General features: G+C 39.7%; 5 protein-coding genes and 3 non-coding genes across 8 annotated transcripts; 6 read left to right on the plus strand and 2 right to left on the minus strand.

Moving 5' to 3' along the window:
* The first annotated feature begins 14,756 nt into the window (after positions 1–14,756).
* LOC18020634 (probable transcription factor KAN4) lies at positions 14,757–16,573 on the plus strand. Its single transcript, XM_006403305.2, has 6 exons — positions 14,757–15,153; positions 15,265–15,341; positions 15,558–15,597; positions 15,754–15,868; positions 16,229–16,313; positions 16,422–16,573. The coding sequence occupies exons 1-6, from the start codon at positions 14,757–14,759 to the stop codon at positions 16,542–16,544; spliced, it is 837 nt and encodes a 278-aa protein (XP_006403368.1). The 3' UTR covers positions 16,545–16,573.
* A 7,716-nt stretch (positions 16,574–24,289) lies between these two features.
* Positions 24,290–24,398, minus strand: LOC112087699. The gene has a single exon (XR_002900243.1). It is a non-coding gene; the product is annotated as a small nucleolar RNA R71 (small nucleolar RNA).
* A 1,904-nt stretch (positions 24,399–26,302) lies between these two features.
* Positions 26,303–27,490, plus strand: LOC112087531. Its single transcript, XM_024157440.1, has 2 exons — positions 26,303–26,702; positions 26,859–27,490. Exons 1-2 carry the CDS (start codon positions 26,303–26,305, stop codon positions 27,488–27,490), a joined length of 1,032 nt encoding a protein of 343 aa, XP_024013208.1.
* Positions 27,491–27,528: 38 nt separating this feature from the next.
* LOC112087532 lies at positions 27,529–28,669 on the plus strand. The gene is made up of 2 exons (XM_024157441.1): positions 27,529–27,963; positions 28,169–28,669. Exons 1-2 carry the CDS (start codon positions 27,529–27,531, stop codon positions 28,667–28,669), a joined length of 936 nt encoding a protein of 311 aa, XP_024013209.1.
* Positions 28,670–28,682: 13 nt separating this feature from the next.
* Positions 28,683–31,463, plus strand: LOC112087533. Its single transcript, XM_024157442.1, has 2 exons — positions 28,683–30,335; positions 31,128–31,463. The coding sequence occupies exons 1-2, from the start codon at positions 28,683–28,685 to the stop codon at positions 31,461–31,463; spliced, it is 1,989 nt and encodes a 662-aa protein (XP_024013210.1).
* Positions 31,464–44,439: 12,976 nt separating this feature from the next.
* LOC112087663 lies at positions 44,440–44,546 on the minus strand. The gene has a single exon (XR_002900209.1). It is a non-coding gene; the product is annotated as a small nucleolar RNA R71 (small nucleolar RNA).
* An 11,274-nt stretch (positions 44,547–55,820) lies between these two features.
* On the plus strand, positions 55,821–56,960 carry LOC112087534. Its single transcript, XM_024157443.1, has one exon. It carries the CDS (start codon positions 55,821–55,823, stop codon positions 56,958–56,960), a length of 1,140 nt encoding a protein of 379 aa, XP_024013211.1.
* A 14,433-nt stretch (positions 56,961–71,393) lies between these two features.
* On the plus strand, positions 71,394–71,500 carry LOC112087669. The gene has a single exon (XR_002900215.1). It is a non-coding gene; the product is annotated as a small nucleolar RNA R71 (small nucleolar RNA).
* Positions 71,501–72,089: the final 589 nt, after the last annotated feature.

Here is a 72,089-nt window from a genome sequence, read left to right on the forward strand (position 1 = left end):
ATATATATAAATGTCGGCCGTGTGATGTTTATATATCTGTAGTTATGGGTTAAGTAAATATATTAGTTTGATTTGAAAATTTTATTAATAATTATTATTTAGGATTATTATAAAATTTAAAAGAAAAAAGAAGAAATCATTTTTTCAAAATATGATTATTTTTTAAATTACTCTAAACTATAATACGTGTTAAATCCTAGTTTTATGTATTACGGCTTAGGTAAGGTGATTTAATGGTAATATTATTACTGTGTTATTGGACACTTTTCGAAAAACAAACAATAATGCAAAAACTATACGTTTTAATATAGCCTTTCTTTTAAAAACATTTTAATCCCATACTAATAAAACGATAAATAAATAACTAGCTTACGCTAAAAATTTGGATCTTTTTATAATTGTCATGGTCCACCAAAAGTTGTCCGACACATTTCAATTGCTTACGTAGTGAACGTATACGGTATACCATTATAGCTGCAATGTTTTGAAGTCTTTAGAGATATCATTATCGCCACTCCACATAACAATATAGATGCCTCCGAAACTGGTAGACGACCATAGAAACAAGATACAACGTCACAACTCACAAACCAAACCAATCGTAATCATGACACTGTAAATTCATTTGGATACGATAATGAAAAACGAGATGTGTAGTTACGACTTTAAGATAAAGACATCTTTTAGTGAGAGCATTAATGAATGTTTTACAAGAAAATGAGTAAATGGAATATTGTTTATTCTTCTGTAGGAGCTGACAAAAAAATGACCAGAAAAGGCAATTTTAGAATAAAAAGAGTCAAAAAACAAGGAATGTTAAGACGGAAGCATTTTAGTTTATCATTTCCATTTTCATGAAACTGTACCTTGCTCTCTGTGGTCCACTCTTGTCTCTTAATTATTTATTACAAATAACGTTGAACACTATCATCCATAAACAAATTGCGTAAGAAACAGTTGAATTTCAGAGTCATTTATGAGCAATTAATTGATGATATCATCATCATCATGATTAGAAGAAATTATGTAGGTGTATCTATAAGACTATAATCAATTTAGAAGTTCGATACCTTCCCATTGTAAAAAAATGGATTGTGAAACTTTGATCAAGCTAATAATATTCTAAATGAAAATTTACAGAACTACTAAATTTTGGGCCAAAGATCCAGATGTCTTTGCTTTGTGAATATTGATTTTTTTTAATTAGAAGTAGAATATATGATTTTAGTTATAAACAACTCATTTTTTTCACCAATAACAACTCATTTTCATGATTTAAAAATATCCATGCGATAGTAATACACTAATACATATCATCTTTGTCAACAAAATGATACTTCTACTTTATTAAAACAGAAGCATGTTTGTGTTCAAACAGATTTTTTAAAAGTTTTGTACTATTCTATCTTTGGATAACTGTTATTTCTGTTGCTTAAAAAATTAATTTGATTAATTTGTTTTCTTTATTTCGAAAATTAATAAAATAATATATTTGAATTTTATCTTTAAAATTAATTCCAAAAAAATCAATTTTGAAATTGATTAGTTTAGATTTTTTCAGATATAGGTAAGATTAATTGTAAAAAGTATAAAACTTTTTGTAATTTATTAAAATATTTTCTCGACGAATTCGTAAAAAAATTTAATTTATTTAAAAATATATTTCAGTTTTTTTATAAAAATAATTGAATTGATTTTCAAAAATGATACTAATTAATTATAAAAAATACAAATAAAAAATATTGCAAAAGTTTAAATAATTTTTTTTATATATATATGGGTTGATTATTATTTAAAACAATAGAATACTATTTTAATATTTTAATAAGTAAAAAAACTAAATAAATTTTTAATTTATATCCATATATATTCAAAAAAATGTGAGCTCCGATATTTAATTGAGCTTTCTATATTTGTAAAGTTTATTTATGTAATATATTATAAGTAAAAGTTTATTTATGTAATATTTTATAAATAAATTTTTATTTATGTAAAATATTCTGTAATATCTTACAAATAAAGATTTATTTATGTAAATGTCTATTCAAATAATAATATAGAGACATACTATATATATTTATGTATATATATATAACTAGTCTCGGACAATATTCTTTTACCGTAATTGGGTTGGGTCGCTATGACTGCGATTCATAGTTATGTCTAGATCTGCTCCATAAGGGATATTGTTGGACCTGATCCGTGGATCTCTGTTTCGTTTGCCATCGTTATACATATATTTTGAAGGTGTGGGGGCAAAACAAAAATCGTACTATGAAAGAATGGGGGCACAAATGAGTTTATACAAAATTAATCCGAATGATGATATTTAGTTGACTTTAAGAAAATCCTACAATACAAGTTGATAAAACATATAAAGCATTTAAAATTGTTTAACTTAACAAAATTCCAAATGCGTATTGCAGACAAGGTGCCCGTACATTTCTCCAATGCACTAAATTTATACAATATCTTTTAAAAAATGGCTAAAGAAACATCAAAATGAAAATGCAAGAGGAGCTCGAGCTGTGACAAGACAAACACATGGAATATGGAATAAAGAACAAATGAGAGAGAAGAGAGAGAGAGAGAGAGAGAGAGAGAGAGAGAGAGAGAGAGAGAGAGAGAGAGAGAGAGAGAGATGTTGACCGGATATTACACACGCCCTTTTCGATACATCCAAGCAGATCAAAAGGGAATTATTCGATTAGTACCGATTTGTATTGTTAATTATTGATACTTTCACTTGAATTTATTATTTGATTATCATACTAATATAATAGGTTAAAACTATCTCACTTCCCAAAGAATCTAGAGCGCATTAGGCGCTGACCCTTGCTTCTTAAACCAGTTTTAATAATCGTTTACTTAATAACAAAAACATATTTAATTTCTATTCTTATAACATTTTTCAGCAAAAATTATTTCACGTAAAACCAAGTTTCCCTTTACTTATTTTCCCTAGACCAACCAATAATGCTTTTTCTATTCTTATAACACTTTTCATACAAATCTTATTTCACGTAAAAAGTTTCCCATTACTTATTTTCCCTAGACCAACCAATATTGCAAATGCATTTCCGTTTATTAATTAGATATCTTTCTTCGGCTCTACGGTCGTTTATTTATACTTAGTTAACTGTTGAAATTTTCTGGAAGAGAAGCTTGATCTAGTGAAAGAGATGGGGAAGAGGCTTTAAAGCATGCCTAAAGTTTATCAAATCGATTTTAATGATTTACAGGACCATATTTTCTTAAGAAGTATCCGGCAAAAAAATGTAAGAGATGGTGTGGGATAAACAAGAGGCGTATATAGATGTTAGAAAATGGAATTAACTATTACCCAACCAAATTATAATTAAGTGTCACGTGAGAGGGGAGCCCAAGTTGGCGCCGAGGAATGTGGGGCTCGACAGCTTACTCCAAACAAAATATAAAACGTCAAACACATAGTAATATATAAGCAAAACTTTATATGGTAAATATTATATAGGTTATCAATGTAATACTTAATGAATTTAATGAGAAATTAAAACAAATTAGGAGAGAATATTGGCGTTCCCATGCAGCATCAACGTGCCACGACAAATGCTAACCGTTGAACTGAACGCCTTCCTTTATCTCTCTATCACATTTTGTCATTAATAATTTTACTATTGAAATTTAGAGAAATTGTAAGGAATAACCAAGCCAACACTGATATTTACGGATATAACTATACATTATCCAAGATATTGTGCACTTTTCTAACATCGAAAGATCCCTACACATCTATGTAAATAGGTTAATATGAGTGAGATCAGTGATGGATCTAGAAAAAAATTTAGTCAGGGCAGGATTTTATAAACAGGGAAAATTATTTTGTTGGAGGCAATTTTTTCTTTTTTATCATCAAACTAAAAATTTAATTAAATTTATCTAATTTTTTTAAGAAAAAAATTAAAAAAAAAAACAGTAAAGGGTATGTGACCTCGTTCGACCTTCACTTCGTCCGCCCCTGAGTGAGATAATGTATCAAAATAGGGAGCTATATGGTCTGTATTAATAGCCTATAGGAAGAGAACATGCAGAATTCAAAACTGGTCATAAATACCAAAACTGGCGGCCAACTTTCTTATCTTTTATCTTCAAATCCGATGATTTATCATCATTATCTTTAATTTTACTCCTATCTCACACTTTCCTTGGTATCAGTCCATCAATTTATACTTTAACCAAATTTTTCACAGCACCAACGATGGATTCAGAACTACCGGAAAGAATTTTCACAGCCAGAGAAGAGCCTGTCAGCCACAGAATCAATTGGTACCACAAATCAAAAACCATCAACAACATTCTAGGCGCTTATGAGAGAGATTTCCTGAGAAATTTTGTTTTCGGAACCTTATAGCGGTGGTGGAGGATGTGACTCTCTCTGGAAGTTTTGGCCACTACATCATCACTCTTCTGCTTAAGGTCAGCAAAAACATGAAATCTGGATATTATTCGCTGTTCGTCCTGTTAGGGTTTCACTTAGGGGATTTGCCATAGCCACCAGATTGCCATGCGGAATTACCATAAGAAGCTAAAGAAGAAGAAGAGGAACCCTGTTCGCGAAAAACCCTACTGGCCCGATTTATTTGGGAATTTGAAAGTCGTGTAGACCTTGCACTGAAGATTTTGAAGAAAAGGACTGTTGTAGACAGAGAGACGAGACTCAAATATGCGTGCTTCGACATCACTAGAGCTATTTTATGCCCGACAAATCATATGTCTAAAATCATTTTTGACTATGTGAAGTTGATCAGAGATCTAGATGATTTTTGTGCACACTCGTAGGGTAGAGTGGATTTTGAGATGCTAATATCAATCATCAAGGCTAAAGATTAAGTTACATTTGCACAGAGTACAGTAGAGGTTAAATTTTTTGTTTTCACGCGATACAGTTAGTGTTCGTTGAGGCTTGTCCATCATTAACAGAGGTCGTCCAAGTTAATAAGTCTTCTTCCTCGTCTGAATCCAAAGGAGACGACGATGATGGTGAAACCAAGGAGGGGACATATTTCAATCTGCCATAAAAATCATCGCAACTATTCCAACGCTTATCGGAGAGGTGGATAAAAATGCCTCCAAGCCACCATCTCGATCAGAGACGTCGAATGTCAGTTTTAGCCCATGAGGGAGATTGATGTAGCACAGCCTTGGCGTCACTCTCCTTGTGTTGCAAGAAATTGGTTTTCTTTTATTTAGGCTTTTACGTGATTTGGGCTGTACTTTTACTCTTTTAGAACTAGTATAAATATGCAACATTAGCGTTTGTTTGTTAGTTGGTATTTTTAAAAAAGAAATTAAGAGGTTTCTATCTTTTCTTAAATCGACGATTACCTCTGCTTTCTTAACCTAGAAACAGAGCTCGCTAATATTGTTCCAAGTTCTTCGTCTTCAAGAGTCGACCACTTGGAGGTTAGTTATAATCTGCAACAGTTGGTATCAGAGACCATGCAGTCCTAAGCATGCCTCCGAAGAAGAATTTACAATAGGTAATAAAGGAACAAAACGACGTGTTTCGAGGAGCCCCCACGGAGTCTCAGACTGATTTGCGCAACTCGCTGCAAGTTTTCATAGAGACTGCTATTCGTACAGCTCTACAAGCATAGAACAATGCACCTCAGAGGATGCCTCATCGTGACAAACAGGTATTCAAAGAGTTTGATGCAGAGGACGATGACGTTTTTGATGATAACCCATTTGCCAGACTTCCAGAGCGACAACGCTGACAACCGCGAGAGGTGGTGATTGCGGCTCCCCGTTATGAAAATCGATCATGGGAATCTAGTTTTAAACCGGACCTCCCCGACTTTCATGGTAGCTTAAAACCAGAAGAGTTATTGGAGTGGATCAGCGCTGAGGAGGACCTCCTAATCTTCAAACAAGTCCCTGACGAGATGCACGTTCTATTAGTTGCAACAAGCTTCAAAGTGCAAGCTTCTGCATGGTGGCAACATGTAAAAAACAACGAGAACTAGCAGGCAAGGAGCAAATTGCTTCTTGGGAGAAACTCAAGCAATGTTTACGCAAATCGTTCTTACCTTTACAACTACTCGAGAACGATGTATATGCGTTTGCAAAACTTGAAGCAAGGAAGCAAGACTGTTGACGAGTATGCAGCTGAACTTTTTTTCTCTTCTCTCTCGCAGTAGCTTTAAAGAGTCTCAAGATCAATTGGTATCATGCTTCCTCGGAGGATTGCGGCAACAACTGCAGAATCAGCTTCTGTAATTTGATCCTAATTCTGTATCGGAAGCTCATCAACGAGCTGTTCTCATCAAACAGAGTTCTCGCGGAGCCTCTACCTGGTCTTATGTTGGTTCTCAGGCACGCTTGGGTACAGTCACACAAGATTCGGCCATTCAACCTGTACAGACCGAACAAAGCAATACTACTGCTGCGCCTAGGATGAATCGACCACTAACTTTCAAGTGCTATAATTGTGGGGAAACAGGACATCGTTAATCTTCATGTTTGAAACATGTTCTGTTTACAGCAGAGGATGTGGTCTATGACAAGGACCTGTTCGAGGAAATAGGTGATTTGTTGGAGGAACAACATGTAGGTGATTCAGAGTTTATGTTGGTGATTCGCTGAAATTTTTTGAGCCCACAAGTGAACTCGGGGTCTTGGCTACGAACTAATATTTTTTGTTCTTCTTACACCATACCAGGCAAAGTCTGCCATTCATACTACTGTATAATATAAATATTTACTGATTTTTAATATTCAAAATTTTATCCTAATTGATTATGATAAAAAAAGATATAATAACAGATTTTTATCATCTGCATTATTTGTCAATAGTATTTAAAAATTGAATATATATAAACTGAATCTAAATTATTTATTATTTTCTCTAAAGATAAAATAGAAACTGATTTTTGTATTTGTGATAAGTAATCTAACCTATATTTAAAAAATCTAAAATAATCTAAATCAATATTTAAAATTTTGAAATTAAATAGAATATATATAATAAAATAAAATTTATTAATATTTTATTAATTAATTTGTTTTGACAAGTGGAATAGCTATCTAAAAAAAGAATAGATTATTATTAGTGTTTTTTTTACACAAAAGGTCAAATGGAATAGCTATGTAGAAGAAAAAGAAACATAATATTAAGGCTCTTCTGGTTAGACACAAATTGTTATCCTATTTTAATAATATAGATTGAAGAGAGAACTTCAATTAGTTCTAACTAACTATTGTTGTTAAGCTTTCTTTGCGATCCGAAAGAGAAAACTTGGGTTTTCCGAATATCATCTTAATTTTCTGGTGTGGAGGTGCATGTATATGCGTTGATCTAGCTATTTAAAAAAATTTATATATGATACTTTCTATTTAAATTTTTTTTTAATATTAGTTTGTTTTTTTTTGTAAATTAAAATTAGTTTGTTTTATTATATTTCATAGTTAATAATAATATTTTAATTAAATTTACCTATTTTTGACTATCGGAATATTTTGAAAGCATAGGATATCCGATCCTTGTGTATTCCTTTTTGTAGAAAACAAATTTATTTTGTTTTGGCTTACTGTAGAGATTTTTTTGCCAAAATCTCTTAAACAGTTTTTTTTTTAACGGTAAATGTATTCGTGCTATCTATGAGTTCATTTCCCACGAACACTCTATTCTCTATTGTACCTTAGACTTTTAATATCGATACTATATAAAAGGCATTAGGTTTTGAAGACCACTAACTGAAAAATAAAAATACAAAAGTGAGAAGCCTATATTACATGTATTGTAGTCATGTAGTTGTGGGTCTGTGCCATTTGGTGTTGCCAGTCAATATGACACCTCTTAAATACATTCTCACTACTAATAACAACTCTTACATTCCTCACTACTAATAACAACTCTTCTCTCTTTCCTCTCATTTTCATTATATATTGTAGTCACAATTAATGATATTGTTCACAATTATTACTTTTAAGTCTTAACCAAGTAACCAACGGAATAATATTCGATGGGTCCAACCACATGTACAGGTTGGTCCATATTTTCTTCGTACGTGCGCCTAGCTATCATATAGACGCTGAATATTTATTTTCAATTCCATTCCGTGACAAGATTACTATTTTTTGTATATTTTAAATTCAAAATAAAATATTGTTAGTCTATCCATGAGTTTTGCGTATCCTAATTAGTATTCAAATATGACATATACGTAGTTCTCGTCGTTAAAATATGGTGAGAAAGACGACTTTTTGTTCTACTAGTGATCCCTAAATCAGTAGAATGATAGATGCAAAAGAAAAATTTGGAGTTACATGAATTTAATTTTTTTTTTAATTGAAGTTCCGTGGGGTTTTGCAAAAGCGATGTATGAGCTCGATGACTTACGTGGGAATGATACACCAATCTTTCTAAATAGTGGAATATTTACATTCTCCAATACATGTTTTTAGTTTATAAGAAAATGCGAGAAGAAACAAAATAAAATATAGAAGGGACCTTTGACTATATTACACACCACATGGTTGTACATTAATATTAATGTATGGTTCTGTCCATGGACAATCTTGATATGTATGGTTAATTTGATTTCGTTTATTAATTATTTTCTTAAATTTGCATCTGCAAATACTAGCTTGTTGCGATGCTCTAAAAATAACACTTACACATTGATCAATGTATCTTAATCATCAAACCCGTCGAATCCTCGAATAACATTATACACAATAATCTATTAAATAATTGACAGCTCATTATTAAACCTTTTTCACAGATAGAAGAGGAAATTTTACTAGAGTTGCATAATACTATTTATGAATTAGAATGCCTACTATGTTATTGATTCAATTTATTTTAGTACATGTTACACTTACATATGGACATAGTCAACAGTAACCAGTGTCACATGGCTACCAATACTAGCCTTTTGAATGTTGAATTTCTTTTACTATTTATTTATTATATCAATATATATATATATATATATAATATAATCCTCAATTTGCAGAGTAAAAATTCTAGTAAAATATTTTCTTGTTTTCAATAGCAAAGCAAAGAGCAGCAAGAACCTTGAGCGTTCCAGAAATTTTACCTAAAAAGGAGCCTTGAGAGTGTTAACAATGAAGAGGGAGCAAACAAACAAAAGGATGTACATAGAAACTAATGAATTAAATAATGAAACAAGAGAAATTTAAAGGTGTCCCCATCAATCGATGACAAAGCAAATTATCTTTCTAAATATTCCATCGTATATTACCACTTCGGCTTTTTCGATGCCAAACCATTACTCTCGCGCGTTGAGTCTTGAGACACGCAATATAACTTATATAAGTATATAACATAATAGTACACTATTCATTTAAAAAACACATAATAGTACACTTCTATCCAATTTTATTGTCTTTGATTTATTTGGAGTTTTCAAATGTGGCGATTTTAGTAATGTAGAAGTTCAATACCCAAAATGAGATTAAACGGGTGAGTTTTCAAATGTGGCGAGGATTGTATTAAACTATTAAGTGTACAAAACAAGTTTATTTTTGATTTCATGTTACAATTAGTCTTATTAGACCTTGGCATTCAGTTCTTTTTTAGTCTAGTTTGGTTTATGTTTCAGGTTCTGGAAACCCAAGCTCAAACTAGAACCACATTTTACTAAGTTGTTTTGGTTTGATTCTGTTAGGTTTGGATCAATTTAAAATACTTTAGTTTGAACTAGTCCACGTTCAATTTTCTATAATCATGAATAAATTTTAAATTAATTTAATATAGTTGCATAGTTATATATATATATATGATTTAATTTTAATTTTGTTGAATTTTGAATGCGGTTTGGTTTGGTTAGTTCAGATTAATAAATTTCTGTTCAAGTTGGATTCGTTTTTTAACACCGACCACCTTAATTTTTATGTTGGGCAATGTAGATTTTTGAGTTTATTTTAGTTTTTGTATTCTTAAATTTAACACTAAAACAAATGAATAATTATCAGAGAGGATTTTAGGTATATATAAATGCCAAAAACGAATATGATATAAAAAAACTAACAAAAATAACAATAAGATGCTTACGTAGAGCCGAATAATTTTCTTTGGTCAAACAATGAAAGTTTAAAATAGAGCAGAATATTTCTTTTTAATTTGCGAGAGACGTCGCATGAAAGAAAAAAAAAAGAAGAAATAAAAAACAATTAGAAAGGTAAAATAAATAGAACGCAATTAATACGATTGGAGTAAGGTTCGTTGTCTTTCTCTTTCTTCACCTCTGAAAAGATAAAAAAAAAATTTCCTCTGGAGTTACTTTGTGGTTCAAACAAGAATTCTCATGACAAAACCGCAGTTGCTTTCTCAGTCAACTTTTGAAGGGTTGTAAGAAAAATTAAATACAAACCTTTGTTGTATCTTCTATCAAACCCTGAGAGGTAGCAGACCTTTTAAGGCCTATCTTTCTAGCATTGGAAATTTAAAAGTGTTTTATTTTATTTATTTAAAATAGTAAGCAAATCATAGGACACTCATTATCTAATTATCACACCCACCCTCTTTCTCTCTGCTTGGTTTCACCTTTTTAACCACTAATCAAGATACGTTGTCAATTTGTCATAAAATTTCCAACTTTTTTCGCCTCTGTGTTGCTTTTTTAAATTTATGTAGTATTTGTCAAAAACTAAAAGATACGTTGTCATTAACATGAGTACAGATTGTATGAAAAAGGCGAGTGTGGTATTTTAGTTAGTAAATATATACACAATATAACCTTTCTTATAAATCAAATAAATAACCTTGTGATGAAGACCCCGAATCAGATACTAATCAAAATGTAATTATAGATGAAACCATATGGAATAATAAAACCTGATTCTAAGGCCGTTTGTTCTATACAAAATTTAAGATTTATCATCAAATAACAAATATTACGATAGCGCTCAAAGAATTTCCACAAAAGATTTATTAACAAATGGCACCTAAAGTGCTCATAGACTAAATATCTAATATCTGAAATGTTTGATTCTAGGTTAAGTAGCTCCTAGGATTTTTAATAACCTTAACAATTACAATTTGTCCTCGAATTAGTATAGAGCAGGAGCAAGAAAATACTATCGGCACATTTATTTATGATAAAAAATTGGTATTTTGCCAAATAACATACTAATAGATTCTAATCTTGTGCATCTGTATAGGAATTTTTTGTTTTTATTTATAAAATATAATTTGTATTTATTTTGTGTTTAGATATAATTTATTTTTGTAAATTTATTTTTTTTAAATCAAGAATTTTGTTATCATATTTGAATAAAAGTATGAATTAGTTATGTATATATCGATATAAAGTTAATTGTAAACTTTTATTATGTGAATTTAGATTACCACACAACCAATCTATATATTTATGAGTGTTAAAATAAGCTAATCTGTATGTTTAATTGCTTCAAATCATCTTAATATCTTACATGTTTTGACAAACTATTATATATCACATATACTAATATGTTAAAATAAGCTAATCCGCTCAATCATATTATTATATAATATAAATATTTACTAATTTTGAATCTTTGAAAGTTTAGGCTGATTGATTATCATAGAAAAAATACAATAACATATTTGTTTAGGGTATTTTCGGTCCTCTTGTGAGGGCAAGTTTCCTACAAAACCGAAAAATACATGAAGGCCTGGAAAACACGATGGGGGTGTGCTTTCCGAAGGCTCTCGACGCTCAAGTCAGAAACTAACAAAAAAGACCACTAAGTGGCTAATTGGAGAGCAGAAAGAGATCGGAAAATGAGTGAAGGAAAGTGGCCTGAGAGCTCCTGAGAAGAGAAGAAAAGAGAAGAAAATAAGATTTTGTTGGTGGAAAAGCTCTACGGCTTAGGGACCACCATGGAGAGGAAGTGAAGAGATGGTCGGAATAGTGACCGGAAAGTATAAGATGCCAGCATCTAAGACTCACAAATATCTAGAGAGATATTGTGAACCCTAGGATAGCTAAAATAGTGTACGTCCCCTTCTCCGTTGGAGAAAGAGAAGTATTTATAGAGTTTTAGCTGACTCGGATTAGTATATCGGGTTGGATCTTGGTTATCGGGTCATCGGGTCGGTTTTAGATCTTGTTCGGGTTCGATGATTATGTCATATGCCTGTCCTTGTCTGGCTTTCTCACCTACTTTTCTTGGCAGTATTCACCCACTTCCTGACTGCGCCTCGTTGTGTCGCTATCCTTCTCAAAGTTCAATGTTTAAGCGAGGTATGAGCACCTCTCATACTGTTGTCCTTCCCTATCCCCAAAGTATCGTCACTTTCTCCTGTTAGGTATAAGCATAAAGCATTAAATGCATGTTCGTAAATTACTAGAATCAAGGATAAAAGTTAAGTATATTCTGATTGGCGGGAAAGTTTAAGTTAAAAAAACTATTCTAGCCTAAATGATTTATTTACTTGGCCCAAACCCCCTGATACTGGGAGCCGGGTTGTCGTGGCTGCCAGGTGTAGTGTGCCCCTTACGGCTTCAAATTTACTCCTCCCCTTACTCCTCACACGGTTCTGGGAGAAGATGAAGGCTAATTACCCATCCTAATCTGTTCTAAGACTCGATCACCCAGCTTCGTAACTGCACCCTCTCGAAGTGGTACGCTTTTAGGATAAGTGACCATCTAATTTACCATGATTTGTCCGTACTAACCTGTCATAAGTCTCGATCACCCAGCCTCGTAACTGCAATCTCTCGACGTGATGCGCTTTTTAGGATAAGTAACCATCTAATCTAGCTTGAACCATCTGTCCTAACCTGTCTTAAGGTTTGGTCATCATAACCGCACCCTCTCGAGGTGGTGCACTTTTAGGATAAGTGACCGTCTAGTTTACATTGACATGTGTCATCTTCTGATTCGATGATCTAAGGGAAACTATTTATCTCCAACAATATTCATTTCTATGACTCGTTAAATATAAATTAATATCTTGCTATTAAAAAATTCTGCTATTATATTTTGTAAAAAAGTATTATAAAAAGATTTTTTTTGATAAGTAATTTAAGCTATATTTAAGAAACTTCAAAATTATATAAATTAATATCTAAAATTTTAGAATTAAATATAAATACATAATAATATGCTTATTTAAATAAAAATTAATATAATTTTTTTTAAAAAATTTTAGTCAAAATTATTTTCAAATTAAATCTAACAAAATCCAAAATAATATAAATAAATATCTAAATTTTGAAATTACATTTAAATATAAAAATTTTATAATAATTTGTATTTTAAATTAAATCTTATCTATATATTTAAGGAAAATCAATGTAATTTGAACAAATATCTTAATTTTGGAATTAAATGTTTATATAAAAAACTGTATTTTTAACTAATATTGCATTAAATTGGGATAACTTTAAAACTATTCTCAAACATATTTTTTAAAACATTTTGGAAGTGTTTGGAACCAAGCACTAAAACTGCTTTTATTTTAATATAATAGACTAGATTTTACCCCTTGCATCCGCACAGGAATTTTGTTTTAATCAAAATTTGTAATATAATTTATGTTTTCTTTATAAATATAATTTTTAATAAGTGATATAAATTTTTTTTGTGTTTAGATATAATTTTTTTTAAATTTTTTTTCAGTATTATTATGACTATCATGATCATAAAAACATAATTTTAACTCAGTTATTTTATTAATCAAAAAGTGACCGTTATTATAAAAATATATTTCTAACTCGCTCATTTTATTAATCTGAAAAAGGTCATGATTATGAACCATAATTCTAACCGTCCGTTTATATTACTTTATAATGTAAATATTTACTAATTTTGAAATAATTTTTCCTTAATATCTTGCATGCTTTGATAACCTAACCCGCATAAGACCATAATTATAAAAAAACTTAAATTGTCCCATCAAATTATTATATAATATTAATATTTATTTATTTTCAATATGTAAAATTTTAATCTGATAGAATATGATTAAAAAATATAATAAGATATTTGTTAATCATATATGTTATTCTGAAAATCTTATTTAAATTTCAAATGTTAAACTAAATCTAACCTATATTTAAGGAAATCTATTTAAATTAATATCTATAGACTATTAGATATAACCTACATTTAAGAAAATTTTTAGTTATCTAAATTAATATCTAATTTTCGGAATTAAATTTATATATATAAAAAAATATTTTTAAAAAAATTTTATGAGTGTTTGGAAACAAACACTAAAATTGCTTCTGTTTTAATATAATAGATAGATTTTATCAGTGCCAAGTTATTTTGCAAAAGACAAAAATGATATTTTCATTTACCCTAATAAAAAAAATATATTTCCCCTTGATGTACCACTTTTTACGGTAGTCATTTACTTAATTTATTTATGAGATTAGGCTATCTACCTAATCATCATTTTTCGTTTGCTAAAAAGTTTGTAATGTTTTTCTACGTGAGACTAATATCTGATAATACAGTACTACGACAAGAGTGTATAATAAGAGTTTTTTGAATAATATATATAGTTATGTCATTTCGACCAAAAAAAAAAAATAGTTATGTCATTGTACAAAAATGTGTCGTTGATAACAGATAAGAAGGTTATTCTATAAAAGAAATGACAACAGACTATATGCTTAATGACATTATAATGGATGCTTTTGTTGCTCTCTCTCTCTCTCTCTCTCTCTCTCTCTCTCTCTCTCTCTCTCTCTCTCTCTCTCCAGATTCGATCTCCACTATTTAAATAGACAAGGAGTATAGAGAAAGAAAGTGAGATGATGATGTTAGAGTCAAGAAGCAATATGAGAGGTTTAAAGTCAGTCCCAGATCTGTCTCTTCAGATCAGCCTTCCTAACTCTCACGCCCTGAAACCTCTACACGGCGGTGACCGAAGCTCAACCACAAGCAGTGATTCCGGAAGCAGTCTCAGTGAGTTGAGCCATGAGAACAACTTTTTCAACAAACCTCTCTTGAGCTTAGGTTTTGATCATCATCGTCGTCAACAAAGGCACTCACACATGTTCCAACCACAAATCTACGGTCGAGATTTCAAGAGAAGCTCATCATCAATGGTTTGTCTTAAGCGAAGCATTCGAGCTCCAAGAATGAGATGGACTTCTACTCTCCATGCTCACTTTGTCCATGCCGTTCAACTCCTTGGCGGCCATGAAAGTAATTTCCTCTGACATTTTCCCTTCTTTTCAATAAATATTTAAGATTTATGTCTCCTATCAATATTTTGAAACCAAAGACTAAGATGTGTCGTGTACTGGTCGGATTCAGGAGCAACGCCTAAATCAGTGTTGGAGCTAATGAATGTGAAGGATCTAACCCTAGCTCATGTCAAGAGTCACTTGCAGGTCCATTTCTATTTTCTTTTCTATTTATAATTTTTTTTAAGTAGTAATGGAATCTCGTAAGAATGCAATATATGTATATGTAAATAAAGGTGTATATTTGGGCCACTATCTAACACGTGATTGCAAAGTTGAAATAAAATTAGCCATAATTTTTTTTATTATTATCATTTTCCTTCATTTGTATTGATTTTCAAGGATGTGTGTTTGACGATGCAGATGTATAGAACAGTGAAATGCACTGATAAAGGATCATCAGGTATGCATCCAAACCGGATTGACTGATTTTTATATATACATATATATATATATATAATATTAACTGATTTTTGTATTCCTTTGGATACAAATGTATATACTATCTCATTTTTGTATTTTGTTTAAAACTTGTTTTTATTTTCTTGGGAATAAACAGGAGCAGGAAAGGTGGAGAAAGAGGCAGACCAGAGGATAGAGGACAATAATAATAATAATGAAGAAGGAACTGACACAAATTCGCCAAACTCATTATCTGCGCAAAAGACCGAAAGGTTACATTTTATATATTTTATTCTGTAAAACTTTGCATTTAATCTCTTTGCCTTAGTTATGCGTGAATTTTGATGAATATGACCCTCTTCTTGGGTCTTATGTGAATGTACTCGTCCTGTTGTCTACTTCCCCTTCAAATCCGTTAAGCTCCTTTTTTTCTAAAGAAAAAGTAATTCTGACTTTTCTTAGTTAAATTATATATATATATATGTGTATATATATTGAGGTCGAAATAAAACATGTTTGAATACAAAAGGTATAAGACTATAAGTAGTGACAACCATGGCTTATAGGGTCCAACAAAATGAGTTATAAGTAAATTTCTCAAATGTGTTTTAATATCATATAAATTTGAACAGAGCTTCTTGTTCATCCACAAAGGGAGTATCTATGAGCATATCTACACAAGCAGATCCTCACTTGGGAGCAACTCGTCATACCAAGGTACATTCTTTAACAATTGTCAATGTTATTATAGATGTTACACTCTCACATGTACTTATATAACCTAATATGTAAATGTTTCTAAAATGTGAAACCTTTTGTAAATAGGATGATGGGGAGAAAAAGGACATCAACGCTCATCTCAATTTGGAATTCACATTGGGCCGGCCAAGTTGGGGAATAGTGGACTATGCGGAACCCTCCAGAGATCTAACCCTTCTTAAATGCTAATCGTTTATCTAGGAGAACTACAAGAAATAAATCAGCTTAGATTATCGGTTTAACATATATAACTTGTTTGATCATATAGACATTAGAAGAATCATTATCATCATATATGAACTTCTTTTAAAAATGTTCTATGAGTTTTTTTTTTTTTTTTGCGAATGTGTAACCAAGAGATTCGGATTACGTAAGAGCCATGTTATTGTTTTAGTGGATGAGAAGGGAGTAGAAGTTCAAGTAGAGATAAAAAAAATTTGGTTGCAATCTTCAGAAAACATCTCAATCTTCCATTGTCACACTTTAATATAAATTAGAAAAGATTCTCTGGTGACAGAAAAGCTTCTGCTGCCTCTTTCCTCTTTTGGTATGCTCCACTGCTCCCACTCTGGTATATATTGGAGAGTTTTTTTTTTTTTTTTTGGAACATGGTCAATTGTTTTTAATTGTTTACTAAAAGCAAAATCTATAGTTTTAGTACACCATTTGATTATAATGAATAATGGGTAGAACAAGATATATTGCAAGATGTGTGGTAGGAAATGATATCATTGCTCATGAAATGCATATATATATTTTTTAATTATTAATCTTGATATGATCTTTTAATCTTGATCGGTACCTTTGTTACGTAAGGCCAACAGCGACCTTGACTTCCTTCAGAACTTCGGGCTTTGTTCCTCATGTGCCCTCATGCTCATCAAATACCTTTCGAGCAATAATAATCGATATTAAAGAAAGAAAAAGTGAAATTAAATGTCTAGTCGAGAGCATAAACTCGTTTAGTTTTGTAATCATGAGAAGAAATATTGTTCCCCAATTTGAAATTTGAGTTTAGAACTCTTCACTTTCTCTGAAAACTCTCTATTTTGGGATGTAAACACAAATATAAAAGAGACACCCTAATCTTGCAATTTAAACCTAACTTGATTTACACTTATCTAATGGCTTTCAAAAGAATAACAAACTCATTAAATATCTATTTATTGTCCAAAATTATTTATTAAAAATAAATAAACTGAAAACTGAAACGTCTTAACAATAAACCGAATGTTAAGTATTTAAAAACAAAACTAAAATAAATATAATTAAAATCTTTACTAAAAATAAATAAATAAAATGCGCCCATAGTCCCCGGAAGCAACACCGCATCAACTGCCACAAGTACTACTTTTCGGTTTCACCTGAAAAAGAAGAGAGGTGAGTATTCGGGAAAAAAAATACTCAGTGACAGTGTATTTAAAGAGCACACAAGATTCATAAACACATTATATAACATAGTAATACGAGTATTCAAAATATAGATATTGAACCCACACAACATTCAACCTAAAATATAATTACTAATTTTATTATATAACATAATTCTAATATTCCTAATCAGGTAATCACTCAATCATAGCAATCAACCTAGAGATTGTATAACACATTCCCAAAGAACTTCCGTCAATGGTACTCATTCTCTGCCACCACCCATTCTGGGCTTGACAAGTTTCCGGTGCCACCACCCTTGACAGGGCTTGACTATGGCTCGTCAGCCCTTTCTCGATTACTACAGCTTCACAATATTCAGTCCTTCATTATAGCCCGTCAAACAAAACTGTAAACAATCATGTTCACAACATTACATCAACAAGTACTAACAACCTATCAATCAGGTAACTCAACAATTTCTCTAAGCTCTAGTATCATTCATCATTCATCAGTTAACAATCATCAATTATCACTCAAATTCAATATCTATACCAAGCATACCCTTATCACTAGACCAGCTAATGCATCAAATGAATCTACTAACTAGTCCTCACCTTAAAAAGACCAAAACTCGAGTCTGAGGAAGAGTAAGTTGGTATCCAATCCCTGAGATACACACAGCACAAAAACTAGGGTTTCAGATTCGCAAGTTTAGGCTGTTTCTTGTCCAAGAAGCTACAGCGATAACTTTCGCTTATTACCTCGGAATCTGGATCTGAAAGTTGATCTGGAAAGCGGGATCCGAGATCTACAGATCGGTATATGGATCGCTATCTGAGTCCTTCTGGATCGACGGCAAATCCTCACTCAAGTTGGCACTGCGAAACTGGAAAAATCAGATTTGCTGAAACAAATGATTTTTCGCCAATTTTCAGCTCACGTAAAAAACGGAGCTTACCTCGGAATTTGGATCTGTAAGCTGCTACGGATTCCTTGCAGCAAGATATTTCCAGAGGTATATAGATCGGCACCTACCTCGATCTGAGTTGCTGGCAAAAGACACAGCAAAACCCTCACTTGGACACAATATTAAACTGGGTTGCAGAGGGTTTTTAAAGAGTTTCACTGCATTAACTCTTTGTGTCTCTCAAATGAATGTGACTGGCCCTTTATATAGGGTGAGGGTCGAGATCCTAGGTATAGGATGGAGGAAAAATGACAAAAATACCCTTATTTACACTTAGGGCTTTATTTCTCTTTTTTTGGGCTTGATGGATTTTAGGCTCATAATTTTGGGATGTCACAATGCTTTATTTCTCTTCTTTTGGGTTTGATGGATTTTGGGCTCATAATTTTGGGATGTCACAATATACATAGGTTACAACTTACAACATACACAAATCATACCATATTGTAGCAAACACAAAATAGCCCCAACCCAGACGAATTGTACATACAAAAATACCTCACGTAACAAAAAATGATGTAATCAATAATAACATCAATTCAATTTGGTTAAAATTGATTTCACCTATATATAATGAACATGTTGGGCTAATAATCATCACTCTCCCATTGTATTAGCAATTATTATGGAAGCAAAGAATTGCAAACTTTATGTCCTCTAAATTGTAGCAAAATTGGGGTATATATCAATCATTTTCGATATGATTCATGCGAACGCTCATTTTCTTTTCTGATCGATTTGAGAAAGAGACTAGGAAGCAGATTGCAGAAAAGTAAATATTTTGAGAAATTAACAGTTTCAACATCTATTGTTAATGTGGTAGCAACTTAATTATGTTAGGATTATTTCAAAAAATCCACTACAGTACTTCACCACAGAAAAAAAAGTTACAATAATATATCTCTTTACGATCGCTTCTCGATCTCTTACATCAGAAAACGATAACAAAAAAGGTTCGTCACACATCATATAAGAGATCACACCAGCTTATATCAAAAGTCGGGCGAGGTTCCGTAACTCGGTCTGGTTAGGATCGAGTTATTCGGTTTTTAGGTTTTAGAAAATAGGTCACATTCTTATTTTTTTATATCAGATTGGTTCAGTTTTGTTTTTTATAATGGGGTCGCGAGAGAGCAGAACGTACCAACCTGCCATAGTCACAAGTTGTTTATAGTCGCGACTCTTGTCATAGTCAAGAATGTTGAAACTTCCAGGAAAAAAACTTTGAATTGGGAGGGCGAGCCTGCTAGGTGATGGAAATCGCTCAGGTCAGCTAGGTTCAATTTCAGTAAAGATTATTATAAAAAAAATTATAAATAACTAATTAGATTTAACTGATGTTTTAGATTTTAGTATATTTTAATATATTTATCTAAAAGTATTCATTATTTTTGAATTTTGGTTACTTTGAATAATTTGCATACGGGTTGATGAATCATTTTGCTACAATATGGTTGAGAAAAGTAAACCCATTGGCGAATCATATTAGTTAGTTTGGATAATTCGCTTACCCAGTAAAAAAAAAGATGAAGAAAAAGCTTTTCTATTGATGAATCTAAGATTGAGAAATCTTTTCTACAAATTGATAAAAACGGCTAAAAGAATTGTGTCTCTGTCTAAAGCATGAAAGAGATACATAAAATAACCTAGAAGATAAGTATTTATAGTCTTCAATACTCCAAGACGTCTAGGGCTTCGAATATAAGGTCGGGAATAACTTGGGCTTCGAGAATGGGGTTTTTAAGTTGGAGATGGCTGGCCGCGGTCGCATGGAACGTGACCATGGGAAGTGGATGGTTGGCCGCGGTCGTATCTGCTAGCCGCGGTCATATCCTGCTGGCCACGGAGGATAGAGGCCTGATCGCGGTCGCATGGTTTCTAGACAGCTTCATTCGTCTTTGGGGCAATCAGATTATCTTGAGATCCAACCGTTGGAATGTCTCCAAACCAATTGGAATTGAAAGCTGATTAAGACTTCTATTTATTATCCAATTTTGGGGATAATCAGACAGTGAGAAGGTCCTCGTCTCTCCTTGAGAGTTCTGACGGTCTGAATTTATCTAAAAGTGCTATCTTTCTCCCAAGTGATAACGCCGTATTTTGACCACTTTTATGGATCGTTTTGAAATATTTTTTTTTATGTTTTTTATTGATTTCAAGTTTTTTTATTATGTTTTTCTAGTATTTGTAGTTGCAAGACTCTTTTTTGGAAACCTAGGGAAAAAATTAACAAAATGGATAGAAGACCAGAATTCAGCTCAGAGTCAAACCGTCAGAAGTACAACCTAAAATGAAGACATTCTCGCCGTCTGATCCAGCTCAAATTTGGAGACCTCAAAGATGGAACTATCAGCTTTCCTGCACACCTTATAGAATGGGATTCCAACGGTTCAATCAAAAGTTACGCGAAGAGCAAGATATCCCATAAACCAGCCGGCAAGCATTTCCACCCGCGGCTAACAGCCTGTTCACCACGGTCAGAGGCTATATGACCACAGCCAAGAATCCATTCAGCGAAACCACGTTCTATCCGACTGCGGCCAGCCATCTCCGATTTAGAAAGCCCATTTCTGAAGCCCAAGTCATTTTCTCAGCCTCAATTCTAGAACCCTAGAGACCATGGAGCATTAGAAATTATAAATACTTATCATTTAAGTCATTTTAGAGAGAGACGAAATACTTTATAGAAAGATACAATTTTAAGCTTTGTTTTAGAGTTAGGGAAAGAGATCTATCTTCTGAACCCTTTTTGTTTCTCTGCTATTTTCGAGTTCTATTTTACTTTTTAATACTATGTCTTTGCTTTCGTTCATCATGTCTGAGTAGTTCTATTGTTGGGTTTAAGGGATTTTCAATGGGGGTTATATATGTTCGATGAGGGTTATATATGGGAGTAACATCACAAACTACAATCTGATCTAGGTTTTGGGTGTTGCAAAAGTTTTCATTCGAGGTGAGATCTAGTTCGGGAAGAGCAGATCGACCATAGGAATGAAAACCTACTTATGGGAGAGCTGTGAATATTTATGAGTCTTAAGCATATCACCTCTTTTCTCTTCCAGGGCCAGAGTGGAAACCTACTGGTCAGGGTTGAGATAGATAGTTGATTATGATCACGATAGTGGCGTATTCTAATAACACCGGATTTTGACCATTTTTATGGATCACTTTAATGTCTTTTACAGGTGTTTTTACTCCATTTTCAAAGGTTTTCAAATGATTTCTATGTTTTCGGATTTTAAAAGACTTTTCAGGTAATTTGGGATAAAGAGGCACAAATTAGAACAAAAAGACTTTTTTGGATAAATGCAGACCGTAAGAACTCTCATGGAGAGACGAAGACCTTCTCACCGTCTGATCACCCTCAAAATTGGACAACTTATAGAAGAATCAACCAGCTTTCAAATGCACTTGGCTTGGAGACATTCCAACGGTTGGATCTCAAGATATTCCATTAGCCCCAGAGCCACTCGAAGACGGCCAGCAAGTCACGCGACCGCGGCCAACAGCCCATTTCCCACGGTCACAAGCCTCCCGACCGCGGCCAGCCACCTATTTCCCGCGGTCATGTCATTCCCGACTGCGGCTGGCTAACTCCGAACTAAAGCCCATATTTCTGAAGCCCAAAGTCATTCTCAGCCTCAATTCCGGAACCCTAGAGACCATTTAGGTCGTTTTTAGACACGACCCTTCATACTTTACAGAAACCCTTTTTCTTTAGCCATTTTTATGCGATTTTTGTAGAAGATTGTTCAAGTCCGAGTTCTTCAATAGAGAAGCTTTCTTCATCTCTTTTCTTTACTGTTTTTGATTACTTTTATTAAAACCAATGATGATGTCGACCTCAGCCATGTCTGAGTAGATCCCGAGTTGGGCTTACGGTTCCCGAAAAGGGCTCTCATAATCGATTAATACAGCTAGGTTTATAGATCTGGGATTTCGACTTTGTTCTCTGTTTATTCTTGTTCTTATTGCATGTATGCTTGATTGATCACCTAATATCTGATTTAGATAGTTAGTGTTGCGAAAGTTTTTATTAAGTATCAGCCCTAGAATGAAACATGCTATTTTTCCGTAGGAGTGGAAACCTACCTGCGGCGAGATCGTGAGTATTGACGAGTCTTGTGCAGCTCTTGCGTTCTCTCCCTTTCAGGGCCAGAGTGGAAACCTACTGGTCAGGGTTGCGAGAAACAGTTGGTTATAATCACGACAGTGACGTAGTCATACCGCCGTACTCTAGCTCTAGAACCCTATATATCGATATCCGTCAATCCCAATCTATCTACCCTAGTGTTAAAACCGATTATGATCCCTGTAGAGTTCCCAAAAGCTCAGCGTTTTTAGCCATAGTTTACAAACCAATCGATTTTTACTTGCTTATTTAGATCTGCATTTCAATTGCTTTAGTTCGATATTTTGCTTGCTTTACTTCCTTTTCATTCGATTATTTTACTTGTTCCTTAGGATAGATTTATTTGCTTTCTTTTGTTTTAGTTTAATCCGTGAAAAAAACCAACCTTTAAAACAATTCTAGTCTAGACACAAAGTTAGAAACCGTAGAAGAATACCAGGCACACAAATCTCTGTGGATTCGATCCCTAAATACTACAACTGATTAGCTGTGCACTTGCGGCTTTCATTTGTTTTGGTTAAGGGTAAAACTTGTTCCCTCACGCAGTTGACACGCATCAAGTTTTTGGTGCCGTTGCCGGGAATTTTTTTGCTGCCTTTTGTTATTTTGCTTATTTTAACTTCTGTTCTAGACACCTGATCTCTAGTTCTTTCTTAAAGTTTTGCTGAATTATCTTTCCATTCTTTTGTTTTTCTCTGAATTGCATGAATACCAGGGGCAGACCTGTAGAAAAAATTTCAATTCTAGACGAGATAGACAGACACGAAAGAGAACTTCGAAGACTTAGACGAACGCAAGGAATGGCCAACGACGACCAGCCTGGAGATCCTATTAACCGAGCTTTAAATATGGACCAAGACGGGTCCAAACATGGAGAAAATGAAGAGAATGATCACAGTGGAGGTGATCATGCTCGACGAGATGGAGAGGAGGATGAGGTTCCTCCGAGAAACCACCAGAACCGTGAGAGAGAAGAACGTGAAGACCTTGATGCACCCATCAATGCAGCCGATGGTGACCACCAAGGAATGCAGCCGAATGGGCGTGCTAACCGCCCTGTGCAGCCAGCAAATCAACACCGAAGACAAGCCAGGAACCATCGCATAGCTGATTTTGATGCACCTACTCAAAATTTTCAGAACCGATCTGCAATTCAAGTTCAATTTCCGAACCAGAATGAGTTTGAAGTCAAGCCTCATGTCATCTCATTGGTGAAACAAAGCCAATTCCATGGAGTTCCTTCTGAACACCCAATAGACCATATCGAGCTCTTTGAAGAAATCTGCAGCATGATGAGAACAAACCAAGTTCCAGCAGACTATTTAAAGTGTAAGTTGTTCCCTTTTTCATTAGCAGACAAAGCTCACCGTTGGTTGAAATCTTTGCCTGCAGGATTGATTACTAATTGGGAAGAGTGTAAAACTGCTTTCCTGAATCACTTCTATACTAAGTCAAGGTCGAATTTGTTGAGAACAAAGATCTCAAGCTTTCAACAAGGACCGACTGAATCTTTCTATGAAGCCTGGGAACGTTTTAAGGAGTATGAACGTGATTGCCCTCACCATGGATTTCCTGGATCAAGCCTGCTGAGCACATTTTACCGAGGGTTGCAACCAAAATACAAACTTTCGCTTGATACAGCTAGCAATGGAGATTTTGGACAAAAGACGATAGCACAAGGAAGAGCCCCCATCGAGAATTTGGCTCAAGCCAATAGCAATGATTGTCCTGAGTACAATCGCTCGACGAGGCAAACCGGAACAGACAATAAGGAGATAACTGAGTTGAAGAACATGATGAGCCAGCTTTTAAAGAGCAACAATCGCCCAATCCATGCTTGTGAGACCAACAATGGCGCAGAAGATGAAGGACCTAGTGATATCGATCACATTAATCAAGCCTTTCAAGAAGAAGAGGTGAATTATGTAGGAGCACAAGCACCATACCCAAACCGCTTCAACAATGGTTTCAACAACAACTTCTAGAATACAAATTACAACAATCTCTGTTGGAGTCGGTTTTCACCCCACGCAGATAAAACCATCTCAAAATGACTAAGTATGGAAGAAAGACAAGTGGGAGAGCCGTTCTCACCAAGAAAAGTGGGAGAGCCGTTCTCACCAAGACAAGTGGGAGAGCCGTTCTCACTAAGTGGGAGAGCCGTGAAGGTAGACCAGTAGGGAGAGCCGTGAGGAAAGAGAGATGGGCCGAGCCGTATCGCAAGAAATGGGCCGAGCCCCTCTCCAACACGCCTGGGCCGAGCCGTGCCTCGGTGAGGCGGACCAGATCACGTCTCGACTCAAATGGCAAGTGTGCCGAGCCGTGGAGAAGTTTATATGGGCCGAGCCGTGGAGAAGTTTAGATGGGCCAAGCCGTGGAGAAGTTCAGATGGGCCGAACCAAGGCCTTGAGAGACGAAGCCCATAAAAACGCTGGACGAAATACAAAGGCGGTGAGCCGCACGAGGCGATAAGGAAATATTCCGAAAATCTCTCCCGAGATTCTCGGCTAGGCGGTTCGGAGAATTAGTATAAATAGATGATGTATACAATTCATTCTGTAACTTTTGCAACCCTAAGCAATAAGAGCTAAACACTTTTACAGCAAGAAAAAATTTCTTTCGATCTTTCTGTTCTTGACGATAAACCCTAGAAGTTTCCGATCCCTTAGTTTTCTTTAAACAAATTTCTGGTTGTGCGAGTTTTGGCTCACACAATTTGGCGCCGTTTGAGGGGAATCGAAACTTTCTTACTCTAAATCGACAAGACTTTAAGATCCGAAGAACATGGCGAGCAACACCCCCGATGATAACAACAACAACAACAACACCGGTAACGGCGCGGAGAAGGACGCTCTGGCATCGGGCACAACGACGGCAACTATCGAAACCCAAGGGGAGATGTGAAACATGATGGCTGCGTTGATGAAGAAAATCGACGAACAGGATAAAAGAAACGAGGCGATTACGAAGAGGCTTGACGCGATGGCGGCTGAGCGACTACACCCAACTTGGAGAGCCGGAATTCCCGACCTGATGGATGGAATCCGGAGACGCTTCAATTTCTCGACACCTGCAGAAGCCTCAGGGAGCGGCGCAAGAAACCCCTCGGCTCCTCCCATGTCTCGTCTCCTCGACGAACAGACCCCCGCGGCGACCCGAGTCGACATGACCGAGCCGCCCCCTCTCCGCCGAAACTCAAGGCGACGAGCCGGCGAAGAAGAAAACGATGCGATCGACGTAGACGCCCAGCAGAACGACGGAACCACGAATCCGCAACAAACCGGCTCGGCTCGGCGAATAAGTCAGGAAGACCTCGCCTCGGCACTAAACGGCATCCGAACTGACGAAGTTTCCGACCCAACCCGTGGCAACAATCCAACCGAGGAGGACGAAAATCTCCAATGGATCGAACAGGCAGAGCGCGAAGACGAGCCGAGGAGAGAGGAGGGGGAGCGACCCCCCTAATCAAAGAGAATGACTCACGCACAAACTCTCGAACTCAGAGAGCTGCGAGCCTCGATGGCTCGGACAGTAGCTGAAATACGCGCCATGAAATCCCAAGTGCACAACGCGACAAGCGCCGCGCCCAAAATCGACTTAATGCTTGAAAAAACTCAGAGAACCCCGTTCACTGTAAGAATCACGGAGGCCAGGATTCCCGAGCCGGGAAAGGTGAGAATCCCGTTCTACGAAGGAACAACCGACCCGAAAGCACACATCACAGCGTTTCGGATAGCAATGGGACGAGCCTTCACAAAGAAAGCCGCTAAACTCACCGAGCGCGAGGTAGACGCCGGATACTGCCTGCTCTTCGTGGAGCATCTCAAGGGAGCCGCACTCGAGTGGTTTTCGAGGCAGGAACGAAATTCAATCGGTAATTTTCAACAGCTCTCCGCCTTGTTCCTTAAGCAATACTCAATGTTTATGGACAGAGGAACATCTGATGCCGACCTGTGGACACTATCCCAAGGACCAAACGAACCGCTTCGGGATTACATGGCAAGGTTCAAGGCAGTCGTATCCAAAATAGAAGGGATAAGCGACAAGGCTGCGCTCGAAGCTCTGAAACGATCTTTGTGGTACAAATCCGAGTTCCGACGGGAGATGGCTCTCAACACGCCGCAAACAATTCAAGACGCTTTGCACCGATCATCAGACTTCGTCGTAAACGAGGAGGAATTGAAAAACTTGGACGAACAGTACGAAGCAACGAAAGCAGCAATCCGAAGCTCAATTTTGCCGCGCCCCGCGAAGAAGGGTAACCCATCGAGCAACGCATCAACGCAGAGCTCGGATGAACCTAGAAGCGGAGGCGCCCATTACTACCAGATAGGCACCGGGCACGGAAGAGGAGAGCCGCGCAACAACACTTGGGTGAGAAAGTCCGCCAACTACGACGAGAAGGCTTTCTGCGAGTATCACCAGACCTACGGGCATTCAACGGCTCAATGCCGAACTTTAGGAGCAAAGCTCGCAGCAAAGATGGCAGCAGGAGAGCTCCAAACCGCAGTCAGCCTCAAAGACCTCGTTCCTAACGAACAAAAGGAGATAGCCCAGCCGAGCGGCGCGGCGGAATCCGCGAATCCTCCCCGACGAGGCGTTAACCCCAAACGCGACAGGAGAGGCAAACCTGAAGAGCGACCCGAGCCGAGGAAAGGATAGATATGATCATGGGTGGATCCCAATACTACCAAGATACCATGTCCTCCATCAAAGCCTATCAGCGCCGAGCCGAAGCGAAGAAGAATTGGACAGAACCAACCGACATCCCAAACACAGTGATCTCCTTCGCCGAGGAGGACACGGTAGGAATCGATCGACCTCATAACGATCCATTGGTGATTGAGTTAACGATCAGGGATCATGACGTAGCGAGGGTGCTCATCGATACTGGAAGCTCAGTGAACGTCATCTTCAGGGAAACACTCAGAAGAATGGGAATCGATCTCTCCGAGGTGGAAGCAATCCCCAAACCTCTAACCGGATTTTCAGGAGAAACGACGATGACTATGGGAACGATCAGGCTTCCTGTGGTAGCTGGCGGAGTCACTAAGATCGTCGGATTCTGCGTCACCGATCACCCAGCAATATACAATGTGATCATGAGAACTCCGTGGATCAATGGGATGAAGGCGGTACCCTCATCTCTGCCTCAAATTCCCAACCCCAGCAGGTATTAAAACGATCTGGGGGAGTCAGAAGGAGTCACGAATGTGCTGCCTAGCCGAGCACAAGCTAAGGAACCCCGTCACTGACGCACGAGCAGACATCGACCGCAAAAAGATGATGACAGACCGAGAGCCCGCGAAAGAGATCTCGAAACTCTTATAGCAATTACAGATCGCGGAGAGCCGCGAAACACATGCCGAGCCAGTATGCGACGCAGTGGACTTGGTGTGTATAGATGAGGCGCGCCCGGAGCGATGCGTCGAAATAGGAACAAAACTGGAAGAGCCCTTGAGAAGCGAACTCCTTTCCCTCCTCAAGGAAAACATCAACACTTTCGCCTGGACAGCGGAAGATATGCCAGGCATAAGCATCGACGTGACCTGTCACGATCTGAATGTGGACCCGACCTTTAAGCCAATCAAGCAGAAAAGAAGGAAGCTCGGCCCCGAACGAGCTAAAGCAGTTAACGACGAAGTCGAGAGGTTACTCAAAGTAGGATCAATCGCCAAGGCCAAATATCCGGACTGGCTCGCAAATCCAGTGGTCGTGAAGAAAAAGAACGGCAAGTGGCGAGTATGTGTGGATTTCACCGACCTCAACAAGGGCGTGCCCAAAAGACAGCTTTCCCTTGCCACACATCGACCGGCTCGTCGAAGCCACTGCAAGGAATAGACTGTTAACATTTATGGACGCATTCTCCGGCTACAATCAGATCCTGATGCATCCTGATGATCGGGAAAAAATGGCTTTCATAACTGATCGCGGTATATACTGCTACAAACTCATGCCGTTCGGGCTCAAGAACGCAGGAGCAACGTATCAACGGCTCGTCAACAAAATGTTCGCGGCTCAGCTCGGGAAAACCATGGAAGTAGACATCGACGACATGTTAGTCAAATCACTCAAGGATGAAGACCACGTCGTGCATCTACGGGAATGCTTCGAGAACCTGAACAAGCACAACATGAAATTAAACCCGGTGAAATGCAGATTCGCTGTCACTTCGGGAGAATTCCTCGACTATCTGGTAACTCACCGAAGCATAGAAGCAAACCCCAAGCAGATCAAGGCATTGATTGAGATGCCCTCTCCAAGGACGAAGCGCGCAGTGCAAAGGCTCACAGGAAGAGTCGCCGCGCTAAACAGATTTATTTCCCGCTCCACAGACAAGTGCCTGCCCTTCTACGACACCTTCCGAGGAAACAAGAAATTTGAGTGGGACGAGCGATGCGAAGCAGCTTTCCAGGAATTGAAGAGTTATCTGGCGAGCCCACCAATCTTAGCAAAACCAGTCGAAGGAGAGCCGCTCTTCCTCTACATCGCAGTGTCTGCTACAGCTGTAAGCGGAGTGCTTATCAGAGAAGAACGATCCGAGCAAAAGCCCATTTTCTACATCATCCAGATCGAGAAGGTCGCCCTAGCCGTCGTAGTCTCGGCTCGCAAACTGCGCCCGTACTTTCAATCACATTCGATTGTTGTGCTCGCTATGCTTCCGCTGCGCTCGATCCTCCACAGCCCTAGCCAATCCGGTCGGCTCGCCAATTGGGTGATAGAGCTAAGCGAATACGACATCGAGTATCGGAACAGGTCATCTGCAAAGTCACAGGTGCTCGCAGATTTCCTCATTGAACTTCCCGCCGAAGCAACAGACGAGCCGACTTTAGACGAAGTGTGGACGCTGCACGTCGACGGCTCGTCGTCTAAACACGGCTCGGTAATAGGAATCCGCCTCACCTCTCCCACCGGAGAAATATTAGAGCAGTATTTTCGCCTGAAATTCCACGCCTCGAACAACGAAGCGGAGTACAAAGCACTGATCGCCGGCATACGACTAGCGCAGGGAATCAGAGTTCGAAAGATAAGAACTTTTTGCGATTCACAGCTCGTAGCATGTCAGTTCAACGGAGAATACGAGGCAAAGGATGGACGAATGGGAGCTTACCTCAAAGTGGTCCGAGTGTTGGTGCAAAAGTTTGATGAGTTCGAACTCACGCGCATTCCCCGAGGAGAAAACACCTCGGCCGACGCCTTGGCAGCACTCGCCTCGACCTCGGACCCAGACCTCCGACGAACGATCCCAGTCGAATTCATCGAACGTTCTAGCATCGAAGAGGTAGAAGGAGTTCGGCTGATAAATCCTCCCGAACAAGAACCAGAGGACGACGAAGCCATTCCTATGGACGAAGACGCCTCACCGGCCGAGCCGGAGTACGGCTGCGACAAAGAATGGCTCGGAGCTATCCGCGTGTATATCGCCGATGGAGAGTTGCCAACCGACAAATGGAAAGCCCGCAAACTAAAAGCTCAGGCCGCACGTTATGTCCTCGTCGATGGCGAGGTGTTTAAATGGAGATTTTCAGGGCCTCTCATGACATGCGTCGAAGGACCGGAAGCAAGAAAGATCATGCACGAGGTGCACAGCGGCGCGTGCGGGAACTACTCCAGCGGAAGGTCGCTCGCTATCAAGATAAAACGGCACAGCTACTTCTGGCCCACGATGGTCAAGGACTGCGAAAAATTTACGGCGAAGTGCGAGAAGTGTCAGCGGCACGCTCCAACAATTCATCAACCTACCGAGTTGCTCTCGTCAATTTCGTCACCTTATCCGTTCATGAGATGGTCGATGGACATCGTCGGACCTCTACATCGCTCGAAGCAGAAGCGTTTTCTGCTCGTCCTCACAGATTACTTCTCCAAGTGGGTCGAGGCCGATTCTTACGCAAGCATAAAGGATGTTCAAGTCGAACACTTTGTCTGGAAAAATATCATCTGCCGACACGGGGTCCCTTACGAGATAGTCACCGACAACGGATCCCAGTTCATCTCAACACGCTTCGAAGCCTTCTGCGAGAAGTGGAAAATCCGCCTCAGCAAATATACACCAAGATACCCTCAAGGGAACGGACAAGCCGAAGCAGCCAACAAGACGATCCTCGACGGTCTGAAAAAGAGGCTCGACGCCAAGAAGGGACGGTGGGCAGACGAACTCGAAGGAGTCCTTTGGTCTCATCAGACAACTCCGCGCTGAGCCACCGGAGAAACTCCATTCGCTTTGGTCTACGGATCGGAGTGCGTAATTCCCCCCGAGGTGGATTTCCCAGGTATTCGACAAAGACTTCTACCATGACAGGAGGGCTTGAACCACTTAATGATGCTAGATGAGCTCGACCTAATCAACGAAAAGCGCGACCAAGCCTTAATTCGAATCCAGAACTATCAACAAGCGACGGCGAAATACTACAACAAAAATGTTCGTAGTCGAAGATTCAAAGCAGGGGAGCTCGTCCTCCGAAAGGTCTTCCAAAACACTGCCGAGAAGAACGCAGGAAAGCTCGGAGCAAAATCGGAAGGTCCTTACAAGGTCACAAAAGTGGTTCGTCCAGGAGTCTACGAACTCGCGACACTAGCTGGCGAGGCGATTCCAAGATCATGGAACGCAATGCATCTGAAGAAATACTATCACTAAGGATACAGCACGACCAGCATGAACTACGGGACGGCTTGATCCCTGCAAAGGGTACGTAGGCAGCCCGTCCTTGGACGGGTTCAGCTGTCCCCCCTCCTCAAAAGGGGGGGGGTGGGTACGTATACACATACTTCCTTTAACTCTACAATTTTTAGCTTTTTTAGCTCGCTCACTTAGGAACATCGCCACTTCGGCACATTCTCAGCTCGTTTTGAATCATCTACTTATTTCACGTTTACCTTGGATTTCTAGTTTGCTCATTATCGCTTCGGCTAGTTTCTCATTCTTTCTAAATCAGAAACTTATTTTAACAAGCTCGGATTTTTTCTTTCACTCATCACTTCGGCGAGAAATCATACCATTTCGGCATGATATCATGACCTGATTACCTCGGACATTCGTTGGTCCTCAGTTTCAGTTCGGCAAACTAAGCCTCCGAACGCCTCGCCTCGTTGCTGGCCACAACGGGGCAACAAATACAAAGTTCTCTAAACGGACTTTTACCACCTTTCCTAGGACGAGGGTGCAAGTTACATCCTCTACGGATAAAAATGAAGCGAGCTATACAAATATCAGACCAAAAATGTACCAGGTCGTCATGGTTTACTATCGCACACGAGATTATAAGTCGAGACTACATCGCTTTCTCTAAAACCGAAGTAAACTCTCGAAACCCGGACAAGCCTACTCATCCTCTCGGAAACGCCGGTCCATAGTCAAATTCAATGAGACTACCAAATCATCCTCGGTTAACAAAAACAAAAACAAAACGCCTCGTCGTCTACACGGCTCGGCACCATGCAAAGCAAAAACGCCTCGTCGTTTACGCGGCTCGGCACCATGCAAAGCAAAAACGTCTCGTCGTTTACACGGCTCGGCACCATGCAAAGCGAAAATGTCTCGTCGTGTACACGGCTCGGCACCATGCCAGCAAAAATTTTCCAGCTCGGATTAAGAATCCAGCTCCACCCGAAAGACGCGTCACAAAACTAACTCCCAGCTCGGGATTGAGAATCCAAACAGGATCCTTAAAACAACTTACCCCTTAGCCCGTATTTCTGTCGATTCCAAAATTCGGCTAAGGAAGCAATCAAAATCTTTCTCAAACACAACAATTTTCATCCTTGGCAATTCTTTTCTAAGCCAACGGTTTTCAAAGATATTTTCCACAAATCTTTGAAAATAAGTGCATCAAATCCTAAAACGGCTAAGGGGAAAAGAATATATCCATAAGCAAAAATAAATGTCGGGTGGATAAAGCCGTCCATGCACTGGTTACATAAAAGAGTTCAGAAATCAGATAAAAATCCTAAGTACAGCAGCATGAAAGACAAAAAAGGGAAAAGCAGAGAGTATCAGGCCGCGGACTGCATTTCACGCTCGGCGAGGAGGTTTGAGAGGACCGGCGTGCCCGCTTTCGATCCGTTCGGATCTACGACACCTAAGTTGGCCGCTGTCTCTTCGAGCGGCTCGTTGCCAAGGGTGGTGTCGACCGAGTCAGACGATACGGGAGAGTAATACAGCTCGCCTCGAATCTCGGAAGCAATACGCTCGTACGCCTCGTCGTCGGCATACTCACTCTCCCAGCTCTTCAGCTTTGCCTCCTCGTCATCAAGCGTCGGGGCGTCCGACTTCTTCAGGTCGGCAATTATCGCAAGATTGCCCTTGATCTGCCCCAGATCGTTCTCATCATTTTTGGCCTTCTCAAGCCTGACCAAACCCTCCTCCACCTTGGCGAGGCGTTCCTGAAACTTCGCCGTAAGCTCTCGCCTCGCCTCCTTTTTCGCCCGCTTGACCTTGACGTCGAACAAGGCGTCCTTGGCCTCGATACGCCTCTTCAGCAACGCCACCTCGGCGCTTTTGGCTCTCCTTGCCTCCTCCAAACGAATCACCGAGGCGGAAACTTTGTCAACATTGGCGCGGAGAACTATTTTCTCCTCTTCCAACCTCGACACTCGAGTCATCGCCTCGGTGAGTTTCCCCTTCGCCGCGGCGGCTTCGTTTTGCGCATCTACCAGCTTCACCTTTGACGCCGCGGTCTCATTTCAGGCCTCGTCCAAACGACGCTCGACCTTAGACAGGTCCGCCACATACTCGGCCATCAGGTCCTTAATGGCCGCGACAAACTGCAGAGAACAAACCTGCATTAAATACTTCGTAAAATTCGTGAAAATAAAAGAAAGCAAATAGAACGTACCTTGGTACCGCGCTGCGCCATCGCGCCGTATGACCTCGCCCTCCTCAGCTTCTCAGGAGGAGGAAGACGCGTGTTCGCGTTATTTACACGCGAGAACATGACGGCAGAAGCGTCAGGGTCGTCAACAACCAACTTACGCGCGGCGGGATCCCCGGGCATCGGTTTCCGCCTCTTCTTGGACGGCTCGTCCTTCTGAACGGCGACGCCTTTCCCCTTGTCGGTAGCCGAACGTTTTCGGCTAGAGTCATGCTTCTGAACAACCGAACGGTGGCCTCGTCGACTTCGGGAGGGCCAGGATGGTGGATTGCGAAGGAGTCTTACTCCGCGCCGCCGAGCCGTCCTTGGACACCTCGGGGATAATTTCGCCCGGTTCCACCTCGGGTGCCGCGCCTTTCTCAGCCGCCTCCGCAGCGTCGCCTTTTGCAGCTCGGACCATTATATCTCCTCCCTGGCTTGGCGGGTCGGGTTGAAGGATGGCCTCGGCTTGCTCTGAAACCGCCTCGGCTTGCTCTGAAACCGCCTCGGCTTGTGCTGCAACTGCCTCGGTTTGCGCGTGAGCCGCCTCGGCAGCTTGTCTAGCGGCTTCCTCTTCCTCACGCCTCTTCCTTTCTCTGAGAGCGATTATCACCATCTTCTCCCGGGTATCTCTTGAAGAACTTGAGGACGAAGAGCTGACGGGGACTCCGGCAAGGATGGCTCGCGCTTTTTTCTACTCTTTCGAGGGTGAAGTTCTTTCTCCAATTAACCTTCCGCGCCGAAAGAGAGTCTCGAACAGTAAAGAGGTCGTCGGGAATCGGGGGAAGAAAGCACCAAACAGATTTTACAAGAAACCTCATGAAGCTTTACAAGACAGATTTTAACTGATAATTTCGTGCTCTCTATGACTCTATATCTAAAGGTGTTCCCTCTCTAAAAAAAAAAAAAAAAAAACGAAAGAATGAAAAGAGAGAGGGAAACAAAAAGCCTAATGAGTCCTAGATTGTTGAAATTTGTGGAGCAAGAAGCAACTACTAAGCATTTATAGAGCTATGTTTTTGAAAGATTTACAAAAAAAATCTAAGTCTGGGGGAGTTAGGAGAGAACCTGAGGAAGAAGACCAGGAATCTATGGCAAGAAGAAAGTGACTGAAAACTGTGGATACCAACAGCTTCACTCTCTCTTGCGGTTTTGCATAATATCTTGCATTCTCCAGATCTTCAGGTAACCCGTAAACACTTTAAGCCTTACCCCCTAGAATAACCCTTTTTGACACCTAGCCTAGATTGCCTTGCCTAGACTTTCTTTGATGAAAACCACCGAGATTTTGAAATGAATGTTAAGAGCTAGTACTCTGGAAGTTAGATCTTAGTGTATAGATTTCCGCATGACGGATTAACGGACTAATTATGCTTGTATCGCTAGTGAGAATTTTCTAGGCTATTCCTGATTGATGCATACTGATTGATATTGGTCTAGAAGTTTGGTCTCTGAGATTTTGTTTAGTTCCTGCGTTTTCAAACCTCTCGCCGAGATTGAGCCTTTGTTTTGTTTGAGGACAAACAAAAGACTAAGTCTGGGGGAGTTGATAACCCCGGATTTTGACCATTTTTATGGATCACTTTAATGTCTTTTACATGTGTTTTTACTCCATTTTCAAAGGTTTTCAAAGGATTTCTATGTTTTCAGATTTTAAAAGACTTTTCAGGTAATTTGGGATAAAAAGGCACAAATTGGAACAAAAAAACTCTTTTGGATAAATGCAGACCGTCAGAACTCTCATGGAGAGACGAAGACCTTCTCACTGTCTGATCACCCTCAAAATTGGAAAACTTATAGAAGAATCAACCAGCTTTCAAATGCACTTGGTTTGGAGACATTCCAACGGTTGGATCTCAAGATATACCATTAGCCCCTGAGCCACTCGAAGATGGCCAGCAAGTCACGCGACCGCGACCAACAGCCCATTTCCCGCGGTCACAAGCCTCCCGACCGCGGCCAGCTACCTATTTCCCGCGGTCACGTCATTCCAGACCGCGGCCGGCTAACTCCGAACTAAAGCCCATATTTCTGAAGCCCAAAGTCATTCCCAGCTTCAATTCTGGAACCCTAGAGACCATGGAGTATTGAAGACTATAAATACTTGTCATTTAGGTCGTTTTTAGACACGACCCTTCATACTATACATAAACCCTTTTCCTTTAGCCATTTTTATTCGATTTTTGTAGAAGACTGTTTAAGTCCGAGTTCTTCAATAGAGAAGCTTTCTTCATCTCTTTTCTTTACTGTTTTTGATTACTTTTATTAAAACCAATGATGATGTCGACCTCAGCCATGTCTGAGTAGATCCCGAGTTGGGCTTACGGTTCCCGAAAGGGGCTCTCATAATCGATTAAGACATCTAGGTTTATAGATCTGGGATTTTGTCTTTGTTCTCTGTTTATTCTTGTTCTTATTGCATGTATGCTTGATTGATCACCTAGTATCTGATCTAGATAGTTAGTGTTGCGAAATTTTTCATTAAGTATCAGCCCTAGAATGAAATAAGCGATTTTTCCGTAGGAGTGGAAACCTACCTGCGGCGAGATCGTGAGTATTGACGAGTCTTGAGCAGCTCTTGCGTTCTCTCCCTTCCAGGGCCAGAGTGGAAACCTACTGGTCAGGGTTGCGAGAAACAGTTGGTTATGATCACGGCAGTGACATAGTCATACTTCCGTACTCTAGTTCTAGAACCCTATATATCGATATCCGTCAATCCCAATCTATCTACCCTAGTGTTAAAACCGATTATGATCCCTGTAGAGTTCCCAAAAGCTCAGCGTTTTTAGCCATAGTTTACAAACCAATCGATTTTTACTTGCTTATTTAGATCTGCATTTCAATTGCTTTAGTTCGATATTTTGCTTGCTTTACTTCCTTTTCATTCGATTATTCTACTTGTTCCTTAGGATAGATTTATTTGCTTTCTTTTGTTTTAGTTTAATCCGTGTAAAACAACCAACCTTTAAAACCAATCTAGTCTAGACACAAAGTTAGAAACCATAGAAGAATACCAGGCACACAGATCTCTGTGGATTCGATCCCTAAATACTACAACTGATTAGCTGTACACTTGCGGCTTTCATTTGTTTTTGTTAAAGGTAAAACTTGTTCCCTCACGCAGTTGACACAAATCATATTCATACGTTCGTGACTCGAGTTCTATGTTTAAGCTTAGATCTTTTAAATTTACTCTTTAGCAATGTTTTGAATCGTTCATCCCCCGGAGAGAACTTCCCTGAAATCCCAGCGCCTCATTTCTATAGATTTACACCGATTTTCATTCAAGCTTTTAGTCTAGTATTTCATTCACTTAGCCGATTTTCATTCAAAGCAATTAGGTCTAGCCGTTTTCTCGTTTTTAGTCGTTTTCTTTAGGTTGAGTTTTTAGATCATTTTAATTCCCGTATTTTCTTGTTAAGATTAGTTTTTACGTTTTAAAGACTCCACCAAAACCCCTACAAAAATTGTTTGGTTTAAGACTTCATTACTTCATATTTTTTTTGAAGGCTTTTGCAGGAAAGATCCTCAATCCCTGTGGATTCGATCCCTAAGTACTACAATCAATCAGCTGTGCACTTGCGGCTATTGATTACATTTAAGGTAAAACTTGACACCCTCACCCCAGCGCACATCAATTTTTTGGCGCCGTTGTCGGGGAAGGCACACATTTTATTTTCCGCAACCCCTAAGAAAGGTTGGTAAATCGACTCTAGAACCCTTTTTATGCATATTTCCATTTTTCAGTTCTTTTTGTTTCAGTTCTCGAAGCAATGAACCCTATAAATCGAAATCCCTACTACGAGGGAAGTTTTTACAACACCCCTCAAGCCACCAGACGCAGAGAAGAACATCAAGCTCGAGATCTCAGCCACATGGATCGATACACCCAGCCGAACCATCCGTATTACCAGCGCAGAGAGCCTGCTCGCCGCCGGGAAGATCCCTATGGTCCTCCTCCGACCTATTTTGAGCCGCACGTCTACCATCCTCCACTGCAGAACCCAAATCAGGATGATGACAACTTGTGGATCAGCAAACGCCTGGGACGTCTCGAAGGAATGATAAACCAATTCCTTGATCAACAAATCCTCACCGAAAACACCCTGCTCAAGAGGATTGATTATATTTCTAAAGAGTTCAACAAGAAATTCGATGATCTGGTCAATCATGTCAGAGTTCTGGAAGAACAAACCCACAAGGACACACAAACCTTAGCCAGGATTATCGATCAAGTTGCAACAGAACAGACAAGACAAGGGTACGATATCATACAAAACTCAAGTGATATTGTCGAATCGAAACAGGAGATCAAGAAAGTTGGAGAATTCGCCTTCTGGTATAGAGAGGAGACAGACGAAGAGTTGCATGAAATCGAGTACAGGCTAAACAAACACGAGCTTAAGGCACGGGAGATTGATGTGAAAATGGGACAGATGCCCAACATTGAGTCGATTGTAAGATTTCATAAGAAATCTCTCAAAGATCCTGGTGAGAAGACACAACAACACCCTGGTATGAGTTCAGAACTAACCAAGAGACGACCAGATGGTGGTAGTTTACCCAAAAAAAGAAGCTGAAGAGGTTTGTACCAACTGTAAGGAAAAAGAAGAAAACTATGAGCAGGTCATATTCGGAGCCGAGGGTCCGTCTGCTCTGACCGCGGCTAAGACCATTTTTCCTGTGGTCGCGAGGCCTCTGACCACGGGGATTGGTCGTTCAGACTCACCTACAGGATTTGAAAGAAAGAATGTGCACCTTTCAGCCCAACCTCAACCTTCAGCATTTGAAAAAGCAACGCAGGAAGAAAGAAATCAGGTTTCAGATGAAGAAACAGATTGGAAGAAATCCATACCTTGTATGATGGCAATGGAATTCACCGAAAACTCGGCGGATTCCTCAATCCAAGAGGACCCGACGCGCAGCAAGATCGAGATGCCACACATCGATTCAATCACTGAATACGACGCTGCAACTTTCTTTTGTGAGTCATATTCTGCATTTGAAACATCAGCCAACACTTACAAAGAAAGGCAAGTTAGAACTCTCCATAAGGTCAAGACTAAAGGTCAGTTTCTCATCTCTTGTTCCATTAGAGGTGAAATGTTTAACAATGTATTTTGTGATTCTGGAGCTTGTCTCAACATGATGTCCAAGGCAATTGCTTTGAGATTTGGTATTAAGCACCTGCATAGGATTACAGCGAAGATTAGTCAAGCTGATGATTCCAATGCAACACCTAAAGGAATAGCCCATAACATTTCTTTGAGCATAGGAGATTGCATTGTGCCTGTCGACTTCTACATTGTCAAAACAAGAGACGCACCACATCCAGTGATTCTCGGATGGTGTTTTCTAGCAACTTCCGGAGTCATACTGGACTGGCCAAACCGGAGGATCTCATTTGCTAATATCGACAAAGATGTCTTTAGAGAAGCTGTCCCGTACAATAGCAAAGCAGGAAAACGTCCTGCAATAGAAGAGTTTAAAGAAGAGCTTTGGTGTGACGAAGAACCTGCCAAGTTGAACAAGGTGATGTCGAAAAAGACTTGTCTTAGGACAAAGTCTTCTTCATTGGACTAAGTCACATCCTACACCAAAGTCGAGCTAAACGACTAAAAACGAAAGCGCTTAATGGGAGGCAACCCATTTAGGTATTGTTTTCTTAAAAAAAATTTCTTTTTTTTTCTATTGATCTTTTTCTTTTTCTTAGTTTCAGGTGTTACTTATAAAACATAAAAAAAAACCAACATAACCAAAAAGAAGGATGATCTCTGACTGCTCGGCCCAGCAGGAACCAAGGAGAAACAGGAAACAAGCCGCATTTGAGTTCCCGCGACAAATCCCACTTCGACTACGGCCGCGTTTTTGTGGCCGCGGCCAGGCATAGGTTCACCGCGGTCGCGTGAGCTCTGACCGCGGCCAATAGTCATTTACATGACACCCGACCCCAAACCAACCACTTCACCTCATTCCACCTCACCAAACCCCATTTCACCTCATTCATCACTTCCCACCACCTCCCATCACCACTTATCACCTTCCCGCATCTTCCCGAATGGATCTGGTCCATCTTCATCAGCATCTCGGATCCAGGTAAGTTCTCTTTGGCTTACCAAATTCGATTATCTATGCATTTTTCTCATCCAGTCTTGACTTGTTTTGCATTGAGGACAGTGTGATTTAAGTCTGGGGGAAGATTTAATCCCTTTCTAACCACTTTTCTTTCATGAGTCTTGCATTATCTACACTTTTTGCATTTTCTTTAAAGTTTTTCAAAAACGGTTTTCAAAAACAAATTTGGTGAACATGAATCAATGATAGTCGACTGTGTGCTTTTAGAATGTTCCTAGTGACATGCTCATTCATGATTTAGGACTAGACTAGGCGGTAGCTAAACACATTTGAAACGAAGTACCCAAGAGGAATTTGAATGAATTCGATTTAGATGAAGGAATACACTAGCTCTGTTTTATTTGGACTTAACATGGACTTAACTCTCTCATTAAAGCATTAGACTAGGGAAACGAATCGTACATTCAAGACTCCTTTACCCTTTTACCACTCTCAGTTGATCCTGAATGGCTAGTTCATCTTTAGCTAGTTTCCCAACTTAACAAAACCTCTTTCGAACGACATGCACTCTTGTTTTCTCTATTGTCTTATATGCAGATATGTGCAAAAATGTCGGAGAGAAAGAGGAACGACGTAGTTTTCAGTCACCAAGATGAAGAACTGCGATTTTGCCGGAAACTTTACCGAAAGGATTCAACAAAGGAGAAAACTCAGCTTACCTCAGAAAAATCTCCAAACATGGGCACATTTTCATCCCTTAGGCTTTCTCTCTCTTTAAAAGGTTATTTCCCCTTTCAAAAAAAAGTATGAGAAAGAAAAGTAAATAAAACCTTAGAGAGTCTAAGAGAATCGATCTTATCCTTGAGGCAAGCTAGAGTTCGATTTTATGGAATTTTGGAGATCATTTTTCTGATTCCCGCAAAAAATCTTAGTCTGGGGGAACAGCTTTTCACAACAAAGGAGGAAGGATTATGCAACAACATTAGGCAAAAAGAAGTGACTAAAAATTGCGGTCATCAACAGGTCCTTATCTCTCTTGCGGTTTTGCATAATATCTTGCATCCTCCAGATTCATCAGGTAACCTGAAACACTTTAACTCCACCATTTAAACAGCCCTTAATGCCAAACGCCGTCTACCCTGAATGATGTCTTTGATGAGAATTCACTTTTGCACTTAATGAATGTAGAGATCTAGTTGACTGAAATCGAGATTTAGATTGTTTAAGTTTTGAATCACGGAAAAAGTGGACTAGTATCTCTTGTGTCTTGGTGAAAATTTTCTAGACTAAGTTGTGGATTGATGTACGATCTATGGTCCAAGCTTAGGAGTTCATGTCATTTCCTATTTTTGTTTTCACTTAACCTGGTTAGACTTTTGGTTTTTTTGGGGACAAACAAAGGTTTAAGTATGGGGGAGTTGATAACACCATATTTTGACCATTTTTATGGAACGTTTTGAAATATTTTTTCTATGTTTTTTATTGCTTTTAAGTGTTTCTATTATGTTTTTCTAGTATTTGTAGTTCCAAGACTCTTTTCAGGAAACCTAGGGAAAAGCTTAACAAAATGGATAGAAGACCAGATTTCAGCTGAGAGTCAAACCGTCAAAATTTCACCCTCAAATAAAGACCTTCTCACCATCTGATCCAGCTCAAATTTGGAGACCTCAAAGATGGAACTATCAGCTTTCAGCACACCTTACAGAATGGCAATGCAACGGTTCAATCAAAAGTTACGCGAAGAGCAAGATGTCCCGTAAACCAGCCGGCAAGCATTTCCACGTGTGGCCAACAGCCTCTTCACCACGGTAAGAGGCTATACGACCGCGGCCAAGCATCCATTCACCGTGACCACGTCCTATCCGACCGCGGCCAGCCATCTCTGATTTAGAAGGCCCATTTCTGAAGCCCAAGTCATTTTCTCAGCCTCAATTCTGGAACCTTAGAGACCATGGAGCATTGGAAACTATAAATACTTATCATTTAATTCATTTTTAGAGAGAGACGAAAAATTTAGAGAAAGATACAATTGTAAGCTTTGTTTTAAGTTTAGGGAGAGAGATCTATCTCCTGAAACCTTTTTTGTTTCTCTGCTATTTTCGAGTTCTATTCTACTTTTTAATACTATGTGATAACACCAGATTTTGACCATTTTTATGGATCATTTTAATATCTTTTACAGGTGTTTTTACTCCATTTTCAAAGGTTTTCAAAGGATTTCTATGTTTCCGGATTTTAAAAGACTTTTTAGGTAATTTGGGATAAAGAGGCACAAAATGGAACAAAAAGACTCTTTTGGATAAATAAAGACTGTCAGAACTCTCATGGAGAGACGAAGACCTTCTCACCGTCTGATCACCCTCAAAATTGGACAACTTATAGAAGAATCAACCAGCTTTCAAATGCACTTGGTCTGGAGACATTCCAACGGTTGGATCTCAAGATATTTCATTAGCCCCGGAGCCATTCGAAGTCGGTCAGCAACTCACCCGACCGCGGCCAACAAGCTATTTGCCGCGGTCAGAAGCTTCCCGACCGCGGCCAACAAGCCAATTGCCGCGGCCACAACACTCCAGACCGCGGCAATCAATCTCCGAGTTAAAGCCCACTTATCTGAAGCCCAAAGTCATTCTCAGCCTCAATTCCGGAATCCTAGAGACCATGGAGTATTGGAGACTATAAATACATGTCATTTACGTCGTTTTTAGAGACCACCCTTCATACTTTACAGAAACCCTTTTCTTTCAGACGTTTTTATGAGATTTTTGTAGAAGATTGTTCAAGTTCGAGTTCTTCAATAGAGAAACTTTCTTTATCTCTTTTCTTTACTGTTTTTCATTACTTTTATTAAAACCAATGATGATGTTGAACTCAGCCATGTCTGAGTAGATCCTGAGTTGGGCTTAGGGTTCCCGAAAGGGGCTCTCATAATCGATTAAGACATCTAGGTTTATAGATCTGGGATTTCGACCTGTTCTCTGTTTATTCTTGTTCTTATTGCATGTATGCTTGATTGATCACCTAGTATCTGATCTAGATAGTTAGTGTTGCGAAAGTTTTCATTAAGTATTAGCCCTAGAATGAAACAGGCGTTTTTTCCTTAGGAGTGGAAACCTACCTGCGGCGAGATCGTGAGTATTGACGAGTCTTGTGCAGCTCTTGCGTTCTCTCCCTTCCAGGGCCAGAGTGGAAACCTACTGGTCAGGGTTGCGAGAAACAGTTGGTTATGATCACGACAGTGACGTAGTCATACCGCCGTACTCTAGCTCTAGAACCCATATATCATTATCTGTCAATCCCAATCTATCTACCTTAGTGTTAAAACCGATTATGATCCCTTAAAGTTCCCAAAAGCTCAGCGTTTTTAGCCATAGTTTACAATTCCATCGATTTTTACTTGCTTTCTTAGACCTGCATTTCAATTTCCTTAGTTCATTATTTACTTGCTTTATTTACCTTTCATGCGATATCTTACTTGCCTTATTAGTCTTTCATTCGATATTTGCCTATTCTAATTGCATTCCATTCGATTTTCTTACCTGCTTTTTAGGATAGATTTATTTGCTTTCTTTTGTTTTAGTTTAATTCGCAAGAAAAACAACCAACCTTTAAAACCAATTTAGTCTAGACATAAAGTTAAAAACCGTAGAAGAATACCAGGCACACAAATCTCTGTGGATTCGATCCCTAAATACTACAACTGATTAGCTGTGCACTTGCGGCTTTCATTTGTTTTGTTAAGGGTAAAACTTGTTCCCTCACGTAGTTGACACGAGCACGCATCAAGTTTTTGGCGCCATTGCCGGGGATTTGTTTCACTGCCTTTTGCTATTTTTCTTGTTTTAACTTCTGTTCTAGACACCTGATCTCTAGTTCTTTCTTAAAGTTTTTCTGAACTATCTTTCCCTTCTTTTGTTTTCTCTGAATTGCATGAATACCAGGCGTAGACCTGCAGGAGACATTCCAATTCTAGACGAGATAGACAGACACGAAAGAGAACTTCGAAGACTTAGACGAGCGCAAGGAATGGCCAACGACGACCAGCCTGGAGATCCTATTAATCGAAATTTAAATATGGACCAAGACGGGTCCGAACATGGAGAAAACGAAGAGAATGATCACATAGAAGGTGATCATGCTCGACAAGATGGAGAGGAGGATGATGTTCTTCCAAGAAACCACCAGAACCGAGAGAGAGAAGGACGTGAAGACCTTGATCCACCCATCAATGCAGCCGATGGTGACCACCCAGCAATGCAGCCGAATGAACGCATTCACCGCCCCATTCCGCCAGCAAATCAACACCGAAGACAAGCCAGGAATCATCGCATAGCTGATTTTGATGCACCTACTCAAAATTTTTAGAATAGATCTGCAATTCAAGTACCATTTCCAAACCGGAATGAGTTTGAAGTCAAGCCTCAAATCATCTCATTGGTGAAGCAAAACCAGTTCCATGGAGTTCCTTCTGAGCACCCAATGGACCATATCGAGCTTTTTGAAGAAATTTGTAGCATGATGAGAACAAACCAAGTTCCACCTGACTATTTAAAGTGTAAGTTGTTCCCTTTTTCATTACCAGATAAAGCTCACCGTTGGTTGAAGTCTTTGCCTGCAGGATCGATTACCAATTGGGAAGAATGTAGAACTGCTTTCCTAAACCATTTCTACACTAAGTCAAGGTCGAACAATCTGAGAACGAAGATCTCAACCTTTCAACAAGGGCCAACTGAATCTTTCTATGAAGCTTGGGAACGTTTTAAGGAGTATGAACATGATTGCCCTCATCATGGATTTCATGGATCAAGCCTGCTGAGCACATTTTATCGAGGTTTGCAACCAAAATACAAACTTTCACTTGATACAGCTAGCAATGGAGATTTTGGGCAAAAGACGATAACCCAAGGAAGAGCTCTCAACAAAAATTTGGCTCAAGCCAATAGCAATGACTGTCCTGAATACGATCGATCGATGAAGCAAGCCGGAACAGAAAACAAGGAGATAACCGAGTTGAAGAACATGGTGAGCCAGCTTCTGAAGAGCAACAATCGCCCGATCCATGCCTGTGAAACCAACAATGGCGCAGAAGATGAAGGACCTAGTGATATCGATCACATTAATCAAGCATTTCAAGAAGAAGATGTGAACTACGTAGGAGCAGTGGTGCCATACCAAAATCGCTCCAACAACAACTTCCTGATGCAAATTACAACAATCTCTCTTACCGCAATCCAAATGTGGAGAATCCTCAAGATCAGTACTACCCACCTCAGCAAAAATCATTCCAAAACAAGTTTCAAGGTGGAAACTTTGGGGGAATAGTACCATATCAACCGCGACAGCCATATAACTACCAAGGTACGGGTTTTAACAATCAATTTGTACAACAGCAGGGAGTCACGACGAACCAGCTAGCTTCACAAATCGGTAGACTTGAACAGTCAATCCAACAGCTTGTTATGACGAATGAAAAAGCATCTAAAGACGTGAACGTGAAAGTGGACTGCATGTACAATGATCTGAATGGTAAGTTTGAATCTTTATCTTCGCACGTTAAAAAGTTAGATGTGCAAGTCGCCCAAACAGCCGACTCTATGAAGAGGCAAAGTGGAGTTCTTCCAGGAAGAGTTGAAGATAACCCTAAGAAGTTTTGCAACGCCATAACCACATTGCCCGAAGAAGAGGCCGGAACCGATGGAAAGAAAGAAGAAACCCCAATCTTTGTACCACTGTACAACAATATCGATCCCAAGCAGCCACCGTTTAAGTTACCTGAACGATCACCGTTTCAAAGGCTTACCAAAGCCGATGATCCGGGACGTTTTGTTTTCCAATGTTTCATTTCAGGAATCAAGTTTACAGACTGCTTGTGCGATTCCGGAGCCAATGTCAACATCATGTCTAAGACATTTGCCGAAAAAATTGGGCATAAAAACCTTAAGGACATCGACGGTTAAGGTTATCTTTGGAGATTCATCTCAAAAAGATAATGAAGGGGCGATTTATGATCTACAAGTTCTAGTGGGAGATAAGATTGTTCCAGCAGATTTCCAAGTCCTGGAGATGGATAAAGACAAGGAGAGGCCACTCATTTTCGGGAGACCATTCCTAGCTACAGTAGGAGCAGTAAGCGATCACGCAAACCAGCATGCTGTTTTCCTCAATGTGGACCGAAAAAGGTACTATCCTACTATCTTAGATGAATTTCCAAGTAAAGGAAACAGGCAAAAAGAGAAAGAAAAGGAGAAGCCGAAAGCTTTTGCAAAGATCAAGATCATCATTCCACCAGATGCAACAGAAACTAGTGAGGACCAAATCCAGGAGCTGATCGAAAACACAAAAAGGGTTCTGAACAACATTAAAGTCCGAAAGAAGAGTAAAGGTAAGAAGACTTCTCCTCAAGGAGAAGAAGTAAAACCTCCAGCAACCGGAAGTGATAAAGGCACATCAAGTGGAGTGCCATTCAAATCAGCCTGATTCCTCATGCTTAGGTCGAGCTAAACGACTTAAAACAAAAGCACTTAATGGGAGGCAACCCATTTAGGTACTCTTTCTTTTAGTTTTCTTTTCCTTTTTACAATTTATGCTTTCTTTTTCTTTTTAAGTTCTAGGTATGTTATAAAACAAAAACACAAAAAAAATCAGAAAATTAGAAAAACCAAGGAGAAAAGGTAGGTTTTTAGCCGCTCGGCCCGACAAAGACTAGAAGATTGGACAATAGACCGCAAGAGGAAGAGCCGGGGTCGCGACCGTTCGACCCGCGGCCAAGGGTGCGTCGACCGCGGCACCGTGAACGTGACCGCGGCCGAGCCCTCAACCACCGCGGTCGCGCGTCTCCTGACCGCGGCCGTTGGTCGTTGAGGTGATGCCGCGGATTTATGCCGTTTTTCGGTGTTTTCCCGGTGTTGCCTGGTGTTTGCCTGGTGTTTTCCCGGTGTTGCCTGGTATTACCTAGTGATTCCCGGTGATTCCCGGTGCTTCCCGAAATGTTCCCGGTTGTTGGAGTCGGTTTTCACCCCACGCAGATAAAACCATCTCAAAATGACTAAGTATGGAAGAAAGACAAGTGGGAGAGCCGTTCTCACCAAGACAAGTGGGAGAGCCGTTCTCACCAAGACAAGTGGGAGAGCCGTTCTCACTAAGTGGGAGAGCCGTGAAGATAGACCAGTAGGGAGAGCCGTGAGGAAAGAGAGATGGGCCGAGCCGTATCGCAAGAAATGGGCCGAGCCCCTCTCCAACACGCCTGGGCCGAGCCGCGCCTCGGTGAGGCGGACCAGATCACGTCTCGACTCAAATGGCAAGTGTGCCGAGCCGTGGAGAAGTTTAGATGGGCCGAGCCGTGGAGAAGTTTAGATGGGCTGAGCCGTGGAGAAGTTCAGATGGGCCGAACCAAGGCCTTGAGAGACGAAGCCCATAAAAACCCTAGGCGAAATACAAAGGCGGTGAGCCGCACGAGGCGATAAGGAAATATTCTGAAAATCTCTCCCGTGATTTTCTCGGCTAGGCGGTTTGGAGAATGAGTATAAATAGATGATGTATACAATTCATGCTATAACTTTTGCAACCCTAAGCAATAAGAGCTAAACACTTTTACAGCAAGAAAAACTTTCTTTCGATCTTTCTGTTCTTGACGATCTAGAAGTTTCCGATCCCTTAGTTTTCTTTAAACAAATTTCTGGTTGTGCGAGTTTTGGCTCACACACCAGTAAAACCAGAAAAGATCCTCCGTAAGTTTTTAACTTTTCTAATGTGCAAACAAGAAAATGTAAGTTCCCGTAAACTTAAAATTTCCAGAAATTTTCCGTTTTTGCTTCAAAAACGCTTTTTAAAGAAAAGAAACAAACTTTTTGGATCAAAACTCTTTCTTCTCTTCTCTTCCAAAAGACCTAGAGGTTTAGGAGAAAGAACACATTTTTCAATTCTTAAGCTTTTTAAGAGATTTTTGGCTCAAACCTCACTTTTTTTTCAAAGCTGATTTCAATTCTGCCAACAATTCTCTCTTTCCATCAAGGTATGAACCTCAAACTCACCATTCTTACTCGATTTTGAACTTATGGTTTTCTTTAAAAACCCGAAATCTTGGTCTATTGATGGAGGAAATAGCTTAAGAATGATAGATTATCCATTTAGGTTATCTAAAAATCGATTTTAGCACCTAGCTTAAGAGAAATTGAGATTTTTGAAATTTGGATTCTACATGCTTAATAAAAATCGAATTTGGAACAGCAAAATTGATGAATTTGATTTAGTCTTGTGTGATTAGTGATTAGTATTGGGTAATCTTTAGAATCTACATGGAAATTGCTCATCAAAACCGATTTTTAGAAGATTTCTATGTTAAGAACATCAAAAATCCGAATTTAGTCATGAACTACTTGATTTCTCTGATTCAATATAAATTTTGCTTGCTCATGGTTTTAATTAATCTCTTTATACTAGTATTAGTATAACAGATCTTAATGTGTTAAAATCAGCATCCAAATTCATTCTTTTTCCAAGAACCATTTCGTTTTGCAGAAAAATGGAACAAACCAGATCCCGAAGGAGCCGTCGCACTGGTGGCAGCTCCGAGGACATTCCCGATGATGCTACTCTAGGAGAGTACATGCTGAACCAAGCCAGACCAAGAAGAAGAAGCTATGTGATGAGATTGCTCCAACACTCAAGAGAAACACGAGCAGCTCCCGAGCCACCACAAATTCGATACATTGGGAGGGAGACAAACCCGAGAGTGGACTATGCAAGACGTTTCAAGAAGCTGAACATCAAACCCACGCCTTGCATAGATTATCATACACTCGAGATGCTTGGAATCAGAGAGGATGTGATCTGGTACATCGATGCACTTAAGCTCAGACCCTACATGGAGCTGAACCTTCCGACTTATCCTGAGCTAGTCCGTGAGCTTTTAGCGACTATTACACTCCACTACACGAAGAGGAGGAACCCCAGAGCATCAGATGGCATCTTGTCATTTTCTATCCGCAGACAGCCTTATTCTCTCACAATTTCCGAGGTTTGTGAAGCTCTTAAGCTTCCATACACTGATGGCATTTACCTTGAAGATGAACCTGATCTTAACCTGTGGAGAGAGATGGGTCATGGAACCTATGATAGTGGGAGATCGAAGTTAGCCCTTCTTAGCCACCCAGCAGTGAGAGTTGTGCACAAACTCTTAGCACACACGATCTTCTCTAGAGCAAACATGGGAGGTGTTTTGAAGACTGAGCTCATTACACTTCAGATTCCGTTTATGGACGACCCACGACTTGCTTGCTTTGCATGGATCATAGCGCAGAATATGGTAAAGGTGAAGCATGATTTACATGGTTGCGAGAACGCTACTCCAGCCTTCGGGAGTGCTATTACAGCGATACTACAGGCTGTAGGATTCGATTTCTCATCTGATGGTCCACTTCCCGATGTCTGGTATGATCTACTTTATCTCTCTCGCGATCACACTATCTCTCGTGCCGCTTTCGATCCAGACAGGTTTGGTTACAAGTATTGCACTGGCACCGAGGAGCACCAAGTCCGCTTACCTTCAGCGTCTATCCCGAGATTGTGCAACTGAGGACGCCCACGATGGACTCCGGTATCCGATGATTTTCTGCCATCTGTACCTCGTCTACCATTCACCATTGGCCAATACATAGTGGCCAAGGCGAAGCGTGATGCAGCTGCGGCCCGTGCTCATTTTCAGCCATCTATTTCGACTGGCCACACCTCATCATCTACATCATCACACACTCATTCCGATCTGGAGCGCAGAGTTGAAAGACAGGGACGAGGCTTTGAGCGCGTTGTCACCTTCTTACAGGAGCAGCACCAGTTCGCAGACGACACTTCGGAGGATGAGTGATTGATCAGTACTTCACTACCATCACGGTTCTATCATCATTTTCTTTTCTTTTATCTTATTTTATTTTATTTTGCTTTTATTCACCATCTTCTCACCAACTTTTTCACACTGGGGACAGTGTGATTTAAGTCTGGGGGAGGATGTCTATCCGTACTAATCATTTTCCTGCTTTGCTTTTAAATTTCAAGTACTTTTTAAATTCTAATATGTAACCTATTCGACATTAAGTATTTTTCAGGAATGTTTGACGCAAAACTATGATGATTTAGACCTGCACACTTCTACACCATGCATGATAGCTCATTTGTGGTTAGCACTAGACTAGGCGGTAGCTAGAGTACTTGCACTACGAACTCCCACCAGAGGACTTCTATTCATGGAGATTCTTTCTGACAGGATATACTAGCTCATTTTATTTGGACTTAATATTGATATCTAATTTTCTCATCATTGATTTTAGGTAGGCATCGACATACACATCTAGGACGTCTTTTACCATCACTTTTACCACTATTTGTCGTCCTAGATGACCATTTTATCTTTATCTGGTACCATACCCTAAACCCTAAACCCTTGTTTTCAATCCTCATGCATTCTCTCTTTAGTTTATATCAGTAGATATGTGCAAAAACGTCGGAGAGAAGAGGAGCGACACAGTTTTCAGTCACTCACAAAGGAGACTGAATGGAATTGGGAAGGAAGAGTATCAGAAACATAATAAAGCTTTACAAGATAGATATTAACTGGTAAATTCATGCTCTCTAAGACTCTATATCTAAAGGTGTTCCCTTTCTTCTTAAAAAAAAAAAAAACGTGAAAAGAGAAAGGGAAACAAAAAGCCTAATGAGTCTTAGATTGTCGAAATTTGTGGAGCAATGAGCAACCACTATTCGTTTAAGGAGCTATTGATTTGAAAGATTTACAAAAATCTAAGTCTGGGGGAGTTTGGAGAGAACCTGTGGATGAAGACCATGAATCTATGTCAAGAAGAAAGTGACTGAAAACTGTGGATACCAACAGCTTCACTCTCTCTTGCGGTTTTGCATAATATCCTGCATCCTCCAAATCTTCAGGTAACCCGTAAACACTTTAAGCCTTACCCCCCAAAATAATCCTTCTTGACACCTAGCCTAGATCGCCTTGCCTCGATTTTCTTCGATGAGAACCACATAGATTTTTAATGAATGTTAAGAGCTAGTTGACTGGAAGTTAGATCTTAGTGCATAGATTTCTGCATGACGGATTAACGGACTAGTTATGCCTATATTGCTAGTGAGAATTTTCTAGGCTATTCCCGATTGATGCATACTGATTGATATTGGTCTAGAAGTTTGGTCTCTGAGATTTTGTTTAGTTCCTGCGTTTTCAAACCTCTCGCCGAGATTTAGCCTTTGTTTTGTTTGAGGACAAACAAAAGACTAAGTCTGGGGGAGTTGATAACACAGGATTTTGACCATTTTTATGGATCATTTTAATATCTTTTACAGGTGTTTTTACTCCATTTTCAAAGGTTTTCAAAGGATTTCTATGTTTCCGGATTTTAAAAGACTTTTCAGGTAATTTGGGATAAAGAGGCACAAAATGGAACAAAAAGACTCTTTTGGATAAATGCAGATGATGGGGTGGTGTGTTGGTCAACTACGTGAGGGAACAAGTTTTACCCTTAACAAAACAAAAGAAAGCCGCAAGTGCACAGCTAATCTGTTGTAGTATTTAGGGATCGAATCCACAGAGATTTGTGTGCCTGGTATTCTTCTACGGTTTTTAACTTTATGTCTAGACTAAATTGGTTTTAAAGGTTGGTTGTTTTTCTTGAATTAAACTAAAGGAAAATAAAGCAAATAAATCTATCCTAAAAGGCAAGTAAAGAAATCGAATGAAAGGCAGTAGAACAAGTAAAATATCGAACTAAACAAAGATAAGGCAAGTAAAATATCGCATGAAAGGTAAATAAAGCAAGTAAATAACGAACTAAGGAAATTAAAATGCAGGTCTAAAAGAGCAAGTAAAAATTGATGGAAATTGTAAACTATGGCTAAAAACGCTGAGCTTTTTGGAACTCTAAGGGATCATAATCGGTTTTAACATTAAGGTAGATAGATTGGGATTGACGGATAACAATATATGGGTTCTAGAGCTAGAGTACGGCGGTATGAGTACGTCACTTTCGTGATCATAACCAACTGTTTCTCCCAACCCTGACCAGTAGGTTTCCACTCTGGCCCTGGAAGGGAGAGAACGCAAGAGCTGCATAAGACTCGTCAATACTCACGATCTCGCCGCAGGTAGGTTTCCACTCCTACGGAAAAATCGCCTGTTTCATTCTAGGGCTGATATTTAATGAAAACTTTCGCAACACTAACTATCTAGATCAGATACTAGGCGATCAATCAAGCATACATGCAATAAGAACAAGAATAAACAGAGAACATGTCGAAATCCCAGATCTATAAACCCAGATGTCTTAATCGATTATGAGAGCCCCTTTCGGGAACCCTAAGCCCAACTCGGAATCTACTCAGACATGGCTGAGTTCGACATCATCATTGGTTTTAATAAAGGTAATGAAAAACAGTAAAGAAAAGAGATAAAGAAAGCTTCTCTATTGAAGAACTCGGACTTGAACAATCTTCTACAAAAATCTCATAAAAACGGCTAAAGGAAAAGGGTTTCTGTAAAGTATCAAAAAGCTCTCCTAAAAATGACCTAAATGACATGTATTTATAGTCTCCAATACTCCATGGTCTCTAGGGTTCCGGAATTGAGGCTGGGAATGACTTTGGGCTTCAGATAAGTGGGCTTTAAGTCGGAGCTTGAATGCCGCGGTCGGGAGTGCTGTGACCGCGGCAATTGACTTGTTTCCCGCGGTCGGGAAGCTTCTGACCGCGGCAAATAGCTTGTTGGCCGCGGTCGCGTGAGCTGCTGGCCGACTCCGCGTGGCTTCGGGGCTAATGGAATATCTTGAGATCTAACTGTTGGAATGTCTCCAAACCAAGTGCATTTGAAAGCTGGTTGATTCTTCTATAAGTTGTCCAATTTTTAGGGTGATCAGACGGTGAGAAGGTCTTCGTCTCTCCATGAGAGTTCTGACGGTCTGCATTTATCCAAAGAGTCTTTTTGTCTATTTTATGCCTCTTTATCCCAAATTACCTGGAAAGTCTTTTAAAATCCGAAAACATAGAATCCTTTTGAAAACCTTTGAAATGGAGTAAAACACCTTGTAAAAGATATTAAAATGATCCATAAAAATGGTCAAAATCCGGTGTTATCAACTCCCCCAGACTTAGTCTTTTGTTTGTCCTCAAACAAAACAAAGGCTAAATCTCGGCGAGAGGTTTGAAAACGCAGGAACTAAACAAAATCTCAGAGACCAAACTTCTAGACCAATATCAATCAGTATGCATCAATCGGGAATAGCCTGGAGGGTGCAGGACATTATGCAAAACCGCAAGAGAGAGTGAAGCTGTTGGTATCCACAGTTTTCAGTCACTTTTTCTTGACATAGATTCATGGTCTTCTTCCTCAGGTTCTCTCCAAACTCCCCCAGACTTAGATTTTTGTAAATCTTTCAAAACAATAGCTCCTTAAACGAATAGTGGTTGCTCATTGCTCCATAAATGTCGACAATCTAAGACTCATTAGGCTTTTTGTTTCCCTTTCTCTTTTCACGTTTTTTTTTTTTTTTTTTTTTTTTAGAGAAAAGGGAACACCTTTAGATATAGAGTCTTAGAGAGCACGAATTTACCAGTTAATATCTGTCTTGTAAAGCTTTATTATGTTTCTGATACTCTTCCTTCCCAATTCCATTCAGTCTCTTTTGCGAGTGACTGAAAACTGCGTCGCTCCTCTTCTCTCCGACGTTTTTGCACATATCTGCTGATATAAACTAAAGAGAGAATGCATGAGGATTGAAAACAAAGGTTTTGGGTTTAGGGTAAGGTACCAGATAAAGATAAACTGGTCATCTAGGACGACAAAGAGTGGTAAAAGTGATGGTAAAAGACGTCCTAGATGTGTATGTCGATGCCTGCCTAAAATCAAGGGTTGTTTTGAAAATAAGGACGTTTTTAAGTTTTAATTTGAGAAAAGGGTAGTTTTAAGTTTTAATTGGTCGGAGTTGGGATATATTTTCGTAATGGCAAACTTACCCTTCTTTCTGAGAGAGAGAGAGAGAGATACAGTGCAGTCTGTTCCTTAGAGAGAGACAGACTCAGAAAATACCGTGGGTCCCAGGCGAAGTCTACGTCCGGGCGCGTAACAGGCGGGAAGAGAGTACTCACGCGCGTGATTGGGTCGTTTTTTGGGCCCGATGTCGAATTTGGGAATGAAATTCCCAAAAACCACCTTTCTGGGCCTCGGTTATGGGCCGGAAACTACCCAACTAATTACACGAAAAACTACCTTTCACATTCTCTTTTTAATTTTGGCGGGAAAATTGTTGTTAATTAGAGATAAGGGAGATAAATTGGTAAAAATAAGAAACAAAGTACCCTAACCAAATTAGAAACCTTAGTTTCCCTTTCCAGAAGATGTTGAAATTGAAGGGGAAATTATGCGATGATCAAGAGGACAACAACCATGGTTAGTAACTTAATCCTATTATTGTACACCCATAGATTTGTCATTGTTATTTTCGATTTTTTTCGGTCTGGTGTTCGCTATTTGCCAGTAGTTTTTTATAGATATGGTGTTCGCGAATTGCAGTGGATGCGTTCATTCTTGTTATGGCGGGAACGTGGATAAGGTACTATACAGGAGAATGGGATTTCAAAATGGACATTTCTCGTCGTGGAATGTGCATAAATTGCAAAGAGGTGTCCGGACCAGATGATTTGAGAAATCTGATTGCGCATGAGTTCGGATTAGACACGAGAGTTATTTCGGTGGAGATTTCCTACTGGTTTGATGATGTTCTAGCTGAGCTTAATGGTGATGGGAGTTGTCCATGTGTAATAGTTACTCCTCGAGAGTATAAATTCTTCCTTTCGCTGCATAAGTCTGACAAGTCTGTGAATTTATTTGTCACATTCAAGGAGTCAGTAAATGGTGAAATGGTGAGATTGAAACGGAAGGAAAGTCTTGAAGTTCAAATTGCGAGGGAACGGCGAAAGTCCTTAGGGCCAACAAACTTCATTGCCTCTTCTTCGGCTGAGTCTAGACAACCCGATGATGAAGCAGATGATGAAGATATCGATGATTGTTTGCTGATAGCACATGCCGAGAAAGTAGAGGCAGAGGCCGCAATGAACACCTCCAAAGGTGTACAACCTGAAGCTGTCTCTGTAATCCATCCTCCAATGGGATTAAAAATGTCCCAGGAATCAGAGAAAGTAGCGGCTAAGGCCAGCACTAACACCTCCGTTAATGTAAAACCGGATGTTCCAAGTCACGCTGTCTCTATTCACCACCCTGAGTTGGAATTAAAAATGTCCCAGGAATCAGATGAGGCGAGAGATTCGGAAGAGAAGGAAGCTGATGATGTTGACGATGCAGAATACCGATCTGATGATGATTATGATCCGGATTATGATTTTGACTGGTGGAATGATTACGTACTAGCAGATGGTAAGGGTTTCCATTCTAAACCTGGATTTGATGAGGATAAGGATGACTCTGGTAGTTCAGGCGGTTGTGGAAGTACTCGCGGAAGTGAGCCGAGTGATTCAAACCATATGGACAACTCCATTGCCTTAACGGAGAGTCCTATTCATTTTCCTGGAAGAAAGAGGACTGTATGTGAGAATGTTCTGGCTCCCCATGGAGATGATGATGATTTTGTGCAGAGTCCGACAGGTGATGTCAGTTGGGGGCGTCAGAATGGCGGTGCAGAGCTGAAGAAAGTGATTAAACGTACAGAACTATATGGATTTCCGGATGTGGCACCAGTCTCTGATGAAATGGCAGGGGATTTCGATGAACTTGATTTGTCAAATGAAGATGGAGAGATATGGGTTGGAAAAAAGTTCAGGAACAAGGAACACTTTAAAATCACGTTGGCCATCAATGCGCTAAAGAATATAGTGACGTTCGAATTCAAAAAGCATGCGAAGAAGTACACAGTCAATGTCCATCAAAGATATGTGATTGGAGAGTGTTGGGGGGTCAAGTTGGCGAGTCGGCATTGTATGAGGTGAGGAAGGCATGTTTGAAGCATACATGCCACCCGGATACAAGAAAGAAATTTTCTAAACATGCTACTTCTAAAGTCATGGCAGCTCTGCTGAAGTCTAAGTATGAGAATGCAATAGTTGGGCCACGTGCGAGTCAGCTACCTGCGATTGTTCTCTCCGAATATAATATTACAGCCTCGTACTGGAAATGTTGGAAAGCTAAGGAGCTGGCTATATACTCTGCTCACGGAACAGAGGAGACTTCTTTCAAATTATTACCGATTTACCTCCATGTCCTCAAGTATGCTAACCCCGGCACCATAACGCATTTGATAATCGAGAGCGAGAGAGATGAAAAAGAAGGAAAATGTATTACCAGGTTTAAGTCCGTATTTATGGCATTGGCTGCGTGTATATCTGGATGGAAACATTTGAAACAAGTACTTGTTGTTGATGGGACTCACCTCACTGGTAAGTATAAGGGTTGTCTATTAACGGCCAGTGGACAAGATGCTAATTACCAAGTATTTCCAATAGCGTTCGCCGTTGTTGATGCAGAGTCTGACAAGACGTGGAGGTGGTTCTTTGAGAAGTTGTTAGAAATTATTCCAGATTCCTCTGATCTTACTATTATCTCGGATAGGCACGGTGGAATTGCCAAAGCTAAAAAGAAATGGTATCCACAGTCACACCACGGTGCATGTCTTGTCCATATCCAGAGAAATGTTCACGGTAAATTCAAAGGTTCCGGTCAGAAAGGGTTGGTCGGAAAGGCTGGAGAAGCATTCACAGTTTCTAATTTCAAGAAACTATACGCAAGGCTGAAGGATGTTGATTATGGTTGTTGGGAGTACATGGAAAAAATCCCTCTTGCGCTGTGGACTAGATCACACTTTTCTGGTCAGAGGTATAATATGACCTCCAGTAACATTGCAGAGTCTCTGAACAATTCACTATTAGCTCCAAGAGACAGTCCAATCGTTGCAATGCTAGAATTTATCAGGCGAATGTTAAGTAGGTGGCTTGAATGCAGAAGAGAGACCATTCAAAAGCTGGATGGTGACATTACAGAAGAGGTTGACAAGTTAATGAACCTGCAGCAGCAAAAATCTGCTGCACTATCGGTTCAAGGCATTTCTTTGTGGGAGGTTGAAGTGAGTTCTGAGTTCGGTGTACGGAGGCTTGTTGATCTGGAAAACAAAACATGCTCATGTCTAGAGTTTCAGACATTGAAATAACCTTGCCGACATGCAATGGCCGCGGCTAGGCTTCGCCAAGTGGAATACAGCAGTTTGGTTGATCCAATTCTTAAGAAATCAATTTGGAGTGCAACAGTTTCTGGCAAAATCCTACCAGTGCCCGACCCTGACGACATTCGTATCCCAGCAGAAGTGCGTTACCTTATTATTATGCCACCTAAGGCAAAGCGTCCATCAGGAAGGCCTACGACGAAGAGAAAACTTTCAGCAGGAGAGTATCCTCAGGTTAGTGTACACTAAACATATATTTTTTCCCAGTGATATTGATTACTGATTAATGATTACTGATATACGCTGTTGCAGGTTGTGAAAAAAAAAGAAACCAAACAAATGCTCGAGATGTGGAAATCCCGGCCATAACCGGGCAAAATGCAAGGAACCATTGGGTTGACCGGGTGTGGCTTTTGTGTGTGTCATGTTGCTTTTTGTGTGGGGATGTTGCTTTGTTTTTCGGGTTTACACTATGTTTCCCTCCCTCTATTTAAACTTGGAAAGACATGAACTATGTTATATTTGTTATGAAATTAATGATGTTTACTGGACAGGGTGTACACAGTGCGTACACCCTTGTCGGTGGACACAGTTTGTGGACACTGTGATCTCGCTTTGTTTTTCGGGTTTGTTTCTAGCGTACACTATGTTTCCCTATATTTAAACTCCGAAAGGCATGAACTATGTTAAATTTGGTATAAAAATGATGATGTTTACTGGTCAAGGGTGTACACCCTTGACGGTGGACACAGTTTGTGTACACTATGATGGTGGACAACATAGGCAAGTTTACATCATATAGTGTATTTGCATTATGGCTTATTTATAAGTTTACATTTGTATGGTGACGCATATAAATTTATGTGTATGGACGTTAGGGGTTATGTTTAGGGTTTAGGGTTTAGGGCTTAGGGTTTACGATGTAGGGTTTTGGTATCAAAATAATTATCAAAGACATGGTTCTGGATCAAAATAATTATCAAAGACATGGTTCTATAGCAGAGAAAGAAAACATTATGAAAGACATGGTTCGAATAAACAACGGACAATGATCGTGTCTTTGAATTGAAATTGTAGGATAGGACAGCTCGAATAAACGTTTTTTTCAAAAAACAAGTCATGACGGTTTTGAAAATTGATTTAATGAAACCAGTGTATGAGGAATAAACGCGAACCAAAAAAATCAAATTGGAAACGACAAAAACTAATTAAGTACCTTTTTTGAAACCTGTTGCACCGTTTGACCGACTCGTTTCCCTTCTTTAGTTTATAATGTTTTTCCTGTCGTCCTCTATAAAAACTGTCCCCTGCCTTCTTCTTTAGTGAAACAAGTTTCCGGAGACAGAAAAAGGTAATAACAGCAGAAGTTAATTACACAGAAACTTAATATTTACTTTCTAAAAATGTACTCAGCCAAAGTGATATCATTGCAATTGAAGGAAGTGGAGAGGAAAAACAGTCCATGTTTCAGTACAGGTATTTGATGGTTCATTTGAAAATAGGGGATTAGTTTAGTTTTAGTTTTTCAGGATCGGTCTTTTACATCGTCTACCTAATTAGTGTTTTGCCGATTTCATTAGGACCTGTGGGTGAGGACTTGTATCACTGGGAAGCTATCATAACGGGGCCTAAAGGTTCACCCTATGAGAATGGTGTTTTCAAACTAGACATTCACTTTCCGCTTGACTACCCTTTCGCGCCTCCTAGGGTAAGGATTGAAGCATATCATTGCTTTCTCAAATTGCTGTATTTTTAGGGTTTAGGATTTAGTCAATAAAGATTTCAATTACTAATAACACCGATTTTTTTCAGGTGATGTTCAAAACAAAAGTCTATCACCCAAACGTTACAACTTATGGGAACATTTTTCTGAAGATGTTGAACCCAACTCACTTCAGGACCAACAACAGCATCAATGATGTATTTTTACATATGAAAGAAATAAATCGTTATTGTGTTTTATGGAATATAATATTAATTCCGTTTAACTAAGGGATTAACTGTGTTTACATGTATATGTAGTCATGGAATATTAATTCAAAGATTGTTCATTACATACTAAAAGGAAATATAGGTGTACACTTCAAAGAGTGTACACATACTAGTGTAAACTTTCAAAGGTGTACAGCATAAACTTAATTTTAAAGCATTTCGCAGATACGCCTAGCACACCAATATATGAAGCAACCATTGCAAAGTACTCGGATCTCAGGTTCGAAATGATCAAATGCAAAATCAGGCAGCTTGATGATTTCGTCGTTTGGATATGAAAATGAGTTAGAGTACGTATCCATGTATCCAGTTTCGTAATATGAAATCTCAAGAATTAACTCCTCACCTAATTGTCGCACGCGCTCTGACTGTAGACTTCCGTGATGCGTTGCCAACAGTTGCAATGTTTGGCTTGCGGAAGAAGGGTCACCCAAGCAAACGCTGAACATGGCCGACGCCAGGGTGGAGAGAGCGTCGGTGGGAACATTTGGTTCCAGCATGGTCCTACTTGCAATGAGATCTGCGCCTCTGGTTGCAAGTCTCAGGCCTTCCCAGTATCTTGCCTCAGGGTTTCCACTCGCCAAACATTTCAGAAAGAATTGGCGTCTTTCCTTTCCAGGACATATGTCGCTGGGGACACAGCAAAGGGCATAAATGTTGGAAGCTTTGAGGACATCGTCAGTGAAAACAAGCCGGAGGGTGCGCTTTCCAGCGCGCACAAATGGTCCGAGTCGCCAAAATGCTTTCCAGCGCGCACAAATGGTCCGAGTCGCCAAAATGCTTATGTCTAAAAGGGTTTACAATCCCATATACCAATGTTGGTGTACGTTTAAAACCCCGTATACCAATGTTAGTGTACGTTTACGATTCCGTATAGATGTGAAAATTGTTATCTTAGATGTTCGGCAGAACGCTTTGCAAAAATGCTTTATGTCTAACAGCCTTATGTCCAAAAATTGTTTACACTCCCGTATACCAATGCTGGTGTACGTTTACGAACTCGTATACCAATGTTGGTGTACGGTGGTGTACGTTTACGAACCCGTATACCAATGGTAATGTTACTTTATTTTCTAAAATGTGTAGTGTTACTTTATTTTCAACCTGTTTTATGATTCCAATCTATATCTGATCCCATTTACGTAAGTAAGTGTACGTCTTTAGGTATACTGTATTAGGTGTACATAAATAATTACAGTGAATAGGTATACTGTAATAGGTATACTATAATAGGTGTACATAAATAATTACAGAGAATAGGTGTACATAATTAATTACTGCCCTAGACGAAATGATATCCACCTAATTTAACTTTGATATTTCGAATGAAAAAAACCCCCATTTTTTTAAAAAAATGGTAAGAGCTATGATAAAATCAACATAAGTACCATAAATATCATAAAATAAACATAAGTACAATAAATATCATAAATCAACATAAGTACTAAAAAAACGAGAGCAGACAAGCAATTTCAAAAACATCAGCTGTAGTTCGGAACACTAAGACAATATAAATAATTAACGACAGACGAAGGTTACGGCTTTCACCAATCGAGCATGACCGGCCAGCTTGGAACGACGTTCCTAATGAAGCGGAAGAGCCTTTGGGTCTCTTGGGCCCAGAAACAGGTTGTGCACTTTGGCTGCTTAAAGTCTTCTCTAAACCACTGCAGCCAGTAATTTATAACCCCGCACTGACAAGTGTACAGCGCAAGGAATCTCGGATGAAAGGCAGCCGCTTTCTCAGCGAAATCCACTGGCAAATCGAAATTCCATCCGTGTGGAACTTCGGCCAGCAACAACCGGCTCATCCTCCTCCGGTTTTGCACCGTCAGCCTGCCCAAATACTCCTCTGCACGGACGAAGTCTTCCGGCACAGCTCTGAGCCACATCTCGTACACAAAAAGGGCTCGGTCGTAGCCTCCCTCCGCAGCAGCCCTCATCAAATCCACGCCTTCACCATCTTGGAAGAAAAAGTAGGCTTGCATCCCCCTCTCGAAAATAACCCCTGGATTACCCGCGTCATAGAATCTCCTCATCATCGCTGGGTAATGTGGAACCGCCGCTGGTTCATGCACGACTTCGGCGGGATCAATGGCTCGATAGAAACCCCTGCTTCTGCCGATACGGTTGAAACGAGAACAAACAGCACGGAGGCGGGCTATTTCTCTTACAGTTGGGTTTGTAGCGGCCATAATTTGTTCCAGCAATTCATCAGGGAGTGAGAGAAGAAAGGAAAAATCACCATCACCACCTCTGTTTCTCCTTCGAACCATTGTTTATTTCGGTGAAAAGAGAAAAAATAAGAAGATGTAATGAGAAATAAGAGAAAGGATTGAAAATGTTTTGAAAGAGGAAGTTATGATGGTGCTAAGTAGGCAGTTATGATGAAGGGATTGAATTTAAAGAGGTAGTAGTGCGGTTTTAATAGAGCCGAATAGATGTCTTTGAAGAGAGACGTTGAAAAGAGACGAAAATGTGTCTTTTCGTTTACCGGCAAAATTAAATTACCACAATAAATACAGAATTACCAAATAACAGCAAATTTCACCATTAAACTTTTTTGACAAATGATTTAATTTAATTTTGGATATACCACAATATATTTATGATATCTGAGACAATACTATTAGTATTTATGATAATATCGAAATTTCATTGACAACCCAGCCCTTTATTTATTTGTTGGAAACTAAATTTCTTGTCATCATTACAGACGTTTTCTCAACATCACGTAAACCGAGATATAGAGTACAGATTGTCCACATAGACGAAATCATGCATATTTTTAAACATATGCGTACAGAAATAGGTAAGGTGAGACTTTTAATAAATAATGTCGTTTGTATATCCATATTCTCCGAAAATACCCACAAAAGAGATAATGTCGTTTGTATACTCAAATATATAATATGTGATAAATGTAACATTCAGGTGTACAAGTTTAGGTGTACATATTGAGTCCAGATTGAGGTGTTCTTTTTTTTTTGTAGTTATTAGACGTACAAAGAGAGGAAAACTGAGACTTAAAAGATATAACAGAATGGTTCTCGAAAAACTGAAACTACCACCCACCGAAATTAAATATTGTCAACACAATTAAAGTATACATAAATAGAAAGCAAAACAAAGTACACCTACATACATACAGGCCTAAATAAAAGATTAAATCATAAAGTACGAAATATGGAATCTAATCGATCACACACCAAGGTGTACACACCAAGGTGTACACAACGCAGGTGTACACACCGAAACTGGTTGTCTTTCACCAATCAGTCACCATTCTTCCATTGACGGCCCAGAACGCGCTGCATACCAAACAAATACGAAGAACTTTTGCGTTTCCTGTGCCCAGAAACACGACGTGCACATGCTTGGCCCCTTTAACAATTCGTCATGCCAATCAAGTTGAGCATTGGCAACACCACAGCGACAAGACCAAAGTGTGGCAAACTGAGCATTAGTCTCAAATCTCCTCCTCGAAAACTCATCATGCAAATTAACATAACCACGCTCACCTCCACCAATAATTTTCCGAATTATTCTCCTCATTGCCCCCCTGCTTAGTTTTGAAAGATACTCTAAACCCACGGGGTCTTCGACCACTGCTTTCATGTACATGCCATACATGTAAATACCTGTTTTGTATCCCATATCTGCCGATTCCTTGATGAGTTTGATGCCACCTTTGTCTCCACGGCAGAAGTAGTCTTGCATCCCCTTCATGAACAACAAACCAGGATTGCGTGCGTCATACATCCTCCTCAACAAGTTGGGAAATTCCCAAAACGCGATAAAAGGCATATCGAAATCTTCGGGAATAGGCATCTCCAATTCCACGGGATCAACCGATGCCAGAAAATTTTGGGTTAAAGTGCAGGCCTGGAACCATTTGCAAACTTGCTTCAGTGTGAAAATTTGTTGGACGGAGTTGCAACTGTATGTGAGAACCTTCTCCAATAGTTCGTCGGGAAGCGCTATCAGAGGGGATTGACAATCACGGATATCCGCATCACATCGCCCTCTCTTTGGTGCCATAGTTAATTTGTGAGGTTCAATTGTGATGAAAACGGTTGTTTATGGAGATGGAATAACTGCGGTTTAAGATTTGTGAAGCGGAACAGTTCTTTATGTTGCATATAATAATAAAAAACCCCACTAATTGAGCGTATACATTAAATGCGGTTACCGTTAAGATTGTAAATGAGTTTGTAAAATTATTGCATAAACCATAAATTTCCTTGTACACCCAGTAGATGTACACCTAAATGGATATTGGTGTACAGGTACATATTTCTCTTGGAACACAGTATTCACACACCAATTAATAAGTACTAAAATAAAGTGAACTATGAACAAATTTTTCTTGATGTACTCCCATTTCATGCATATTGGTGTACAACTAAACGCTGTTAGGTGTACGGATGCGCAATTACTAAAGTAAACTAAATTGTAACCAAACTAAATAATTGACACACCATTTAATAGATACTAAAGTAAACCCTAAAGTATAACCATAAAAATTCTCAAATAAACCCACATCCTAAACATTATCAAACACATAATCCAACAAATAACCCTTCCATACATTGTCAAGTTCAACATTAAACTTCAACATTCGTCCTAAGCGTTGGCAATAGCCGGATTCCCGACAAACTCTTCGTATGAGTCCATGGCGTATTTCTCCCTTAACTTGTCAACGGCATCGTCCGTTATCAAAGCCATATCCTCCACTCCAAGCCCTGCAGCATGCATCTCTAAGAATTTGACCGCACATGGCCCACAATCACCGGATCTTTTGTTCTGATATATGCCCTCCAAACGACTCCATGTGTAAGGGGTGGTGCGTACGCCTTCCGTTAATTTTCTATCCAAATAACGCTTCAATATAAATGGCATACTTTGACACACGGGCGCCATATACTGCTCCACAGCCGCTTCATCATTATGACTGATGAAAGAGTCCAAAATCTTTATGTTGCCCGTTTTAAAGTCAATTACAAGGCCCACCCAATGCTCAGACCCCCAGTTCATCGGGACGCATACAACGTCCACAAACCGTAGAAACATTTGCCTCTGCCGCTGATTAGCCCACTTTGCTGGTTTTCCCAATACAATGCTCTGAATGGTTTTCCCCCAGTCATACTAATTTTTGTCTCGCGATATGAAATCGTTGTAGTAGTTGCCGATGATGGATATGAACAAGGTGTCTACAAATGCTACCCTGTCTTTCAAGTAGATTTCACCTCTACATCTCCAAAGCATGGCCATTATTACTTGCATGTGCTGACAAATAACAAAACATAAATAACATATATTACAGATAATTAAAGATTGAGTAAGTACTAACAATATACTTACCATCGTGTTAACCCACTCAGTAGGCTTCGCAATTTGTAGGAAGAATTGATTGTTCACAGTATGACCAGTGACAATGCAAAAGTCGCTGTAATGAGAGCAATTGGTAATTGATTAGAATGAAAGTTTATGGATAAATTGCTTTCAATACGATATAACTTACATGTTTCTTTCACGCGATAATAACTCCTGAAATGCCTTGAAGTGGTCTTCTTCAACCCATTCGAGTGGTTTGTACGGAGCTTTCGATCTGGATACAAATAGAGCTTTCACCTTTGAATCAGCGGTGTAAATATCCCAAATCTTGTCCGACCGTACACGTGCGCGTTTTCCTCTACCTCTTCCTCCTCTACCTGTTCCTCTTCCTCTTCCTCCTCTTCCTGTTCCTCCACTTTTTCGCCTCACACCAGACGATCCCTCAACTTCTTGTGGGGGTTTAGGAGTACAAGGGGTCTTCTGCGAAGCATCACTTGCATCCTCAGGCGCAGTATGGTAATCTTTCCCCAAATTTGAGTCGTCCTCATTAGCCACAGCCTACAAACCACCGTAACAATAAAGCGTATAACATATCAATCGTATACCTAGCGTATACCTAAACACTACTGTATACACATCCATATCATATGAACAACTTTAATGTCTGACCTCTGCATCTTGCGCATCTGTCTGCGCTTCATGTTTCTTATATGCGTAGCTCAATGGGTGAGGAGTCTGAGGTTTGTAGACTACTAAGGGGCCTGACACCAAATTTGTTCTACCACCATCCACCTGAATAAGTCATAAATAACATAGCACAATACACCCACGTTATGAAACTTAATAGAGTCAGCTGCTGCCTAAACAATTAGCTCACCTCGTTGAGGCCAGTAGGTGGATCTTCATCCGGAATGACGAAGTAAGGAGGTGGACGAGTTGTTCCTGAATTGGCTTGTCCCGGTTCAGGGGTCATCGTCGGAGCTTCTGGAGTCTTCAAGTACGCATGGTCCCTAGGAGAATAATGGTCCCCGCCGTAGTAAGTAGATGTCCCTTCTTCATCATCTCTTTCTTTCTGGTGTACACCAGCTTCGGGGTGTACACCATCATTATGGCGTACGCTAGACTGTGCCCCATCATAACCTCCTTCTTCACCTCCATCTTCGGCTTCGTCTTCATCTTCATCCGGTTTTTAACCATCTTTTTTGGAATTCTGTCCTTCGTCATCCTGTTCCCCATCTTCTTTTGACTGGTGTACATCGTCATCTTCTTCGTCCTCTTGGTATACGCCCAAACTCTTGTCCAACTCGGTCTTAATGTCACGAAGGAGCAAAGTATTCTGACGTACTATCCATCTTTTAAGCTCTTTAATGGGTCCACTATCAAGGGATTTATCTTCCGATAGATTGGAAGAGTTCTTGCCCCTGCCACTCTTCCTCTGCATGGGACGTTTTTCAGTTTGATGAGTTTTCTGTTTTTTCTTCGGTCTGGTGGATGGCTCAGGTTCCTGTTCATTGGTAACCTCGTCCTCTGCATCACTAATATCCACGATAGGGGCCAGTGCCACTGCAAAATCCGAAGGTGTGAATTTGTACCCCTCGGCCATGAGTTCCTGCATGAATGCAACTTCGGCATCCTCTACCTCATCTACCCAACGCAATTCATTCTGTTGGTCATTGTCACCATCATCCAGTACCATCTGTTTCACAGACAACTAAGACAATTGTAAAATTGCCAACCAAAATGACAGAACACTTATCTTTTAAGACAAGTACTACAAAATAAGACTACAAATACTACTAAATCTAATACTACAAATAATTTACCAGAGGGTCGGATTCCACGGCATGTATGTCCCCAAGATGCAACAGTGTGATAACGTTTTGACAGCCTTCGGGATCTTCAAGGAATGTCTTCAAGTTATCAGGTTGAGGAATTTTGGAAACCAACATTGGTATAGATTAGAGGGCCATGAGTTGTAGTGATAGAGGGAATCCATAGCATGCACTGGTTTTCTGTTTAAGCTGACGGCGCAATCGTGTTACAGGATTCTCCCTTTTCTCGGCATCCATGATTGCCTTCCGAGCTTGAAAACGAGATACTGTTTTGTTAAAGGATACCCTCCCCCATGGATACACCATGAACCTATCCAAGTCAGTCAGCATGGCAACGTATTTCTCGGTGAGGGCCTTTTTTGCTATTGCAAAACAGAACACCGTCGACAAGAACGATTAGGGCCAATGGAAGCCGTTTCCATTGGGGTAGATCCGGGTCCTTTAGCATTTCAAGCACATCAAACACGGTCATCGCCTTCGCTCTTCCGAACAGGTCTTTCCAGATTCCTGTTTTTCCCACATCGTCTTCTTCTTCTGTGCTATCAGGTTCGGGATTGCAATTCAATCCAGTGATTTCCTTGAACTCCCGTATCGAATATCTCAGAGGCTGTCCACCAAAGAGGAACCAAATCTCGTGTTTCTTCGTGGTCACAAGTTGTCGTGATAGAAGGGCATGGACAAGTTTGGCGCTGTTGCAACATCTTGCAACAGGTAGATGGAACAACTTCCCAAACTGGGAATGAAGTAGCTTCTCAAGATCTTCAGTACCCTTTAACGCCTCGACAAGGAGGCCAATGACATTGGCCTTTGAATATATGTTCAACCGAGCACCAACGGGGTAGCAACCATCGCCGAGGACTCGTTTTGGTAGTTTTTCCGAAAGGTTATTTGAAGCTTCTCCATCTTCCATGCCTGTATTTGAAGGTTCTCCGTCTTCCATACCTGTATTTGAACGAAAACAACAATTCCGAAATGCACAAAAAGATATAGTATTCTGGATAAACGGAAAACTACCCTATTTGTATGGTCTCCTATAAAAACTTCTGTAACTGTTTCTAGATGATATAAGAGTAATCCAACCGTTTTAAATCAATATATAGACATAAGTACTACAGTTCATAACCGCCAATACATAAATCAAGCCAATCAGGCGCCCCGTTTCAATCTTAATCTTAATTACAATCTTAATTTGAATTACAAACCGCCAGTACAGTTCAGACAAGGTCGAAGTTCATAAATGTAACCTACTTTTAGAATTCTGAGAAGGCCATTCTAGAAGAAGAGGAGCGAATTGTACTTTGGCTCTACACCGCCGGCGTGGATTCAGACGACTCGAGTGAATGGGATGTTCAACCCGGTCACTCCGTCGCGGTGGCATGGGTGGCATGGGCGAGTGGTCCGTCGGAGCTGTCTTCGAGTTACTCCGGAGCACTCGCCTCGACACCGGAGGCACGGTGTTGTTCCGCGTTAACGATTTTTTAACTTTCCCCGCCATTATAAAGGTCTATCGGAGGCTAATCGGAGCTGGATTGCCGGAGATGGTAGATAGACGACGTCCAGATGTGGATCCCGAATTAAATTTTTAATTTAAATGTTAGGGTGTCGATAAATTATACTTCGGTTTTTAATTTGGTTTTACTTCGGTTTATGATATTGGACTTCGGTTGATAATTTTGTGTAATCGGTTTACCAAATCGGATTTAATCAGGCATTTTTAGTTATTTTACTTCGATAATGGCAATTTCGAAAATAAAAATTGCCTAAGGGCCCTTGTGGGAAGACAAACAGTAAAAACACACATTTCCTTCTACGGTTTTCAAAACATCCTATTCCTCAAATTTAAAACTTAAAAACATCTCATTCAGCAATTTTCTCTAAAATCAATGATGAGAAAAATTAGATATCAATATTAAGTCCAAATATAGTGAGCTAGTATATCCTGTCAGAAAGAATCTCCATGAATAGAAGTCCTCTGGTGAGTGTTCGTGGTGCAAGTACTCTAGCTACCGCCTAGTCTAGTGCTAACCACAAATGAGCTATCATGCATAGTGTAGAAGTGTACAGGTCTAAATCATCATAGTTTTGCGGCAAACATTCCTGAAAAATACTTAATGTCGAATAGGTTACATATTAAAATTTAAAAAGTACTTGAAATTTAAAAGCAAAAGCAGGAAAATAATCAGTACGGATAGACATCCTCCCCCAGACTTAAATCACACTGTCCCCAGTGTGAAAAAGTTGGTGAGAAGATGGTGAATAAAAGCAAAATAAGATAAAATAAGATAAAAGAAAAGAAAATGATGATAGAACCGTGATGGTAGTGAAGTGCTGATCAATCACTCATCCATTTTCTGCAAAATGAAATGATTCTTGGAAAAAGAGTGAATTTGGGTGCTAATTTTAACACATTAAGATCTGTTATACTAATGCTAGTATAAAGAGATTAATTAAAACTAGTAGCAAACAAAATTGATATTAAATCAGAGAAATCAAGTAGTTTATGACTAAATTCGGATTTTTTATGTCCTCAACATAGAAATCTTCTAAAAATCAGTTTTTATGAGCAATTTCCATGTGAATTCTAAAGATTACCCAATACTAATCACTAATCACACAAGACTAAATCAAATTCATCAATTTTACTGTTCCAAATTCGATTTTTATGAAGCATGAAGAATCCAACTTTCAAAATCTCAATTCCTCTAAAGCTAGGTGCTAAAATCGATTTTTAGATAACCTAAATGGATAATCTATCATCCTTAAGCTATTTCCACCATCAATAGACCAAGATTTTGGGTTTTTAAAGAAAACCCTAAGTTCAAAATCGAGTAAGAATGGTGAGTTTGAGGTTCATACCTTGCTGGAAAGAGAGAATTGATGGCATAATTGAAATCAGCTTCGAAAAAGAGTGAGGTTTGAGCCAAAAATCTCTTAAAAAGCTTAAGAATTGAAAAATGTGTTCTTTCTCCTAAATCTCTAAGTTTTTTGGAGAAGAAGAGAAGAAAGAGTTTTGATCCAAAAATTTTGTTTCTTTTCTTTAAAAAGCGTTTTTGAAACAAAAACGGAAAATTTCTGGAAATTTTTAAGTTTACGGGAACTTACCTTTTCTTGTTTACACATTAGGAATGTTTAAAACTTACGGAGGATCTTTTCGGGTTTTACCGGGAACATTTCCGGAAAAACCGGGAATCACCGAAAAACGTCACAAATCCGCGACACAACCTCAACGACCAACGGCCGCGGTCAGGAGACGCGCGACCGCGGTGGATGAAGGCTCGGCCGCAGTCGCATTCACGGTGCCGCGGTCGATGCACCGTTTGCCGCGGTCCCGTCAGTTGCGACCGCGGGTCGTCCTCCTGCGGCCTATTGTCCAATCTTCTCGTCTTTGCCGGGCAGAGCAGCTAAAGACCTACCTTTTTCTTCTTAGTTTTTCTAATTTTCTGATTTTTTTTGTGTTTTTGTTTTATAAAATACCTAAAATTTAAAAAGAAAAAGAAAGCATAAATTCTAAAATGGAAAAGAAAATTAAAAGAAAGAGTACCTAAATGGGTTGCCTCCCATTAAGCGCTTTTGTTTTAAGTCGTTTAGCTCGACGTAAGCATGATGAATCAGGCTGATTTGAATGGCACTCCACTTGATGTGCCTTTATCACTTCCGGTTGGTGGAGGTTTTACTTCTTCCCCTTGAAGAGAAATCTTCTTACCTTTAATCTTCTTTCGGACCTTAATGTTGTTCAGAACCCTTTTTGTGTTTTCGATCAGCTCTTGGATTTGGTCCTCACTAGTTTCTGTTGCATCTGGTGGAATGATGATTTTGATATTTGCAAAAGCTTTCGGCTTCTCCTTTTCTTTCTCTTTTGGCATGTTTCCTTTGCTTGGAAATTCATCTAAGATAGTAGGATAGTACCTTTTTCTGTCCACATTGAGGAAAACAGTACGCCGGTTTGCGTGATCGATTATTGCTCCTACTGTAGCTAGGAATGGCCTCCCGAAAATGAGTGGTCTCTCCTTGTCTTTATCCATCTCCAGGATTTGGAAATCTGCTGGAACAATCTTATCTCCCACTAGAATTTGTAGATCATGAATCGCCCCTTCAATATCTTTTTGAGATGAATCTCCAAAGATAACCTTAACCGTCGATGTCCTTAAGGTTTTTATGCCCAATTTTTCGGCAAATGTCTTAGACATGATGTTGACATTGGCTCCGGAATCGCATAAGCAGTCTGTAAACTTGATTCCTGAAATGAAACACTGGAAAACAAAACGTCCCGGATCATCGGCTTTGGTAAGCCTTTGAAACGGTGATCGTTCGGGTACCTTAAACAGTGGCTGCTTGGGATCGATATCCTTGTACAGAGGTACAAAGATTGGGGTTTCTTCTTTCTTTCCATCGGTTCCGGACTCTTCTTCGGGCAATGTGGTTATGGCGTTGCAAAACTTCTTAGGGTTATCTTCAACTCTTCCCGGAAGAACTCCACTTTGCCTCTTCATAGAGTCGGCTGTCTGGGCGACTTGCACATCTAACTTTTTTACGTGCGAAGATAAGGATTCAAACTTACCATTCAGATCATTGTACATGCAGTCCACTTTCACGTTCACGTCTTTAGATGCCTTTTCGTTTGTCATAACGAGTTGTTGGATTGACTGTTCAAGTCTACCGATTTGTGAAGCTAGCTGGTTCGTCGTGACTCCCTGCTGTTGTACAAATTGATTGTTAAAATTCGTACCTTGGTAGTTATATGGCTGTCGCGGTTGATATGGTACTATTCCTCCAAAGTTTCCGCCTTGAAACTTGTTTTGGAATGATTTTTCTGAGGTGGATAGTACTGATCTTGAGGATTCTCCACATTAGGATTGCGGTAAGAGAGATTGTTGTAATTTGCATTCCGGAAGTTGTTGTTGAAGTTGTTGTTGGAGCGATTTCTTGAAATGCTTGATTAATGTGATCGATATCACTAGGTACTTCATCTTCTGCGCCATTGTTGGTTTCACAGGCATGGATAGGGCGATTGTTGCTCTTCAGAAGCTGGCTCACCATGTTCTTCAACTCGGTTATCTCCTTGTTTTCTGTTCCGGCTTGCTTCATTGATCGATCATATTCAGGACAGTCATTGTTATTGGCTTGAGCCAAATTTTCGATGAGAGCTCTTCCTTGGGTTATTGTCTTTTGCCCAAAATCTCCATTGCTAGCTGTATCAAGTGAAAGTTTGTATTTTGGTTGCAAACCTCGATAAAATGTGCTCAGCAGGCTTGATCCATGAAATCCATGATGAGGGCAATCACGTTCATACTCCTTAAAACGTTCCCAAGCTTCATAGAAAGATTCAGTTGGCCCTTGTTGAAAGGTTGAGATCTTCGTTCTCAGATTGTTCGACCTTGACTTAGTGTAGAAGTGGTTCAGGAAAGCAGTTCTACATTCTTCCCAATTAGTAATCGATCCTGCAGGCAAAGACTTCAACCAACAGTGAGCTTTATCTGCTAATGAAAAAGGGAACAACTTACACTTTAAATAGTCAGGTGGAACTTGGTTTGTTCTCATCATGCTGCAAATTTCTTCAAAAAGCTCGATATGGTCCATTGGGTGCTCAGAAGGAACTCCATGGAACTGGTTTTGCTTCACCAATGAGATGATTTGAGGCTTGACTTCAAACTTATTCCGGTTTGGAAATGGTACTTGAATCGCAGATCGATTCTGAAAATTTTGAGTAGGTGCATCAAAATCAGCTATGCGATGGTTCCTGGCTTGTCTTCGGTGTTGATTTGCTGGCGGAATGGGGCGGTGAATGCGTTCATTCGGCTGCATTGCTGGGTGGTCACCATCGGCTACATTGATGGGTGGATCAAGGTCTTCACGTCCTTCTCTCTCTCGGTTCTGGTGGTTTCTTGGAAGAACCTCATCCTCCTCTCCATCTTGTCGAGCATGATCATCTTCTATGTGATCATTCTCTTCGTTTTCT

The sequence above is a fragment of the Eutrema salsugineum genome, unplaced genomic scaffold (assembly GCF_000478725.1).
Source record: "Eutrema salsugineum unplaced genomic scaffold, Eutsalg1_0 scaffold_17, whole genome shotgun sequence".
Taxonomy (NCBI): Eukaryota; Viridiplantae; Streptophyta; class Magnoliopsida; order Brassicales; family Brassicaceae; genus Eutrema; species Eutrema salsugineum.

Bases quoted from the DNA above. Each gene is read 5' to 3' on its own strand.
- LOC112087534 (XM_024157443.1), top strand. From the start codon at position 55,821: ATGGCAGCTCTGCTGAAGTCTAAGTATGAGAATGCAATAGTTGGGCCA.
- LOC112087532 (XM_024157441.1), top strand. From the start codon at position 27,529: ATGTCCTCCATCAAAGCCTATCAGCGCCGAGCCGAAGCGAAGAAGAAT. The intron at 27,964-28,168 runs GTACCCTCATCT...TAGCAATTACAG, and splicing joins GGATCAATGGGATGAAGGCG to ATCGCGGAGAGCCGCGAAAC.
- LOC112087533 (XM_024157442.1), top strand. From the start codon at position 28,683: ATGGACGCATTCTCCGGCTACAATCAGATCCTGATGCATCCTGATGAT. The intron at 30,336-31,127 runs GTGTTTAAATGG...CTACCATGACAG, and splicing joins ATGTCCTCGTCGATGGCGAG to GAGGGCTTGAACCACTTAAT.
- LOC18020634 (XM_006403305.2), top strand. From the start codon at position 14,757: ATGATGATGTTAGAGTCAAGAAGCAATATGAGAGGTTTAAAGTCAGTC. The intron at 15,154-15,264 runs GTAATTTCCTCT...GGTCGGATTCAG, and splicing joins ACTCCTTGGCGGCCATGAAA to GAGCAACGCCTAAATCAGTG. The intron at 15,598-15,753 runs GTATGCATCCAA...GGGAATAAACAG, and splicing joins CACTGATAAAGGATCATCAG to GAGCAGGAAAGGTGGAGAAA.
- LOC112087531 (XM_024157440.1), top strand. From the start codon at position 26,303: ATGACTCACGCACAAACTCTCGAACTCAGAGAGCTGCGAGCCTCGATG. The intron at 26,703-26,858 runs GTAATTTTCAAC...TATCCAAAATAG, and splicing joins GCAGGAACGAAATTCAATCG to AAGGGATAAGCGACAAGGCT.